The 72,089-nt window shown below is 39.0% G+C and overlaps 1 long non-coding RNA gene across 1 annotated transcript; it reads left to right on the forward strand.

Moving 5' to 3' along the window:
- Positions 1-4,298: 4,298 nt before the first annotated feature.
- LOC112656268 (uncharacterized) lies at positions 4,299-18,195 on the forward strand. The gene is made up of 4 exons (XR_003134234.3): positions 4,299-4,448; positions 5,032-5,135; positions 15,194-15,307; positions 17,847-18,195. It is a non-coding gene; the product is annotated as an uncharacterized LOC112656268 (long non-coding RNA).
- The last annotated feature ends 53,894 nt before the right edge of the window (positions 18,196-72,089 follow it).

The raw sequence follows: 72,089 nt of genomic DNA on the forward strand, positions 1-72,089 counted from the left end.
AAGATGGTATTATGTGCTTCAACAAATCAAATTTATAGAGCAGTTCTCAGTTGTTAACCTTATGCCAGTACATGTTTGCTATACTGGCTTGTAATGCTAATGATGAGTGTGTATTTTCTTATTAATAAATATTCGGTGGGCAAAAACATGAAATAAGTTGAATGTGACCACTGGAGAAGTTATGTTGTGATGGAAATGGAACTTATAATTCAATGGCATGAAAATTTTATCAGCCAATTTTGCAAAACAAGGATTGATAGAAACAAATCATCAGAGAAATGTAATAAAAAAAGAGGTCTATCTAAATACTTAGAGACATAATTTATTTCACATTAACAACTTTTTTTTTTTAGTATAAGTGTGGCTCATGGAGTATTTTATTTTATCTCAATGAGCATACACATAGGCAATTAGGAATAATTCAAATTTAATTGTGCATCCTGCACTTTTTTTTTTTTTTTTTTTTTTTTTTTGCTTGTGTGCTAAATCTGGTCACAGTCTCTGTAATGTTGTTTTTAAATGCAAATAAAGCAACTGAATCACTCTGGATATTAAGAGAAACTACCCTTTGAACAAAAAGCCCGTTAATGTAACAATATCAGGAAAAAGAACGAATGGAAGAAAAGCTCATCTCTGCTGCATCAGGTAAGACTGAAGAGTTTCTCCTTTCAGTTTCCTTGGGGAATAGCTTGACTTTGAGAGGATGTTTCCAGACAGAATTCAGCCTTGACAATATGAACAAGTCAAACAATGACGTTCTCAAGATCTACGAATTCTAAGCCACGGCCATACTATGGGGGGAAAAGTTCCCTTCCTGAGAAATTCCCAACCTGGGCAAAAGGTGAAGAAACAAGGAGATGGCTGATTGATGAAATATGATCTTCTCCTTATCTTCACAACATACAATAAACTAGATTTCTTTCCATTGTTAGTAACTTGTATTCTGATTATGCCATGTAGGTGGGGAAACAAACAAAAAATGAAATAGTCTTTTTGTGATACACTGAAGATAATGCAAAATTAATTTTATAATTATACTTCAGATAAGTCAAGACCTAGAACAATAATCTTTGACCATGCACAGACCTTTTAATCCATTTTTATAATTTCAAGACAATGTATAATATGACGGCCCTTATTTGTTTGTTGATCTTGCAGGCCAAACCTCTTTCTCTATCACGTAGCTCTGCCTTCAGAGCTAGGAGGTTTTGTATTCAATCTAAACTGAAATTTATGTTACTTTTACATTTTAACATTCATATTATGTAGTTTAATTTGACCTCAAATAACATATGGGTTTGCAGCTATCTGAAATATTAAGTGGCTTATGGAAGTGTTCAAGAGGCTCCTATTTCAGACCATGTGAGTGCTTTCAAAATATAGCTTTGATAGATCATCTTAGATTTTCTCATTTGTCTTTAGTGGGCTTTTATAAAAACAAACTGTCCCTCCAACTTTGTGATTCATCACTAACTGTGCTTATGAATCTATGTAGATCACCAAAGAAATGATCCTGCTGTGTTTGGATCATAGAGACAGGTGCTGAGAAAGAGAAAGGAAGGAAGAGGGAGGAGAAGGAAGGAGGGAGGAAGGAGGTCTACTTAACCTGTGGGTAAGAATACAGTGTTTAAGGAGACTCTCAGGGACATCGTTCCATTGTACACTCACCCTACACAGATTATTAGGTCATCCAAATACTTCTAAACAACTTGAGACTGGAACTGTCACACATCCCAGTACAGTTGAGATATCTGCCAATAATGATACTACCCATCCAAAAGCTGTGCCAAATTGGCCCTGGGTCAAGCTGAGTTATCAAGTCAGAAGATGAGAACAGAATTTATATTTCTTAATTAGATTAAATCCAAAGGGTAAAATAGCTCTGCATCTTGTCTTGACTGCCAGAGCTACTCAGGCTCTGATACTGTCATGGCAACTCCGGCTTGACCCCAGCTTCCCTAGCAACTGGTCATGGCTCAAATCGAGCAGTGCTTTCTTGCTTGCAAATACACAAGAGCACGTAGAAAGTTCCAGGATCTTGCTCTTGGTGATACGCTTCACAGTTATTTTCCCGTTACACTCAGAAACAAGTGTGTTGGCTTCAGGCTTGGCTTATTACTCTCCATTCCCATTTTAAGGGTCAGTTCTGAGGGAGATGATGAGCCCTCTGTCCTCAAATCCTTGCCACAAACGCCATCAGAGTGAATGATCTTTGTCTCTAAACATTAGTTTGTACGCCCATGTCTTTCCCCCATCAGATAACAGACCCTGGTCAAGTCTAGGCTCATACAGTTTTGTCCTCACTTAGAGTTTGTCTGCTACTTGATCCCTACTTACATTTTTATCCTCCAACCTTAATATCTACCTTTATTTATCAGTCTACCTCCCTGTAAACTCAATATGCCCATCTTCTCGCCTCCATCTCCTTCATTTAGCTTTCTGTTCCTATGACATGAATTAAGCAACACATGGTCTAGTCAAAGAAACACCTTTGGACATGTCTCTATGGCTAATGATCAACTGATGACCATTCTGTGTCTATAAGAGAAAATGAGAGGCTTGATATTTCTCATCTTTCTAAATTGATATGCTTTTCTTAGCCCTCTACATAACATGACACCCACCATCAGGTGAAAGCCTATTAACCTGGTGTTTATTCCTCAAACATCCTTTGTATGCTGTGTGCTACTAAACCAATGTTGCAAATAGTTGGTCAGTCCTAGCCTGAAGACATATTTTATATGAACTATACATTCTTCACCTACATAATTATTAAATTATTTGCAAACACTTAAAATTTGGGAAAATTCCAGTGTAAATCTTTTTCATAAATTGAATAATTGAAGTATCTGGGAACATTGGCCTCTTTCCCACGTGACATTATCCACATTGCCACAGTCTGCACTACTCCCTGCTGTCTACACAAAAGCGCAGGGTTGATTGCAATGCTATTATTACTTTTATGGTAATAGGGGTAAGTTTCCTTCAGAGAAGGAAATAAAACAAGGAAATAAAACAAGGACATGTTTACAAAAAACAGAAAGGCATTTATGCTTCTTGTAGAACTCCTACATCTTTAATAGACAAAACAAAAGTCTTCAGGTAAAAAGAAATGCTTCTGGCTTGCTATACTTATGCTACCTGTGTAGCTGCTGTAAGTATTGTTCTTAGATTCTGTTATAGACAAAGGGTCTATGAACTATGGCCTGCTATCCAAATCCAGTCCATTGCCTCTTTTTGTAAATAAAGTTTTATTGAAACACAACCATGCTCATTCACTTCCATATTCTTTGCTTACACATACAACATATGAGCCGAATAGTTCCATCATAACTCTCTTACCCCAAAGACATTTACTAACTGTCCCTTTAAGAGAAAGTTTGTTGATTCCTGCTATAGAATAGACAGTATCCAGGAAAAAGCTGGAAGCTTCAAAGTTGATGGATCTTAAAATCAAAATATGAGGGCACCTGGGTGACTCAGTTGAATGTCTACTTTGGGCTTAGGTCTGATCTCATGGGGATGAAGCTCCATGTCAGGCTCCCTGCTTCTTCCTCTCCCTCTACCCCTCCCCTCACTTGTCCTCTCATTCACTCTTTCTCAAATAAATAAAAATCTTTAAAAAAGAAAAATTTGATTAGCAATAATATAAAACAACATGTAATCAAGCACCAAATTTCTTTTTTTTTTCTTTTCTTTCCTTTTTTTCCAGCAGTACCACTCCTGGGAATTTATTCCAGAGAAATGAAAAAAAAAAAAAAAAAAAAAAGCATTTACACAGGCATTACACATGTGAAGGCACCTCTGCAGAGATGATAAAGATTCCTCAAATGTCTTCAATGTTGATTTTTAAAAGATTTGAGAGAGCATGCAGTGAGAGGGGCAGAGAGTAAGGGAGACTCTGAAGCAGACTCCCCACCCAGCCGGGGCCGAGCCCCACCTGAGGTTCCACACCACAACCTCGAGATCCTGAACTGACCCAAAATCAAGAGTAGATGTTTAGCTGACTGAACCACCCAGGAGCCTCTCAAATGTTCTTAAGTGCAAAATTCATGCTGTGAACCCTTGGGGGTGGGAGGACAGCTGGGACACCCAGTCTACCTAGAAGGGTGGGAGGCCTGGAGGGCCTGAAGGTAGGAATAGGGATGTGGGAGGGTGCCTGCAACCCCTTCCCATCCGGCGTGAGGCAGGACCTCCCAACGCACCCTTGGTCTTCAGGGTGCCAGGCTAAGTGCTGACTGGACCCCCGACCTACAGTGATGACACGGGACCCCATTGTCGGCGGAACCCTGGCACCCCAGGGTTCCACTGCTGCCTGGCGCTACTCTGCATTCCCAGGCAGTGGGAGGCACTCGTGCCTGGATCTGGCTCACAGCCCCCGAACAAGCCCACTCTCCCCAGTACCCCAATGTATAAAGTGTAGGTGCTCACACAGCGACAAGTTCCAGGTGAGTGGGACCTTCTCCCTGCACACCTCGGGTCACTGTGGTGCCTGTGGGTCCAGGTGGGGGTGCTGGCATCCTGGGTTGGGGTGAGAATGCACCGACCCCTGTGTGATGCCCATGAGGCAGCTCCTGAAGCCCTTCCACAGCTCCACGGGGTCAGAGCTGCCTCCCTGCTGCCCTAGGCCAGGGAAGGAGGCTGTGGTCAGGGCTAGGGCAGCTCATCCAGGACCCCTACTCCCCTGTAAGCCCTCTTCTGTGCAGGGGAGACCCAAGCCATGACCTTTCCAGTCAGTCCTAGGTACATGGACCCCGACATGTGATGACCAATCCCCCCACCCTGTGGTCCGGGGTGGACGATCAGGGCTCTCTGGGTCCTTCTGGTCCATGAGCAGGCTTGCTCTTCACAAACTAGAACATGGAGGCCCTCATGTCCCCCGCCCCCCCGATCCTCCCTCAGGCTATTCACAAAACACTGTATACAGGGTGTGTAGTTTGTTCACACTTTTGCTGGCATAAGTTGTTAATTTTGATTAAGTCTAGTTCATTGCTTTTTCCCTTTGGTCGTTGTGCTTGTCGAATCTAACAGAAATCTTCAGTCTGCCCCAAGCCCGCAGGAACACTCACTGGAAGGCCCATCCACCGCCATCTCGGTGCCACCCCTGAGTTGGGAGACGTCACCCCAAGCATCAGGTCAGCAATACCCCTAGCCTCCTGGGTTCCCTTGAAGCACCAAATTTCTTGAGAAACATTTATAATGCACAGTAAAACTTAAGAAAAGTGAGAGACGGAGATGAACAGTTTGGTAAAGAATTCCAAGACACATTGGTGAGAATGGTTCCTGAAGTATTTCAAGAATATGTTACAAAACAAATGTAAATATCTCCAATTTGCCTCAGTCAGAAAGCTCCTGTATAAAGCTCTTGCTTAGGAACAAAGAAGAAAACAACAGTTAAATGTATTTCAATGGAACATATATGGAGAAAGATGACACTCGTAAAATGAAAGACATAGAAGCTGGGGAAAGGATGCTTTTCTTTAACAGAATTTGTATGTTTTCATTTTTGTTTCCCAATGTAATGTGAATTAATATATTTTAACTTTTAAAATTTGATTATTGAAAATAAGATACTGTCTCAGCATCAAAATAAGACATTGGCAAAGATGTGAATACATCCTCTATGCATGTGTCATTGTCAAATTAAATCATTTTATGACATATTTAATACGATTCTTTGCTTTCTCTAATAATTTCAAAGTATAGCCATGACTAAGTAAGACAGTTTTACCAAGGGGAAATTATGATTGTGGGAAAAGCAGTATGAACATTTCCCATACATAATATGTCAATATATGACTACATCTCTCTGACTTTATGTGGAGTCAACAAAGTAGGGTAAAAACTGATTCTTCATTTTCTAACTATGATAAACAGAAGGAAGACTTTTTTTTTTCAAGAAAAATGGTTTTTTGAGAGGAAATGGTTAATTATGATTCGGCTTATTAATTTTACAGTCTTTCAAAAATAAACAGAGTCTGTTCCTTAAAAAGTCATCAATTCTACAAGATGCTAAAGACTTATAACTTTTTTAAGTGAAGTAAAACAGTAGTAATTGTGTTTGAGTCAACTCTATGATGAACGAATCAATACAACATATTATCTATACACATTTATCTTCTCATGTGATATGAAAGAAAATCAATCACATAATCACATGATCTCTGAACTGTTGAGGAGATGGAATAAGTAGACCTGGTGTGAGACAAAGAATAAGGACATGTCAGGGTGGGTGAGATGCTCGTCCCACACTGGGCCTTCACATGGAAGACATGGTTGAAAGAAAAATATTTCTCTAGAAATGACTGACATCTATGAATGCAAAGACTCTCAGGTATCCTTATGTTTGCAAGTCTTCTTTACTGATTTATAAGTCTTTTCTTAAGAAATCTATGAACAATAGGAGCTATAGTTATGAAAACAAGAATTCAGTGCTGAAAATTAAATATGTAGATAAAGGATATTACCCCTCTGTTTCTATGAAATTAAAAAAAAAAAATGCCAAAAAAGCAGCAACATGGAGGTTTTCCCTGGAAGAAAACACATGTACTCTAGTACTGAAAGATAAATAGAGGTTATCCGGGAAAGAAGGCCCTAGGGATGGTGGAAGAAAGAGGGAAGCACTGCAGAAACACAGCAAAAAAGGGTGCAGGTAGGTGATAACGTCATCCACTGTGTCACCACACCTGAAAATGGAGAGTCGCCTTTACCACCAAGTTGTCCCCATTATGTCCTCAGTACTCAGCTTCACTCTGCTTTTTATTTACATGCCCAGAAAAGTATGTGAGCTGTGGTCTCTAGGTTTACTAAACACCCAGCACAGCACTCAGAACAATTCTTATAACAGAGTAGGTGCCTCGATATTTAATTTAAAATCAATAAAAAACAAACAAATAAATGCTTATATTGCAAAATGTTTTCAGGTTTTCACATTTTTTTCTTTCCTTGTTCATTGCAATCAATTCCTAACTAGTTCCCCTGCCTACTATTCTATTTCTCTCCTCTAAACTGTGAGATTATAACATTTTTTATGATATAAAAAGTTTTTATAATCTTCCAATGATTGAGCTTTAATAACACTGACACATTGCTGTGATGACATAAAAATAATAAAAAACACTGGGAAGGCAATTTTACACCAAATAGTGATAGCTTTTCTTCATTAATTCCACTCTTGGAAATCTATTTATGTAGGGATATAATCCAAATATAGAAGGGGAAAGTTATATCCAACAGTTGTTCATTATAACTCACAGGAGTAAAAATTCTAATAATCTAAACATATAACAATAAGTAAACACTATTTAAATTCTGGCATTTTGTCTCAACGCAGTGATAGTACAAACATTAGAAGTGATAACTGTCAATGTTATATGCTAATGTACCAGTGCTCATATCAGCACAAGGTAAAACAGAATTTAAAGTTTCATAAACAATTTCAATACATATCTGAAATTTTACATATGCATAATTCATATTCATTTATTCATATATAATTTAACTTATAGATTTACATGTAATATAACATATATGTATACTAAGGTTATGTATGTACACAGAAAATGTGGGAAATAATACAACTAACACTTTTAACTTTCTTCTGAAATGAGAAAATTTTCAACCTTTGTCTTATGCAGTTAAGGCTTGTCTGGATTATTATAATGAGTATATATTTTAGTAATAATTTAAAAACTAAAGATCTAGAACTCCCAAGAAAGATGGCAGAGGAGGAGGATTGTAGGCTTATCTTGTCCCCTGGAAACAAATACATCACACCCACATCAGTGTAAATAATCCAGGAAATGGACCAAAGACTGTCAGAAGACTCCCACCACTAAATGTAGAGAAGAGGACACACTGAAAACAGTAGGAAAGGTAGAGACAGAGTCAGGAGCCAAGCTGACATGCGAGGCTGTCCAAGGAGGAGGGACATTGTGGACACGAATAAGGGAGAAGGATTGACTCTACATTGGGCACTCCAGGCACAAGGGATCTGCACTGGGAAGACAAATCCCCATCACAGTTGGCTCTGGAAAGCAGAGGCACTCAATTTTTCCAATTCTTATAATCAGCAAGGCTTAACAACTGGAACTTTAAAAATCAGATGCCCAGCTCTGCAAGAGCCCAGAGAGTGAGAGGAAATGGAGTCCCCACCCTTAAAGAAACAGCACAACAAACAGCCCCACTGAGAAATAACAAAGAAGCAGCAGTATGAAAAACACATTGGATACACTGGAAGGGAATCTGTTTATTCATCTCAGAGCATGTGCTGAGGTGGACAGAGATCTTTGGGAGACTTCTCGAATAATAAAGCCCTGGCAGGTACCATTTCTCTCCCCCGTCCCCGAGTCTAGAGACATGGACACTAGAAAAATTAGCACAGCACAAACATTCCACCTAGCTTGCTAACAGCTCTCCCTGCCCCTTCTCACTTCTGCTGACCCACCCCCTCCAACTGTACTCAGCAGGCATTCCCCAAATCAGCACCAGGTCCTCTTCCACAAACCTTACTAACACTGTGCATTTTGCTCCCACACTTTCTGCAGACCCATCCACACCCCCATCCTCTTTCACAAGTCTTCCAAGTGGTGCCAGTATGCAAGCAGCAATGACAGGAACCAGCACCACTCCAAAGTGGTTCCTGCCCCAAGGAGAAGAGAAGATAATCAAATACACTAGTCTGACTGGAGCCAGAACAATGGGCTGGGGTAGACATCTGGTCTGACTGCAGGCCCTGCTCACCAATGAAATCCTCCCAGAGGTCAACACAGGGAGAAACCCCTGTAGTTTGGTGCTACTACATCTCTGGCAAATACCTGGTCTGACTCAACTCAAACCCAAGGTGGCTCCAGACTAGCCCACTAACAACACAGGGACTAAACACTGCTCACAATAGGCAAAGAGATCCACTGGGCTAAAGTGGACTAAAGAGATGACTGGACTAAAGGCAAAAGTGGCTCATCCACAACAGCAGGGTGCATGCAATACACACAGGAGACAGCCCTACACCACTAGGTTCTGATGAACAGAAGACACTGCTCTGAAGGGCACTATACAATGTCCTCTTCATAAGGCCACTATTTTCAAGAGCAGGACACAACTCACTTTCCTAAAACACAGAAACAGACAGAAAGTTAGACTAAAGAAGAAAAAAGAGGGGGAAAAAAAGTTAGACACAGAAACTTAGACAAAAGAGTCATGTCCCAAATGAAAGAACAGAACAAAATCACTGCAAGAGATCTAAACAAAACAAAGATAATATGCCTAATAGGGAATTCTAAATAATGATCATAAAGATAACTCACTGGACTTGAAAAAGAGTGTACTACCTAACTAGAATTCAAATAAAAATTAAACAACAACAACAACAGATTTTTAACTATGTAGAATGAACTGATGGTAACCAAAAAGGAAGTGGATAAGGAAATGGGTTAAATCAGTGATGGGAATTAAGAAGTACATTTGCTGTGATGAGCACCAGGTATTTCATGTAAGTGCTTGAATCACTATATTGTACACCTGAATTTTATATTACACTGTATGTTAACTAACTGGAATTTAAATAGAAACTTCAAAAACTCATAATATTTTTTTTAAAAGACTGGAATACATAAAGACGAATGAGCCAGGGAGGAAGAACTCAATAACTGAAATTTGAAATACAGTAGATGGGATACATAGTAGCCTAAAGGAAGCAGAACAGATTAGTGACCTGGAGGACAGAGTAATGGAAAGAAACCAAGAGGAATAGGAGAGAGAAAAAATAATAACAATAAATAAAAATAGATTAAGGGAACACAGCAACACCATGAGGCATAAAAATATTCACATTATAGGGATCCCAGAAGGAGAATGGAAAAAAGGGGGGACAGGAAATTTATTTGAAAAATAATAGCTGAAAACTTCTGGAATCTAGGGAAATAAACAGAAATCCAAATTCAGGAGGCAGTGCTCCCAACAAAATTGACCAAAGGGGTCCACACCGAGACATGTAGTAAATAAAATGGCAAAAAAAAAAAAAAAAATAGTAACAAAGAGAGAATTTTAAAGACAGCAAGAGAAAAGAAAACAGTTGTATATAGGAGGGGGAAAAAACCATAAGGCTATCAGTTTTTTTTTTTTTTCCAGTGGAAACACTGCAGGCCCAAAGAGAGTGGCATGATATATTCAAGGTACTGAAAGAAAAAAAAAATCTACAGCCAGAAAGAATCTATCCAGCAAGGCTATCATTCAGAATAGAAGGAAAGAGAAAAGAGATTCCCAGACAAACAAAAAGATAAAGGAAATCATGACCACCACACAGCTATACCAAAAAGGTTAAAGGGGACTCTGAGTGGAAAGGAAAGACTAGAAGCATGAATAAGAAAAGTATGAAGCAGAAAAGCAGTAAAATTAAGTATATCTATAAAAATAAATCAAGGGACTCACAAAATTAAAGGACGTAAAGCGTGACACCATATACCTAAAATGTGGCAGGGAGAGGAGTAAAAATTTAGTGCTTTCACAATGGATTCAAACTTAAGTGACCATCAACTTAATACAGACTGTTATCTGCACAAGATGTTATACATAAATCAAAAACCAGTAGTAGATATGCAAAAAGTAAAGAAATCCAGTATATCACTAAGTAAAGCCAGGGAACCCCAAGAAAAGAAAGCAAGGGAGAAAAGAACAGAGGAGAATGACAAAAACAAACATAAAACAAGAAACAATATGGCAATATGTACATACCTATCAATAATTATATTGAATTTAAATGGACTAAACACTCCAACCAAAACATATAGGGTGACAGAATGAATAAAAAATAAAGACCCATCCATATGCTGCCTACAAAAGACTTTTTTTTTTCAGAAGACTATTTTTGGGCTTAAAGACACATGCAGATTGAAAATGAAGGCTTGAGAAAATATTTATCACGCAAATGGAAGTGAAAAAAGAGCAAGGGTAACAATATACATATCAAACAAAATAGACTTTAAAACAAAGATTGTAGTGAGACAAAGAAAAACACTATATAATCTTAAAGGGGACAATCCAACAAAAAGATATAATGATTATAAGTATGTATGTGACCAACATGGGAGCAGCCAAATACATAAAACAATTAATAACAAACTAAAAGGAAGTAATCTATAGTGTACAATAATAGGGGACTTTAACACCCACTTATATCAACAGATAGATAATTTAAACAAAAAATCAACTAGGCAACAGCAGCTTTGAATGACACATTGGATCAGATGGATTTAATACATATATTCAGAACATTCCATCCTAAAACTGGAATACACATTCTTTTCAAATGTACATGGAACTTCTAGAAAATACATCATATTAGGCCACAAAACATGTCTCAACGACTTCAAAAAGACTGAGGTCATATCTTTCCAATCACAACACTTTAAGAGTAGAACTACAAGAAAAAAAATCTGCAGAGAACACACATACATGAAAGTTAAATGACATGCTACTAAACATTGAATGAGTCAACCATAAAATCAAAGAAGAAATGAAAAAGTCCACAGAGACAAACAAAAATGAAACACAATGATCCAAAACCTTTGGGATGCGACAAAAGTGTCTCAGAGAAGGAAGTATATGGCAATACAGGCCTACCTCAAGGAGCAAGAAAAGTCTCAAACAACCTAACTTTATACCTAAAAGAGTTGAAAAAGAAAAACAAACAAAACCCCAAACCAGCAGAAGGAAGGAAGTAATAAAGATTAGAGCAGAAATAAATGATACAGAAACTAAAAAAAAAAAAAAAAAAAGAAAATCAATGAAACCAGAGTGTGTTCTTTGAAAATATAAACAAAATTAATAAAACTTTAGCCAGATTCACTAAAAAAAAAGATTTTTTAAAAAAAGATATCAATAAAATCAGAAATGAAAGAGTAGAAATAACAACTGACACCACAGAAATACAAAGGATCGTAAAAAGAATATTATGAAAAATGTATATGCCAACAATTGAACAAGCTAGAAGAAATGGATAAATTCCTAGAAACATACACATACCAAGACCAAATCAGGAAGAAACAGAAAAGTTGAACAGATCCATTACTAGCATAAAATTGAATCAGTAATCAAAAAACTCCCAACAACAAAGTCCAGGACCCGATAGCTTCACATGTAAATTCTACCAAACACTTACAACGGGGGTGGGGGTGAAGAGAGTTAATACCTATTCTTCTCAAATTATTCTAAAAATAGAAAGAAAAGAAAGAGGAGCTACCACATTCATTCTATGAGGCCAGCATTGGCCTAATTCCTAAATTAGATAAAAATACTACAAAAAAAAAAAAAAAAAAAAACCTATAGACCAATCCCTCTGATGAACACATATGTAAAAATCCTTAAGAAACTATTAGTAAACCAAATCTAACAATAAATTTAATCTATTTAACAATCCAATTTATAATCGCATCAAAAAGAATAAAATGCCTAGGAATAAACTTAACCAAGGAGGTGAAAGGCCTGTTCTCTGGAAACTATACAACACTGATGAAAGAAATGGAGGACGGCATAAATAAATGGAAAATAATTCCATAATCATGGTTTTGAAGAATTAATATTGTTTAAAAGTCTGTAGTAACCAAATAGCCAAAGCAATTTTGAAAAAGAACAAAATTAGAGGTAGCCTAATCCCAAATTTCAGAATATACCACAGAGCTATCGTAATCAAAGCAATGTGGCACTGGCACAAAAATAGTGACATAGATCAATGGAACAGAACAGAGAGCCCAGAAATAAACCCACGATATCTGGTCAATTAACCTTTAACAAAGGAGGCAAGAAAAAAAAAAATAAAAGGAGGCAAGAATACCCAATAGGAACAAGTCAATCTCTTCAACAAATGGTATTGGAAAAACTAAACAGTAACACGCAAAAGAATGAAACTGGACCACTTTCTCACACCACACACAAAAATAAACTCAAAATGGATTAAAGACCTAAATGTGGGAAACTTGAAACCATAAAAATCCTAGAAGAGAGCACAGGCAATAATTTCTCTGACATCAGCCATAGCAACATCTTTCTAGATATTTCCCTTAGAGGCAAGGGAAACAAAAGCACAAATGAACTATTGGGGCTATATCAAAATAAAAATCATCTGCAGAGTGAAGGAAACAATCAGCAACTAAAATACAAACTACTAAACATGAGAAAATATTTGCACATGACATATTCAATAAAGGATTAGTGTCCAAAATATATAAAGAACTTAGACAACTGAACACAAAGAAATCCCCAAATAATCTAATTTAAAAATGGTCAGAAGACATGAACAGACACTTTTCCAATGAAGACACCCAGATGGCCAAGAGACATGAAAAGATACTCAACATCACTCGTCATCAGGGAAATGCAAATCAAAACCACAATGAGATATCACCTCACACCTGTCAGAGTGGCTAAAATCAACAGTACAAAAAATAAGGGTTGGCAAGGATGTGGAGAAAAAGGATCCTTGAATGCTGCTGGTGGGAATGCAAACTGGTGTCGCCACTGTGGAAAACAGTGTGGAGGGTCCTCAAAAATCAGCCAAGATATGGAAGCAGTCCAAGTGTCCATCGATAGATGAATGGATAAACGTGATACGTAAAAAAAAAAAAAAAAAAAGTGATATGTATATATGTGTGCACCTGCACAAAAACAATGGAATATTCTGCCAAAAAAAGATTGAAATCTTACCATTTGCAACAACATGGATGGAGCTAGAGAGTATAATACTAAGCGAAATAAATCAGTGAGAGAAAGACAAATACCATAGAGTCTCACTCATATGTAGAATTTAAGAAACAAAACAAACGAGTAAAGGAAAAAACAAAAAGGAGTGAGACAAACCAAGAAACAGACTCTTAACTACGGAGAACACACTAATGGTTGCTGGGGGGAAGGGGGATAGATGAAGTAGGTGATGGGGATGAAGGAGAGCATTTGTCATGATGGAAAAAAAATGAAATTCAATTAAAAAAGGAAAACTTCAAAATGAGAAAAGTATGTGCTGGTATAATAGAGAACTAATTTTTTTTTCTTCTCCATTTTGTATTTACCTCTAATAAGCATTACATTTAAAAGCAAAAATATATCAACTTTTTTTTTCTTTACTAAAAATTGTGAAACTGTTAAAAGGAAATGTATAGTTTGTGTTTCTCTATATGTTCAGTGATTTGCTTTGTTGGGGTCAAGTTTTATTTGCTGCATAAAATATTAAACGTGACTCCACAATTATGTGGGAAAATGAATCAAGGCTTAGTTTTTGGATTACCATTTATGACAATATCCTTTCTTTTCTGAGTGGGGTTAAACTAAATAAAAATGAAGAGAAAGAGGAAAGGTATTTGAGGTCAGAGACCTAGGGTGTGTCAGCTAGTGTTTGTACATATTTCAGATCTCATTTTTAGAAGCTTTAGGGGGTTTTCTGAGTATGAAAACTTGGTCAGACCCCGACTTGTCCAAGCAGAGGAGGCCTGTGAGGAGGAAATCATTGGGGTCATCTGTAACTGCCCCTGCCCCTGCCCCCCAGCTAGGGCGCCGCTCAGGGAAATGCCATCTGGACTGCACCCACCTGCAGATGCTTATGCTCTTCCACATGGCAAATTCACAGGATTCCAACTCCTCCCTTCATCTAATAATTCTTACAATTATCATGAGTAGTGTTTTTACCTCAATAGTTAGCAGTTGCCGGTCATGTCGTTTCAAGAAATCCTTTAATTTATTTAATGGGATGATAAATTCTAAGCACAATCCTTGCAAAAATTTTCATTTGCTGAAGTGACACTTGCGAGCCAGCTAATATTTAAAAGAGCAAAAAAGAAGGAAGAGACTTGTCGATCCACTGAAATTTTAACATTAGTAGAGGATTTTAGGAAGACATTTGGGCAGAATTAAGGATTCGTGGTAAAAATCAGATAGTTTTATATAAGAATTGAAACTGATTACTTTTTGTGTATCTGTCAGTCACTTCATCCTGCCTCTTGCTTAGAACAGTCACAAAATTACACAAAGAACAACGAATAGGTATTTTTCCACTTACTTACTTTTGCAACCCAGGTGAAAATTTTTTTGCACATTTTTCCTTTTATTGAGACATATTTGATACATAGCATTACACCGAAACACACTTCATGAGCTGAAGTGTGAATCACCCTTCGTCTACATCTTATTTATCTATTTCTTCCCCCAGCTGTGATAATTTCTAGACCATAAAGAACGCTTCTAAACCAACAGCACTGCCATCCGGTTATCTGCTCATCTTGTGGCTCTGGCCACAGCAGACCCAAAGTCCTACCTTTGATGGGTAAGTGGACAGTCCCACAGTCCCTGAAGGTAGTAACAGACTTCCATGCTTACCAACTCTATTTTTTTTAAACCTGTTTCAAATTCTGCAAACAAAATAAAAATAATACAAATTTTTAAGACCTTCATGTGTTTGGCATGATGACCCCACTCTGTCTGCTCCCCAATATTCCCAGAGTGACGTCAATGTCATTTGGTGATAGATGCCCCCACCGTCATAGCGCCTGGGATTCCAGGTCCCCTGCTCATGAGACAGGGGGTGTTTATTGTTTTACCCACCATACTGTCATGGGGTGGTTCTGTATGGCACTGGCCAGTTTGAAATGAGGATGGTGGCTCGTCCTGACCACACGGGGGATCGTTTCACAACAACAAGAGGGGATTCATGACACAAAAAGAAAGCTTGATGCCAAGACATTAACTTGGCTTCATTACTAGCCCCAGAGAAAATGTTTTTATTCAAATAGTAAATATGACATGTAATAAGAAAACACATTTGGATACATGAGTGAAGATTTATAAATATCATATAGAAACACAAAGGAAAAAATACAGTTTAAAACTTTTCCAAACGCGCCTACTTAAATATACCCTATTTTATTTCAAGACTTTTTGGTTGTGTGGAAGCTCATGTATCTCTGTGTAATCAACTGATTTCAATACATATTCGAGTAAATTTTTTATCAGGCTGTTAACTTTTGGGGTTAACTCTTCTGGGTCAGATCCGGAAACTGATCTTATCTGTTACTGTTGACATAATGTTGAGTTTCTGTTTGTTCATCATTTACTTAGTCTAAAATGAGGTATTTAAAAAAATAATAATGAGGTATTTTATTATTATTTATATCACAGTAGCTCAAAATTGTTTAGGAATGGAGTTTTGTCTTTGTTTTTACTTTTAATTTCCAAGCATTTGTTGGTTTTTTTAATTCTAAGCTTATTTTCTAGATTTTTTTTTTTACATTGGGTGTTTAGTATCAACTCTACTGTTAGAAAACATGAATAATTTAGTAGTAATATAATTCAGAATTGCTCTATCCCTAATTTTTAAGTCCTCTTGATCTAGTAAAAGCAGACAAAACAAATTTAAAGTTTTATGTTATTATGTTTTCTCTGGTTTTTTTTTTTATACATTTGGATGAGGTCACTCATTTACTGCTGTAGTCAAGAACTCTTTATTTAACATGAAATTACATCTAGCTCTCTTTGAGGAAAGGAAAAAAACTGGCAATAGATCAATATAAAGTTCCTGCTTATAGCATATCTGTTCTATTAGGAAAAGCAAGGGAAAATGACTACATAAAATGCAAATTCTTTAAAAGTAAGGAGACATGCATTAGGAAAAAATAAAACAGAGAGGGAAGTGGGGGGGATAAAGAAGAGAGTGTTGCTATCCTAAATCAGGTGCTGAAGAAAACAGTGGCACAAACCTGGATATTTAGTAGATTCTTTTTTAATGAAAAGTGAGAAAGCAGAAGGCAACTATTGTGGTGATGAAATTGCAAGAAACAGGAAAACAACAGCCGAGCCCCTAGTAACCACCTCCAGCACCCAATTAAAAGACTCTCTGAGTTAATAATACACACCTTCATTTTCCTTTCCTTCTTCTTTCCTTCTCCTTCTCTCCCTCTCTCCTTGGCTGACTTCCTTCCTTCCTTCCTTCCTTCCTTCCTTCCTTCCTTCCTTCCTTCCTTCTTTCCTGCCTCCTTTTTCTCTCTCTCTCATCTTCTTGATTTTGTTTCCCTTAAACTTTCAAGGTACTTCTCATATCCAGCCAATGAAAGGAATCGCTAATGTGTGCCAAATTCACCCAGAAGCTGAAGGTTTCACTTAAATTCCACATTAAAAAAATTAAAAGAGAAGAGAACTGCCGACATTTTCACTGTCCTGGGCACCAGGGACCTTGTCTCCTGCATACACCTGAGCAGAAGAAGGAAGTTCTGTTTTCTGAAAAGAAACCAACAAACTTCAGGATCAGGGAAACCAGACATAGTTGAGAGTAACCAAAAGTGGGGGGATTGAGTAAAAACCTGAATTCTAAATAGTAAGATGCCTCATTTGCATGTAGATTACCCTTTACCAAATGAAACAGTGCATTCCCCATAACTCACATGCTTAAAGAGTTTATAAGAGTGTATCTACACATTACTGATAGAAGAGCAAAACAAAAAGCAGTCTCTTACTTAGATATTTAATTTCTGTGTCATCTGTGAGTCACATATGTTATATATCCAGATATGTAGATATGGGATTTATGGTTGGCTTTTTATATCCAGATATTTCCATCACAAAGAAACATTTTGTAGTAATTCCTTGATGTTCTGGTAGTTTCCAAAATACATTATTATGAAACAGAAATATTTCATAATAGGAGCTACATGGACTCACATATGCCCACTCAAACCCAAGACGCGAATATTTGAGATTATTAATATTATTATATTGTTTAATTATTATGATTGTTTAATTCTATAATTAAAAATTCTATAAAATTCAATAAATTCTTTTTTTATATTTATTTATTTATTTATTTATGATAGACCTAGAGAGAGAGAGAGAGGCAGAGGAGGAGAGAGAAGCAGGCTCCACGCTGGGAGCCCTATGCGGAACTCGATTCCAGGACTCCAGGATCGCGCCCTGGGCCAAAGGCAGGCGCCAAACCATTGAGCCACCCAGGGATCCTCTAAAATTAAGTAAATTCTATAAAAAATTCTATAAAAAGTATTGTTTAATTCTATAATTATAATTCTAATAATTATTAATAATCATTTAATTATTAAATATTTGACTAGAATATCAATATTAGACCTGAAATCTTAGTGGTCTTTTCATTGCCCTCTGAGATGGAATACCCTAAAAACAGGTGGGTGTGGGAGCATACGACATATACACAAATTTCAAGCGTTTATTCTCTTAATCACATATTCACTTTCTCCCAACAGAAGCATCTAATAAGTGACAAGTCTGAAATTCTCAAGTTTCAATTCCAAACTCAGAGCTTTCCCCTCAAAAGGGGAGAAAAGAAAAAAAGAAGAGAAGAAAAAAAAAAGTCTGGCTAGAGAAGCAAATACTTGAACTAATAGCTACTGTTTCCTCATCAAACATTAATATCCTACCTTCTCCTGACTGCCTTAAAAGGACTCTCAGCAACACATTCTATAAAATTCTAAGGTTTTCATTAAAATGTTTGTTTAGATATGTGTTGTTTTCGGAATATCTTTTCTTCTGCCTGTGATGACTGCTTGTGACTCTAACGAACATTCCTCCTTGTTGTTTCTGAGAAGCCAGCCTCTTTGTGTTCGGTGAGCTCTTTTATGTTTCTTAATTAAAAATGTGCAGAGATAAAGGACAGTTGCACTAATTGTGCCTGGCAGCTGGCCTACCTTGCAACGACCCCTCTCTCTTCCTCCCTCTACTTCTTTGTTGAGGCAAAGTTGGCCCGGGAAAGGGAGGCAGCTCTGCCCAGCTCCAGATGGTGACAAAAACCATGACAGACTCAAAGTTTAGGACTCTGTTCCTGAGAACCCACATTGTACCACTGTAAGCAGGTGGCAAATAACGGGTGCCCCCTCCCCCCCGTTGCAGCACTGTTTTGAATATAGCAGCTGTTCACACAAATCTACTTTATTCTCTTCTGCAACATCTTTTAAAGTTCAAGGTTTAAAAAAATTAGTAGAAATCTCAATTTTCTTCAGGGGTACATTGCTTTTTGTACCTTAACTCATACAGAAAGAAATACAGTATCTATCTGAATATGAATAAAATCATTGCGGTTATATTCTTGCTAATAATCACAGATATTTAAGCTGTTGGACACATCTCTGCTTCAAAACATATTAGAAATATATTATGTTTAAGGAATTAGTCCAAAATTGCTTCTTGACCGAAAAGTGAGTTATTATAGCTTATAAGCATGATTTCCTAGAGAGGGATCAAAATGTATTTAAACTACCAGAAGAAAAAAAAAAACTACCAGAAGACTGCTTTAGGCTCCTTTGAAACTATTTATTCACCACCTCTATTTTGTATATGCAATACTTTGACTAAAATAAAATACCTAATATTACATAATGCATGACATGTAAAGTAAAATGACTGAAACCTAGTTCTGTAAAAAACTGGCTGGATTTCAGTTACGCACTCGTCACTGCACAGGGCTCTGTCCTCCGGAGGAAACAAGCGTTAGAAGAAGGTAACATGTGGTAACAGTCCTTACAGGTCTGCACCACGCTACTCCATGAAAAAGCTGGAGAACCACAGCAAACAGCCATGCAGAAAATATATTTTGGTTTGTGAGTGAGACACCTCAAGCAAACCAGCCCTAAGCAGACAGTTACACCAACTCCTGTAATTGCCACGTCTATGAGCACGAGATGAGTCCATGTTTCCTTTCTCACGTCACAGCCACGTCTTGGCTTTCTCCGGGCCCTCTGTCCTCCCTTTGCCCAGCTTTCTTCTTTCTCTAGTTCCCTTGTGATGTATCCAGATGCCCACATCTTTCTCCAACTATCCCTCTCATCCTGTCTTCTACCTCTGTCTTCTGTATTTTCTGTATCTTTCTCCAACTACCCCTCTCACCCTCTGTCTTCTACCTCTGTCTTCGGTATCTTCTGTATCTTTCTCCAACTACCTCGCTCATCCTCTGTCTTCTACCTCTGTCTTCCGTATCTTTCTCAAACTATTTTTCTCTTATTCCAATATATTTTTTTGCCCCCTGTCCCCCAAGAGTTACATAGGACAGAGTAACAAAAAAGGAAAAGTAACACAAACTTAAAGATCAAAATTTAACGCTTTGGGGATATAGGTAGTGCAATGCAGATTTGACAACTCTAAAACCCCGGAGGCCAAGCCTCAATCCCTCTTTCTGCTAGTGGAGAAAGCACCCTGAGCCACACAGATTCTCTCCTTCAACATAACTTGTGGTTTGAGGTGGCTGCTAGAGTCCTGGCCATTATAAATGTGTCCCAAGACAGAAGAAAGTGAGGCAGTGGTATAGAGGAGGGATCTATATCAGAAAAGTGTCCTCCTTCAAAAAGCATTCTGTAAAGGCTTTCTCAGATAGTCTTCTACTGGGTAGAGTGGGGTCAGCCAATCTCCTCTACATCTATTAAGGGATGAAGAAATGAGGGGAATTAATGGAGGCAGCTGGACGTTTCTGCCCCTCACTGTCATCTTTTATTCCATCTCTGTAACAAAAAGCATGTGTCAACCACTGGTCTACAACACAGAGGTAGTTCTAGAAATATCCACTGAATATTTCTATAGTTTAATCATTTTCTCCTTAATGTCTTAAATTAGTTAGCTTTAGAGCTGCAACTGTTATCCAACGTCAGTGCTAAATTCACCTGTGAGAGAAACTCTTCTTGATGTTTTGTTGCATTTATCTTATAAAATATCTCTGGGAGCCAGACTCTAAGTGACTGGACTACAGCCAGGAATGGGGAGTTCACGGTGGGGTCGTCTGCCATGGGGAACACCTGAAAGTCATCTGTCTACCTTCTGTCCAAAGGGCAAACTGCGAATCCAAAAGGGATGCAGGCTTCTGTTCTTTGTGCTGCTATGGTAAGAAATCGAGTAGCAATACTGACATTGATAAGCAATGCAAGAAATTAACAACAGCCGTCACTTATTAAGTACTTAAGTGCCAGGCATCGTGTTAGACATTTTAGTTAGTGTGACTCTCTAAGACTGTTGGGCATACTTAGTAGAAGAGATCTCTGCATCAGCATCTCCTAGATAACACACATTCCAGGCTCCACCTAAAACCTACTCCTTTGGAATTTCCCCAGCATGTAAGCTCCCATTTAGTAAACCCCCGGAGATATTCTAATGTTCAACCAAATTTGAGAACCACTGAACTAGATTGAAAGCTTCTTTTCAATAACCAGCAACAATTTCAGAGAGAATGGATAATACCATAATACCCAGAGCAGAGCTACACAACAAAGTACTGAAATGTCTGCAATTAGGAGAGATTGATTGGGGGATGCCTGGTTAGCTCAGTAACGAGACTCTTGATCTTGGGGGTATAAGTTCAAGCCCCACATTGGGTGTAGAGGTTACTTAAAAATAAAACCTTAAAGAATGCCTGGGTGGCTCTGTCAGTTAAGTATCCAACTCTTGATCTCAGGGTAGTGAGTTCAAGCCCCACATTGGGCTCCCTGCTAGGCATGAAACCTACTTAAAATTAAAAGCAAATTTAATAAAATCTTTTTAAAAAGGAGAGATTTATGAATTTTCAACCTTGGAATTTATAAGATCTGAAGCTTTAAATAGTGCTAGTGTGTACATTTGCTAGGGCTTGAGTCCTATATCAAGTTGGCTCAGTAAGCCATGTATGGTTCTTATTACAGACCCTGCATTCAGTGATTCTCAAATAATCCTCTGTGGTTATTAACGTTCCAAGTTGAAAAACTAGTATAGTTGTCAAATCAGATTAACCAGATGGGTTACTGCAATAAGGTAATGGCGTCTAGACTGGACAGATCTGGTTGTCAAGACATTTAACAGATGCTTCTTTGTCAAAAACAAAAACAAAACAAAACAAAACAAAAAGGTTATTATAGTCTGTGTATCATAGTCCCTTTTAGATAAATTCTAAATAATTCTTCCAAAAAAATTAGAGGATGTGAATAAGTCAGAAAAGAATTCCCCAAAACACAAATTTCTCAGAAAGATGTTTTCTCTCTCTTTTTTAAAGATTTTATTTATTTATCTGACAGAAAGGAAGAGAGAGTACAAGCAGGGAGGGAAGGGACAGAGGTAAGGAACAGACTCCCCTCTGAGCAGGGAGCCGAATGCACATCTTGACCCCAGGACCCTGAGGTCATGACTTGAGCCAAAGGCAGACACTTCACCAGCTGAGCCCCCAAGGTGCCCCCAAAAGACATTTTCTTAATATATATGTATGTGTATATATATATATATATATATATATATATATATATATATATATACCAACACATGTACATGATTTCTGTGGTGGTAGGTAGGATTATTCACAAATATTCTGGTTCTTCTCCTTCTGGTCACACGGCACAATTGAACTGCTCTTCATGCAACTCTCTGGCCAACGAAAATGTGAGCAGGAGAGTCTTGTGTCACTACCAAAGGGAAGCTTTAAGAACCGTTGCATCTCGACTATGGAAATACAGATTATACATGCAACTCTATTTTCTTTTGCCCTGACACCACCTGGAATGTTTCAGGAGATGGTTTTTACATCCTGGGTGCTGACATGAAGAGGACATGGGGCAAAGCTCCCAGCCAGCCCATGATGGACATGCTATGTGGACGAGAAATAAATCCTTCATCACCCTAAGCCCCTAGGATAGAGGGTTGCAAAAAAAATAAAATAAAATAAAATAAAAAGTAAATTAAATTAGATAGATAGATAGATAGATAGATAGATAGATAGATAGATACCAAAACAAAAAGGATGTGGGGGTTGCTCATTGTCACAATATCACCTAATTTATCTTGCCTGGCTCATTTGCACGTCAAAGGTCTCGTGCCTTTCCTTAACATGTATACCATGACCAAAATGGCTCTCTTCACATCCAACAATAATTTAAGCCTAATTACAGAAAAAGAAATTGCACCTATTGCAATAACAATCTACTAAGAAAACTCAAGTTTTTCTGTGCATAGAATTCCTTAACAACCACGAAATGTAGCGTCAAGCTTTCAGTAGTGAATGTTGGTGAGCTACATGGGAGGAGCAGAGGGCAAGTTAGCCTTTGCAACAACACAAAACAATGGTTTTCAGATGTGTGAAGAGAAAGGGCCGACCTCCAGCACACAATCAATAACTAGTGGCAGCAAAGGCACCATCGTGTGTGTCCAGGTGAAAAACAAATTGCTCCTTTATTGACAGCCACTCTCGGCTGTGACCTGTCTGAATGATTTAAGGAAACCACAGGGCTTCAAAATTAGCAGAGAAGCGCACTCATCTCAGAAGGAAAATCTGTGATGTTACTAATATTTTTCTCTTAAAAAAAGGAAGGGGGTTACTAACACACCTGATAATCAAGTCTCTCTTCACATCAGGTTGATTCACACGTTATGAACCTCTCTGGAAATTACTGGCCTGGAAGGGTCTCTGCAGTTTTTCCCTATTTCTGCCCAACGACTCTTTTGATGTAAGATTAACTGTGATAGTCGGTTAATTTTGCTTCACTTTTCTTTCAACTTTATTTCTCCAACTTTTAGAAGCATTTTCCTGTTATTTTAGAAGCTCCAGGGGTGCCGACAAGTGGAGTTTGCTCATAATGGCATAAAGACTGGGAGCAAGGGTACCCTTTTTTAAAATTCAGGTCACATGAATTTACCAATTTCCTTTAAATGGTCTATGAAAATTCACACTGCAGCACCACGCACGCTGTCTGGCACAAAACAGGCCGTCTGCTCTTCCCAATATGCAAACAAAATGCATCCTGTCTTAACTCATAATGTGCTGTTGCAAGCTTTGATGTAAAGCACAGCCAGTCTTGATATAAATTACAAACATTAAAAAAAAAAAAAAACATTTAGGGGGCACAGCCCTCGTGTCCCTTGTTTTCAGGTGTCAGATCACATTTCTCCCACAAACATGATCTATGGTCAAATTCCATCACAATGAGAGATTTCTTGAGATCCTTTTTTGTTGTTGTTGTTAAAAAATATTTATGAGAGAAAGAGAGAGAATAGTGGGAGCCACAGGCAGAGTCAGAGGGAGAAGCAGAGTCACCACTGAGCAGCGATCCCAACTAGGAACTCAGTCCCAGGACCTTGAGATCATGATCTGAGCCAAAGGTAGATGCTTCACCTACTGCGCCACCCAGAAGCCCCTTCTTAAGATGTCCTTCTAAGCCACACTCTTGCCTCCCACAGAACATTGAACTAAATCTGATTAAATGTGTCTTCTTCCAAAACTTCTTTTTTAGGCAAAATAACCTTGTGATTTTATTAAAACCACGTATTGTGCCAATTATGGTTTATTGCAGTCCAGACTAATGATATGAAAAGTCCCATAAGAAGTTTGCCAACAAAGCCCACGTAATGCTTACTTTTTTATCAAGCAGAGTGAGTAGAACTTTAACTGTACCTACTTTTCCAATCTACACACAGAAAAAAGAGGTTTCCAAAAAAAAAAAAAAAAGATTTCCCCCAAAGAGAATTGAATAAGACAGCACCAGATACCATAACACATGCCATTTACTCATTCAAAAATTTTATGCAGAAGAAGAAAATACACAGATCTAGATGGCATCAGACTCTGGATTCAAACCCTGGCTGTTGTACTAAGTAGCTATGCCTACAGGTAAGCACTAAACCTACATAAGCCTCAGTGAAATTGTGAAGAGTTATGCTCCACAGCTATTCTAAGAACAAAAAGGAATAACGTCGTAAGCCTCCTGCCCCTGAGCCTAACACAAGCTTAAAGTCAACGAAAGCCAGTTCCTGGGGTGGACTTGACTTGTGCTGACCAATACCCTGCTCCTTTCCCTCCAAGAGATTGGAAAGTGTACTTTCTAGCCCCATTGCAGCTAGACAGCACCATATGGCTTGTTAGAAGCAACGTACTATGAACAAAACTGTCAGCCAAAGTGAAAAAAACTAAAACAAAGAACTCACTACATTTCTCATAGTAAGGTGGTCAGATTAAGCAATGTCATTGCCCCCAGCTCCTTGAGTCACTGAGCCACCCTCCGCACAAAACCAACAGAGGTGAGAAGTAATTGTGCATCGTGGGAAGTAGGAATGGGTATCAGCAGTGGGACGCTGCCACGAACACACTGTGGCCTACATAACCCTGGATAAGGATGAGAGGGAAGATGGGAAAAACAACTGCAACTGGGGGATGTTGTGAGGGACAATGTCCCCAAAGGTAAATCAGGAGGCCAGCCATGTCGCTAGTGGACTTGAAGACAGGAGAAAAGCTGGTGGTAGTAGCATGTATCTGGCAAGAAATGAGTGAGGTTACCAATAAATTCATGAAATGACAGGCAGGACTGAATGGGAATCGAGAACAGTGTGCTTCTGCCTGGAGAAGCAGCCTGTGCCAGGTAAACCCTCCCATCGAACACAGGCCCAGGTCCTCAGACCTATCAGAGGAGGAGACAATGCCTCATGATGAGCCCAGCAGACCTTCTGTCTGCTTCGTTCTACTACACAGTGAATGCAAAGACACCACCTCCTAGCATTTTCCACTGAGATGCTGGGAGAAGAGGGGTGACAACTAAAAAGCACCCAAGCAAAGCTGAGTTTTAACAGTCTCATCACAGACTTGGGAGAAAAATAATGCATTCACGAGAAGTCACACTGTTGTCATGATGTCATCTGGTCATGTAGATATGGGGTGGCCCGGGCAGGATATTCCAGCCACCCAAAGGTTACTTCCCAAGGGCCATTCCTGAAAACAGGACTTCGTGTGGAATGGACAGACTCCGAGGAACCCTGGTCTGCTCTTAATCTCTTCCTGTGTAATTTGGAAAACAAAAAATTGAAATTGAGATGGTCCCCAAAGATGATGGATTCAGATAATTAGCACAGATTTTCAGTGGGGGCCCCAGAATGGCCATGTTACGAAGACTTCTGGCCACCCAGAGATGCCACATCCTTATGTCCAGAACTTCTGACCATGTTCAGTTACACGGAAAAGAGTAATTGAGGATGCGAGTGGAAATTGGTTTGCTAGTCAGTTGACCTTTGGGAGACATTATGCCACATTATCCAGATGGGTCCACTATCATCACAAGGGTCCTTCCAAGTGACAGAGGCAGAAGAAGGAGTCTCAGAGATGGAAAAAGCCATGTGATGAAACAAGCAAAGTCTGGAGCGATGTATTTACAGGACTTAAAGATGAAAACCATTGAAGAAGGACCATGAGCCAAGGAATGAGGACAGCCTCTAGAAGCTGGAAAAAGCAAGAAAATGGTTTCTCCTCTAGAAGTTCCAAAAGATGCATAGTCCCACAAAGTCTTGGTTTTAGCCAAGTGAGACTCACTTCAGATAGTTTTTTTCTAGAGCTGTAAGATCATTCATTTGTGTTGTTTTAAGCCATTAAGCCTGTGCTACTTTGTTTCAGTAATCACAGAAAATATAGTCTACCTCATGGGATGTTAAGGACATAAACCCTTTTCTCTTTCTTTCCTCATTATTTTATTTTATTTTATTTTATTTTATTTTATTTTATTTAGTTCTTTCTTTTCTAATAAAATGTATTGACTAGGTTCAATGCTTTATTGGTTTGTGACCACGACCATTGTAAGAGATAATGTTATAGGAGTCAAGCCACAAGTAAGGTTTAATAATCCCAAATCTGTATGCACATGACATGGCCTCAAACATAAAAAAAACTGATACAATCTAAAAGGAGACAAATTCACAATTAATGCACATCATACTCTTTCATTAGTAATCAACAGAGCTAATCAACAAGTTATGTTGATGCTGAACGATATTGTAGGCAAGTCTTGAAAAGGCTTAACAGACTGATATAAAAACTTTTAAACTCTCTGATCATACTGTAAATATGCTAAATATCCACAGATGTTTGGAAGTTAAATGACTAACAAAAAACTCAGAGGTAAAATGAGAAATTAAAATTAAAAACAGGGATCCCTGGGTGGCGCAGCGGTTTGGCGCCTGCCTTTAGCCCAGGGTGCGATCCTGGAGACTCGGGATCGAATCCCACATCGGGCTCCCGGTGCCTGGAGCCTGCTTCTCCCTCCTCCTGTGTCTCTGCCTCTCTCTCTCTCTCTCTCTGTGACTATCATAAATAAATAAAAATTAAAAAAAAAGAAAAAATAAAATTAAAAACATAAAAAAACCAAAATATTATGTATAAAATTGTGTAGGAAGCAGCTAAAGCCCTCTTGTATGGGAGCTAATAGCATTCAATGTACATGTTAGAAAATTAAGTTAAAAATACAATTAAATATCCATTTCCAGGAGTTAGAATGATAACAGTAAATCCAAAAGCAAAGAATTAGTAAGAATAAGTAAAAACATGAAATAATTGAATATAAAATACACATGGAGACTCTATAGTCTATCAGAAATCAAAGGCAATTTGGGTGGATTAACAAATAACTGGGAAACTTCCTATTTACATCTTTTTATTTCTATCTCTTTTAATAATGCAAAGGGAATATTAGCTATTTTATTGTGTAGAAATTAGATTTCCTCAACTAATATGTTTGTGTTCTAACAAGTTAATTGTCAAAAATCTTTTTTTTTTAATTGTTAGTCTGTGGAGGATAAGGATATAAATTATGATGACAAAAGACTCCCAGTTGCAAATAATTTCTTCCCATGAGGTTTTGTTGTCTTGGCCATGGTATTTATTATCATTATACATCAGTTTTGTCATCTACATAGTGAAAAATTCTACTTTAAATCTTGAGTTTATTACGAGGAATAGATGTAAAATCACATAGTGCCTGGCATAGGTAAACATTCAGCACTTGGTAACTACTACTGTTCTTATTCTAGGATTGGCTTTTTGTCTCAAATTTCAAAGTCCTAAAGCCTACAACAGGGCAGCTAAAGGATGTCACAGAACTGTATTTATTCAGACCACAAATCATATAACATCATGCATCAGATTTTTCTTTTTAAATCTTCTCACAAAAGTCAAAGGTAATTTTATTTGAACTATTCTCATTTCTTTTTATGCCCAGAGGAGTCAATAAGGACAGAGAACTACACATTTTCTTTTTTAAGAGAAAGAACACAAAAATACTGGTTGTCTCCCATTACATTAACATTAAACATCTTCATGCAGTGAGATGTGCTTAAATCTTATCAGCTTGTTTTCCTTCCTCCTTGACATATTTTGAGAGTCCTACTAACGTCAGAGGCAAAATTTGAATTGTCAAATTAACACTTAATGCTGTCAAACGTTAACCAGAAATACACCTCGAGTGCTTTGCTATCATCAAGAATCCACTGAAGAGGAAACAGATCTCAGAGATGGGAAAAAAAATTTATGTGATTCTACAGAGGTTATGCTCAGTAGGGAGACAAAATGTATTTGCTGCTTCAATGAGCCAGTTCAAATTCACCAGTCTTGATGGAGGTGAATGAGCTCAAAAAATGTTTTCTTAGGCTTTTTCCCCTTTCATGGTTTGTGGCTGCTTTATTTTCTGGCCATATTCTTAGGTGAAACGTTCAGGAGTTAGAATTATACCATATGTTTATGAACATATGGTATAATTGTTGGATTTTAGGAGAGATTATATAGGTGCTTAGGTGAATGGGAAAGTAGGATTTACCTCAAATCAACCAGCCAATGCATTAAGAAAAAATGAACCCAGATATATTCAATCTAGGAACTAGACCATGAGGCGGAATAACAGATTTGAGGAAAGTAATATGTCTTTTAGACGAGAAAGGGAGATTCCCCACAATGTGCAACATTCTCTCAAGCTTCATGTTTATGTAAGGAAGGGGAATCATTATTCAGAGTTTTCAGAGGACGAGTCACAGAGATATAGCAGACCTTGCATAAGACTGTGTATTCTAGTACCTGGAATAGGATCTATTTTTGTTGGTTTCCAGTCCTCTGACACTCACTAGGGCACCATGAAATCTCCACACTTGAAGATTCCCATTTTCAAGGCGCAAGTCAAGTTCATATTAGTTAGTGGGATATTGTTTTTTGAGATACAACACCAATAACTCTTGCTATAAAAGTTAGGTCATAATTGGACCATTATCTACAACAAGAAGCTTTGGCATTTAGACTTTTCTTTTTCTTGTCCACAAATAACCCTGTATTTTTCACAGGAACAAAGTTGGAGAAGTAACACATGGAAAATTACAGACTGTACTATTGTTCCGTATAGCAGGGCCTGCCCCCAGCTCTGACATGTAGCCCTTCCTTCCTCCAGCCAGAAAGTGTAATAGGCAAGAAAGTGACTAAGCGCAAATTGTGAAATTTTAAGAATTTTCATGTTGTTGCTTTCTGCTCTATTACTCTTAACTTCTCCTACGCCCTATGTCACTCCCTAAGAATCCAATTTCCTCACACTGTTGGCAGGTAGATTTCTTATTAAGGGTCCCCTAAACCTGACCTGTCTCACAACATCACATGCTCCAAAGTTACATCTCTTACTTCTTTTCCAAAACACTATTTATTACACACACACACACACACACAAATCTAAATTAGATATCAAGAAAAACATCTGATTAAACTAAGTCACCCTAAACAAAAAAAAAACTTTCTTGTAAGACAACTAATTTCCCTAAATGTCTTAACCTTTCAAAATACATTCTCCTTTTAATTACAATGATTTTTAGATCATATCAATTTCAACAATAAGATTTTTGGTAACCGATTGTATTTTTAAACCAGAGATTTTCAAGTCTTTTTTTCTTACTTTAAAGAATATTTCCTTGAAGCCTCTGGATGTGTGTGCTATTGTAGGCCTCCATTTGAAATCAGTGTGGTACGTCCAGAGACATCTGTTTCCAGCTAGGACAAAGTAAAAGAGACTACCCTTCCCTCCTACCAGAAACAGCCAAATAACTAGATAAAATATACAAAACACTGTTTTTGATCCTTGACAAAAGGCAGATGATGGCGGTGCCTGGAAGAAACAGGTGAGATAATACAACTGCTCTAGTTTACTGTCCTAAGAGGGGTTTGAGGCCATGTCATAGTGGGAGGAAGCGGACCCAGGCAGAGATAAGCAGACTGAGGCTGAGGACATGCTGTCACTAAGGCAGACAGAGTTCTAAAACCAAAGTGCCAGGGAGGGAGTATGTACAAGAAGCACAGAGTATTTCCCTTGATAATTCCATTAAGAACTGAAGAGGGCATGTGTGTACAGAAACTACCAGAGACTGGGGACAGTGCACAGTAGGAAAAGGTGGCTGAGCACAGTGCTTGTTCCCACACTGATGCATCCCACAGTTCAGCGAGAGCTGGGCAGAGCTCACAGAAGCCTCTTGCCTTAGCATGGGAGATAGCCCCAGGATCAGCACTGCTCTGTACTCCTAACAAATGTTAGAAGCAAGACTCGCATGATCAAACCACTTCCAAGAAGCTTATCTTCATCCAGCACAAGTTCAAGAATATTTGCAGAAAAACAAAAATATCCAAAGTGGTAAAATTTATAATGTCCGGGATCCAATTAAAAATTACCAGGAATGAAAAAAATGGCACACAATAATCAGGAAAAAAGTCAATCAACTGTAACTAAATAAGGACTGACAAAGATATTAGAATTTGCAGAAGAGGATATTAAAACTGTTATTAACACTGTATTCTAAATGCTCATAAATTTAAGAAGAAAGGTGCAGAAGTTACCAAAATACCCAAATCAAATACAAAGAATTGAAATCTACAATGTCTGAAATAAAAAAATATACTCTATGGGAGATTAGACATTACAGTTTAAAAGAGCAGTGAATTTCAAGGTAGAGCAATAGAAACTGTACAAGTAGAACATATAAATTTTTAAAAACAGAAAAAAGAAAAGAATGTCAGTGCTCTACAGGATCACTTCAAGCCGTGAATATACTTGGGAATCGGAATCCTTAAAGGAGACAAAAGGCAGAGAGAGACAAATTACTTGAAGAAATAATGTCTGGAAATGCTCCAAATTCAGGGAAAGCTATATAAATCAACACATCAATACACTCAACAATATCAAAGCAAAAGCACACTAAAAATGACACCAAGGCACATCATAATCAAATTCCTCAAAAAAATAAAGACAAAATTCTTAAAGCAGTCAGAAAAATAAAAAACTTGTTACTTATGATAAAATATAAAGATGACAGCAGATGTCTTATCTGAAAAAAAATGCTAGTAAAAAACAATACTTTTAAAGCATAGAAAGAATAAAGCCATCATCCTAGATATATCAATCCAGTGAAAATATCTCTGAAAAAAAAGTTAGTAAAGACATTTTCACATACATAACACCTGAAGAAATTAATCATCAGAAGACACAGTACAGGAACATTAAAGAAGTTTCTTCAAAAAGCAAGAAAATGATTCCACATTGAACCGTGGACACACACAAAGGGACAAAGAGAAACAGTAGTGGTAATACATGGATAAATACGTGAATTTTATTTTGTTTAAATATATTGAAAGGTTAATGCACTGTTTAATAAAAGCAATTACAATATATGGGTGGAAAAAATGTGTATATGTAAGACATAGGACAAAAATAACATATTATGTATGACCAAAACTGTAAAAATTCAGAAGAAAATAAATGGACAGTCCCGCCATAAACTTCTTAGACTATAAGTGGTAAAACATTACTTGAATGTTGACTGTGATAATTTAAACATGCTGAAATAATAAGATTCCTAAAATAACACACAAAAATATAGAGAACAAGTAAGCAAAGGAATGAAGTGGAAGAAAAAATACTGAATGGAAACATGGAAAAGAGAAAGAACAAGCAGAACAAATACAAAACAAATAATATAGTAAATTGACAATAGCAATGCTAGTGGTCTAAGCATTCTACTTAAAGGACAGAAATTGTCAGATTTCATTAATTCTATATGCTGACAACAAGAACAAGAAACCCAAGTTAAATATAAACACATAAATAAATGTAAAGTAAAAGGATGTACGAACCTACAGTTATAAAATAAATAAGTCATGGAGATGTAATGTACATCATGGCAACTATAGTTAATAATGTTTTCCATATATGAAATTTCTGAGAGTTGATTTTTTTAAGAGAGTTGATTTTAAAAGTTCTCATCACAAGAAAAAATTGTGTAACTATGCATGGTGGATGTTAATGAGACCTTTGGTGGTCATTTTGCAATATAAACAAATACCAAACCATTATGTTGTACACCTGAAACTGATGCTGTATGTCAATTATACTTCATTAAAATAAAAGAATCAATAACCTGAATAGTCCTGGATCTACTAAATGAATTGAATCAGTAACTTAACACCTCCCCACAAAGAAAACGACAGACCAGACAGATGCACTGCTGAATTCTACCAAGGTTTAAAAGAGAAATCATACCAATTCTATGTAACCTCATCCAAAATACTGAGAAGAAGGGATAAGACCCTATTCATTCCATGAAGTCAACATTATCCTGAAGCCAAAACCAGACAAACCTATTAGAAGAAAAGAGAATCCAAGAAGATTCTCAGGTCCTTTGTGGGATATCCTCTACCTGGGACAAATGCCACTTTGTTTTAATGTATTATCATTTTTATACAGTTTCAATTTGCTCTACTAAAATTTCATAAAATTCATAAAAATCTCAAAATTTCAAATAAATTTCAAATAAAAATATCTGTTGATGACATACTGGTCTTTAGTTCCATTTTCTAGAAAATTTTATGTCTTTTTTTATATCAGTGCACCTTTCCTATTATTTTCTTGTCTTATTACATTAGCTACAACTTCCAGTATGGTGTTGAAAAGGAGTGGTCAGAAGGGACATCTGTGCTCTATAATTTGATAACTTGTTTTGTTATGCCTTTTCTATAAGGCTAGATCAGCCTTATTTCTAGATTTAATGTATTTTCTGAGATGTCTAGTGAATGCTTCCAGTATCACAAATTTGTCTCCAGTCTTTCTGCAGTGGTAACTTAAGCATCTCCCAGCCCTGTGCAAGAGTCACAACTCCCCTGTTGTTTTTATTTCCCTGGTAGCTGTACTTTCTCAGAGTGTTTTGGTTTTGTTTTTTTCAGAAGCCTCTTGGATTCTGACTTTCCTTATGTACAGCTCAGTATTTGAACACAGAATCAAGGGAACTCCTATGAGGATAAATAAACCATGGTAATTCTAGGCAATGTAATATTATCCATGCTAAGAAGAAATGAACTATCAACCATTAGAAGACACAGAGAAATCTTAAATGCATATTACTAAATGAAGGAATCTGATTTGAAAAAAACAATTTACTATATGACTCCAATTATTTAATACCAGAAATGGAAAAACTATGGAGATAGTAAAAAAAAATAATAATAAAAAATAAAAAATAAAAAATAAAAAAAATCAGTGGGTTCCAGAGGTTAAAGGGAAGGGATATATAAATAGGCAGAATATAAGGGATTTTTAGAGCAGTGAAAATATTCTGAATGACACTATAGTGGTGAATACATGTCGCTATACATTTGTTTAAACTCCGAATGTACAATACTAAGAGGGAACCCTAATGTAAACCATGGATTGGAGTGATAAAGATGTTCCAATGTAGGTTCATCAACATAACAAATGTACCATTTTGATGGGCAATGATAATTGGGGTGGCTATGTGTGTGTGTGTGTGGCTGGGGTATATGGGAAATCTCTGTACCTTCCTCTCAATTTTGCTATAAAATTGAGACTGCTCTGGAAAGAAAAAGAAAAAGAAAAAGAAAAAGGAAAAGAAAAAGAAAAATAAAAGAAAAAGAAAAAAAGAAAAAGAAAAAGAGGAGAGAGAAAGAAAGAAAAGAAAGAAAGAAAAGAAGAAAGAAAGAAAGAAAGAAAGAAAGAAAGAAAGAAAGAAGAAAGAAAAAAGAAAGAAAGAAAGAAGAAAAGAAAGAAAAGAAAGAAAGAAAGAAAGAAAGAAAGAAAGAAGAAAGAGAAGAAAGAAAGGAGAAAGAAAGAAAGAAAGAGAGAGAGAGAAAGAAAGAAAGAAAGAAAGAAAGAAAGAAAGAAAGAAAGAAAGAAGAAAGAAAGAAAATCTTAAAAAAATACACAGGGCATGGCACTAAGCCCCATTTGGGATTATAGCAGTAAATGGGAAAATCAGTGAGTACACTTTTCCTGGAAAACAAACAAACAAACAAAAAAAACAAAATAAAACAAATAATACCGAATGTTGGTAAGACTGTGGAGCCACTGGGATTTCTCATACAATGTTTGTAGAAGTCTAAATGTATAAGTGCACTTTAGAAATCAGTCTAGTAATTTCTTGTAAACAAACGACTCTATGATCCAGCAATCCCACCTCTAGGTATTTATTCTCAAAATGTGAAAACACATGTAAACGAAGGGACTTGTGTAAAAATGTTTGTAGCAAATCTATTCATATTAGCAAAAATACAGGAAATCTACCAAAATGTCTATCAACAGAAAAATGGTTAAATAAATTTTGGTATATCTTAGCCATGAAAAAATACATCACAATAGAAAGAAACTGATCCACCCAAAAACACAGATCAACCATAAAATCATAATGCTGAATAAAACAAGCCAGACATAAAAAGAGTCCATATTGTACGATTCCATTTATAGAATGTTCTCTAACAGGCAAAAGTAATATATGAGGCAGTAAATTAGAACATGGTTCCTGGGAGTAGTGGTAACTGATTACCTCGGGGTCAACAAGACAGATTTTTCTTGGGTGATAGAAATACTCTAGATCTTGAAAGAGTAGAGTACATGAATGAATGCATTTATCAAAACTCATATTAGTATACCTTAAATTCCTTATGGTTTAATATATGAAAATTATTTCTCATTTAAAAAAAGTATAAAATAAGTACATCCGCTCAGAATCCAACAATATTAGATATAACCACAAAGTTCGGCGAATGGTCAAATAATTTTATTTAAAAATCATTGTTGGGATGCCTGGGTGGCTCAGTGGTTGAGCGTTTGCCTTCAACTCAGGGCATGATCCCAGGGTCCTGGGATCGAGTCCCCCAATGGGCTCCCCTCAGGGAGCCTGCTTCTCCCTCTGCCTGTGTCTCTGTCTCTCATGAGTAAATAAAGAAAATCTTTAAAATAACAATAATAAAAAAATAAAAATCACTACAAGAAACATGGTGGGAAGTCCTTTTTAAATTGTTTTTTTTTAATGTTTGGGGAATGTGACTGTTATAATAATTAATAATTATAATTTAGGAACAACCAGAATTTACACATATATAAATATGAATCAAGTAATTGGTCTAAAATTAGAGTAATTTTTTCCACTCAAAACTGACAGAAAGCAATGATATGCTCAAATCACTTGCTGTTCCAAATATGACATTACTACAGAATAAAAGCACTACTAACAAAAATTATGATGATAATAATAGTTAATATGTGTTGGACTCACTATGTATTCAAACTTGTTCCAAGTACTTACCATATGTTAATTCATTTTATTCTTACTAAAATATTTGAGATAGATAATAGTGTAAGTTATAATTCTTATATGGGAACATTGGGGCAGAAAGAGGTTAAGTAATTTTTCCATGACAAAGCAGATGGTTTAAAACTCAATTTCTTCCAACTTCTGTTGTTCACCAGTGGGATATACTGCCTCACGATAAACATATGTCAATACGTACGCTCACACCAGTACTGGATAATATTAGCGAATCAACATTAAGAAGACACGCTAAAAAAAATTAATAAATAAAAAAAGAAGACATGCTAAGATCACTATGAATTTACTTTAATCCCAGAGAATAATTCATACATGATGTTGATTCTCAAAATAATATCTGTACCGACACCTCTCCCTTGAAAGCCAGACCTATATCCCACCGTCCTACTTGACCGCCTGCCCACTTGGATATCTATTAGGTAGGTCACACTTAGCATCTTCACAACCAAGAAAATTAATCTTCCCCACCTCGCTCCTTGCAAACACAACTCCCGTAGTTTTCTTCAACTTAGTCAACTTAATAAATAGCATTCCCATCATCCCAGTTGCTTGAGCTATAAACCTGGATATAGTCTTCACTCCTCTCTTCTCAAATAATCCACACTCAGTTTGTCAGCAGAGAGTGTTGGTTGTTCCTTAGATAAATATTCAGAATCTACCTGTCTCCCATATATCCCCATTCTAAGCCACCATACTATGTCGCCTGGCTTGTTTTAAGATCTTCTAGGGACGCCTGAGTGGTTCAGTGCTTGAGTGTTTGCCTTTGGCTCAGGGCATGATCCTGGGGTCTTGGGATGGAGTCCACATCCCACTCCCTGCAGGGAGCCTGCTTCTCCCTCTGCCTCTGTCTCTGCTTCTCTCTGTGTCTCTCATGAATGAATAAATAAAATCTTAATTTAAAAAAAAAAAAAGATGTTCTAAATGGTCCTCAGCTTGCACTCAGAGTGATTTTTTTTAAGATTTTATTTATTCATTCATTCATTTATTCATTCATTTATTCTTTCACAGAGAAAGAGAGGCAGAGACACAGGCAGAGAGGGAGATGCAGGCCCCATGCAGGGAGCCTGACACGGGACTCGATCCCGGGACCCCAGGATCACGCTGAAGGCAGGCGCCAAACTGCTCAGCCACCCAGGGATCCCCAGAGTGATTCTTTTAAAAAATAAATCAGATTATGTCACTACTCTGCTCAAATGCTCAAGGATAATAATCCCCTATCACTCAGAGGAAAGGCCAAAGTATATGGGGCGGCCCACAAATCTATACATAAGTCTCAGGGCTGCTCGCTGCTTCTGGGCTCACTCCTTTCCAATCACGCTAGCCTCCTGCTGCTTATGGAATATTCCAGCCACCATCTGCTCATGGTCTTTGATTTGTGCTCCTCTGCTCAGGACTCTCATCCAGATGCTGACAGAGCCCATTCCTTCATCTCGAATGTGGTCTTCTCGGGGACCAACCTCTTTCAATTCTTTAAACCAGGGACACCTGGGTGGCTTAGTCAATTAAGCATCTGCCCTCAGCCCACGTCATGATCTCAGGGTCCTGGGATCCAGCCCTGTATCGGGCTCCCTGCTCAGAAGTCTGCTTCTCCTCCTCCCTCTGTGCTCCCCTCACTCGTGCTCTCTCTCTCTCTCTCTCAAATAAATAAATAAAATATTTAAAAAAAAATTCTTTAAACCCACTCCTTGCCAGACTATCCCTTCTCTTCTCTGCTCACTTACGATATTCTAAACTCTTACTATTATCCTTCCCTTCTTTTTCAATGATCTATCTTCTGTGGAAGGTCAGCTCTGTGATGACGGTTTGCTTTATTCTCTGCAATGCAAAGTTCCAAAGCCTAGAATTCAATCAAAAGTAGTTGAATATATGAATAAATGAATGACAAACAAGCACGCCCCCCCCCTTGCATGCCCCCTTGCATGCCATGATCCACCACGAACACCCACCGAACACCAGGTGACTAACCTGTGTTAGAATTCCTGAGTTTCCCTAAAACCACTTTGTGCTCTGCCCAGGGGTACGCTCCCTCCACTGGGTCAGGAATGCCTTCCTTTCTGGGCCCCATCACCCCCTTAGCAGGCTCAGATCGAGTTCTTTTGTCATTGCTGTTGGTATCAGATAATTCTAGATGGCTAATTTCACACTTAGAGTGGTCACAGTCCTCAGAATTTTGTTCTAATTCTGCAAAGAAGTTCTCTGGCCTCAGCTCCCCCTGAGGACCCTTCCCAGATGGCCATTCTACCCCCTGGAAGAGGGAGCCAGATTCAGTTATCTGCACTGTGAACTGGATGTGTGAATTAAAATTATTTTAATTCCAACCTTCCCTTCTATGTATGTCGATTTGCTCTGCAGCATGATAATATGCCTATTCAGGTCTTTTAACTATTTATTTGTGGGTCAGTTGTAGGACATATTGGCAATCCCCAGCTTCCCCTCCCCTTAAATCAAAGGCAGGCCCGAACCCATACAGTGGGATGGAATTTGGAGTCTGTCCCCAGGTCTCAATAAAAGTGGACGTTAAAGGCTAATGTACGTTTTTATGACTCCTGTGAGCCATGGAAAGAGGAGAAAAGAAATTAAAAGCCCCTCAGAGCAACACTGAGGAACCATATACTCCAAGGGCAGGGCAGAGACATCGTTAATGTACGAAATATTATTTCTACATATGAACTAAAAGCATATAGTCTCTTAAAATATTAATGTTTGTCCTTGGAAAGGAGTGCATGCAGAGTGGGTCAGTGCTCACTATGTGGCAGGCTGCAGCTCCCCCTGGCAGGGGCACTGAAGGAAGGCATCCCGGGCCCATGGAGCTGCTTGTGGCCTCCCTACAGCACAGCTCCTGCGTGGCCAGGCCTTCCCCTGATCCCTGGGAGGCCCAGAGCTAAGGAACATCAGGGTCGCCAGTGTCAAGCAGTGTAGGCCAGTACGGGGTGGGGTGGGGGAGTGGGAAGCTGGAAGAAACCAGAAAGCCAGCTCTCTCCCTGTGGGAAAAGCTGTGAGTTTTAGACTGAGGGGCCTGACACAAGGGTTTCTTAGAAAACCCAGATCAGGAGTGACGGGAGACCTCCCCTGGGGACCCCCTGCCTGAGGCCCAGCAATAACCCATCCACTGGAACATTAACCTTTAATTTCTTACAGTGTAGTTCCCTTCATAAATTCCCCCGAGCTTCCTGCAAATAAATGTGTATATTTAACTGTGGAGCAAATAAACCTTTTGGCTACACACTACCTGAGTGTTAAGAATTACAGTTTATGCCCAACCAAAGTGGGAGCTGAGTATCATCATCAGAGGATGAATATTGAAAATATGCACGGAAAGCTAAAATTACAAAATATCCCCAAATTACAAAATAGGATTGTAAATCTGTAATAGTGTTGCGATTTTTTTTTGGGGGGGGTGGGGGGTTATCACTCTGGCATTACAGAAAAAGTAATTCTCAACACTGTCACTTGCTACTTCCTCCTGCAGGGACTACAATGAATATTTGTAATACTAAATGGATGCTTACTTCCAATGTAGAGGAGTAGAGGGGCAAGGAATGGTTTGGTTCGGTGAAACCATGTTAGGTTATAGACAAGGGTGACGTCATCAATTCTTAAGTCCCCTTTTATTGCTAAAAACAACCAATTAGAGACAACTCTTCTTTAGACGGGAAGATTCGGTTGACGTTGACGTTGTTGCAGTTTCAAAGAAGCAATCCCATAAACCGAAGCTGTGTGCACTCCCAAGAAGAGGATTTTCTGAGCACTTAGAAAAGCCAACTTACAGCCCTTCGCTCTATTTTTTTTTTATTTCTGTTCTTTTCTGTTTGCATTTGTGCCCCATTATGGAGTCACTTGAGGAAAATGTTCTTAAATCTCTGATGTAAAATGTCACAATGGAGCTATCTAAGCGATTCTCATGAGAACTAAAGTACCTGCAGATTCCAAACTGCATCTCAGAGTTAATTGCACGTCTACCAATTTTAGCAAAAAAAGTTTTTTTTCTCCAGGTACAGGACACAATCACCATGTAAAAAAATACTTGAGTACGAGAGGCATCATTTGAGTCGTTCAGTGTTTCCAGGTGAGCAATCTCTTTTCTCTAAAGCAATCACTGTTGTTGGTAAGCCTACTTTCGTATTAACATGCCATTTGTTACCTATCTACTTCAACATTTGTAGATTGATCAGCAAAGTGTAATATTAAAACATTTTTTCCCAAGATATTTTTATTTTATTTTTATTTATTTTTATTTTTTAATAATAAATCTATTTTTTATTGGTGTTCAATTTGCCAACATACAGAATAACACCCAGTGCTCATCCTGTCAAGTGCCCCCCTCAGTGCCTGTCACCCAGTCACCCTCACCCCACCCCCCCCGCCCTCCTCCCCTTCCACCACCCCTAGTTCGTTTCCCAGAGTTAGGAGTCTCCAAGACATTTTTAAAAGAATTATCAGAACATATTGTTTAAGAGTATGATAACGGATTTCCAACCTTTTTGCGTGCCTTTTGCCTAGCACGCAGATTTTCCACAATTGAAGAAGGATGAAAGAAGCATGCTCTCCCTTGGCTACCGTGAGTAGCTCTGTGACACATTCTAGGCTACGACTGCATTCTGAACACAAAACTGGCATTTATGAATAAAACACAATATGCTTCCAAAAATCGCTGAGAGCACTTCCAAGTTTGTTCTGTTTTCGATGATATTTGCATGATGCTGAAGTAAATATTTAGCTATCGAGCTATTAAAGGCCAAACACAAATGGCAAGCAGCCAGCTTTGGCTCTACACCAGAGCTTAAGCCAAAATTTGGTGCCTTCCCACTGTAAATCTATGCAGACTTGGACGTTAGCCAGGTAGGGAATGAAAGATGAAGAAGCAAAGGAAAGGGAACTTTGCTCTGCCCAAACTCCTCAGCTACAGTGTAGAGAAGGCACCTGCCTGAAGAGTAAACAGGTCCAAGGTTTCAGGTGGTGATCACTGTTGCCAGACGGTGACCCATGACAAAGCCGAAAGCACTATACTGGAGTTTGGGTGTAAGATTAAATGCAAGAAAAACCCTCCCTTTAGACCATAGACTGGAAAAAGTGCTTCCTTTAAAGGAGGAATAAAAGGGACAGCAAATAGATTAAAATGAGATTACTTTGGTTACATGTTCATGAAATACTAACTGTTGAACACATCCCATACGGCCAGGTCAGAAGTTGGTATAAAAAAGAAATCATACTAATATAAACCTTTTTATCTCTTTCTATTTTGGTTTAAAAGGGGGGGGAGGAATCTGTGTATTTAATCAAAAGCCTATGACATTCTCTTACAATAGCCATCAAGTTTTGTGATGATAAAATGTTTGCTACCTTGCATAATGCAGCTGAGGAAACAAGCAGATATTCAGCATCAGGGCAAAGTGGAGGATGCATTGTTCATCCAACTCTATTTAGAAAGCAAATAACAACACATTTTTAAATGATGTACTCATTTCAGACACTCACTTTACATTTTTATGCTATTACGGGCTTTGAGATAACACTTTCTATGTGATTTTGTTATACCGTGCAACCGTTTTCATACAGCACAGCTCTTAGCTCAGTGAGAGTATCCCAACTCACAACCACTATCTTGTTCTGAGTTAACATAAAGGATTAAATTTGCCAATAAGATACATAGTTGATTTTGAGAGCCTATCCAGGGTTTTGTACTCAATTGTGTTTTCCTCCAAATTCACATGCTTAAAGTCCTGAGCCCTAGAACTTGAGAATGTAACTATATTTACTATATTTGTATTTATAGGAGATCAGACTCCTAAGGTAGGGGAAGTAAAATGCGGTCATGTTGGTGGTCTCAAGCCAACAGGACTGATGTTCTCAGCATAAGAGGAAGAGCAGCAGGAATTAAAAGGCCACAGAGACTCAGTGAGAAGGTGGCCATCTGCAAGCCAAACGGAGGCCTTAGGGGAACCCAAAGCTGCCAAACACCTTAACCAGGGATGTTTACCCTACAGATCAGTGAGAAAATACATTTCTGTTCTTTAATCCATCCCCCCTTGTGAACTTTGTTTGGCCGTCTCAGCCACTAGGACACTCAGTGAAAGCATGCCCTGGGTGGAGTGTGAGAACAAAAGGGTGACTCTGCGGTTCCTGCGGGCTTCCCGAAGGGTACCACTGCTCGCTGGGCAGACTACCTGTCTAGAGCTTACCTGCACAATCCCTCTCATCTATCCTCCCTCTCATCTATCACCCATCTGCCTTCTTTTACCTGAATTCATCTTATCGATTGCTTACAACACTGCCTCAAACCAAAAGCTAGCTACCTCGTCTGGGGCTCCGGAACTGTGAGATGGATTTTTGTTGCTTAACCCAGCCAGTCTGTGATACTATGTTGTGGTAGCGCCTCACAAACTAACAGCCCCAGAAGCAACCTTCCTTAAGAATTTTCAAAATATGAGCAAGCAAGAGGTACAGGAAAAATAGGAAGATAGAGGTCTACTGCATCCTACATGGCTCCCAGGGCCTCCTTCTTAATTAAGCATGTAATTTCTGGCCTGAATAATATATAAAGTCTACACATTAGGGCTGCAGATTGTCTTGCACAAAACAAGGAGTATTAAAATTACGAAACACCTGCATTTTACATCCCTCAGAATTGTACCACTTGTGTGGCATTCTCCGAGGGGCTATGCTTCATAAACCCACACTTTGTAAGTTTGTTTCCCACAAGTTAATGCAAAACAGAAACATCCCACTCAAAACACTAGATAGGTAAGAATTTGTCTCCTAGCAAATACTGGTATATTTGCCCAGAGGTCCAGTTACAATGTTTACTGGAAGAGGACTCCAGTTTTCTGCCTTTTCTTTCCTCCTGGAATACTCCATGCTAATCAAGGGGGAAAGAGATCATAGACCAGCTGCTTTAACTCCCTCCTCCTCACAATCCCTCCCCTGAATTTGGTGGCAAATTTCCTTTGGGATATCATAAGCTTCTCTCATCTTTGGACCAAGAAAATTACTAATTCTAGTTGAGCTATAGCTGAAGTAGAATGAACTTGAATTTAAATTCTGTGATCATTCGGATTTTCATATCTAATTTTTGTATATGAATTTCATTATTTCTATTTATTTATGTAATAAAAATATGCTCATTGAGAAAATCAAAGACATAACTACCTAAAACAAAAATATCAGCAGTAAGTACAATTGATATATTTATATATGTCAATATTTTCCATAGATTCACACCTAAAATTTGTAAAAATTAGCTTTTCATTTCATAATCTGCATTTTAAAATTATTAATATATTGTGAACCCATCTCCAGTCTGTTAAATATGGTTTTACAAAATAATTTTAATGGCTATTTAGCATATGTTTGTACTACATCATGATTATATACCAAAGAAGTATATAATTTGAATGTAATGGTTGATGAAACCAAAGTGCGCAATAATTCCACAGATAATAAAGTACATATTGAATGCATTTGACCATTTCTCTTGATTAAAAGAGTCAAACAGTACAGCTACCCAGTAGTAAACTTTTATATGCTAACCAGTATTCATTCTCCTTTGCTTCATGGATGCACAGGAGGGAATATTCTTGTGTGGGTATTTTTCACCAAGAAGAAAAATTTTCTCACCAAAAATAAAACACACAGTAAGAAGGAATGATATGCTACGTCTGCTGCACACACACTGCCATCTGCTCACACTCACACTTCCTCCCCAGGGGAGACCCAATGTGCAGGAGCCTGGTTTCCATCACGGGGGTGGGCACAATGCCTGAGGACAACCCAAACCCAAACCGGGTTGCCGGGTGCCTACAAGGTGCAGAGCTGGTCCACGCTGACCTTCCCTTTAAGTGACTCATTACTGATTGGTCTGGCCTTACCTTATTACACTTTCTTCTTGGCACAGTGAGAATCACCCACTGCACATCCTCACTCCTGCATCACTCCACCTCTGCAGCGTGGATCTCAACTTCCTTCTCCTGATCCTGAGCCATGCTTCCAGAACAAAAATGTCTTCAAGCCCATTTCTGGACCTCTGGAAATGTCATGAACACACAGGCATTTCTCATTTTGTCCAGAATATCAGAAGAAGTCTTAATTATTTTTTTCTGCTTCTGAAACATGACAGAAGGAGGCAGTGCTCTTCTTCTATCCCATGGGAATCCTTCCTCCCCAGTTAATTTCTCAGCCTCATCATTGGGGGCAAAGGATCTTCCACATTGCATATAACATTATTACTCATAGGATATTAATAAATCATCTACTTGACTTTAACTTTTTTACAAATGCAGAAGCCAATGCTAGGGTAGTTTGAAAATTTGTCCAAATTTCATAAAAGTAACTCTCTGCAAAAATGAGATCACAATCAGAAATCCTATTTCCTAGGTAAGTATCCTTTCATTGGCTCTAAAATGCAAGCATTCAAAAGAGGAAAGAATTCTATCTCAACAATTCTGATGTGGAATTTTACCCTTCCCACCATCATTTATGTCTAAGCAATTCCAATGCACACAACTCGTACCACTCAACTGGGCTAAATTTTAACTGTTCTTTCATTCAGAAAACATTTATTACATACCAAAAATGCATCGATTACCTTGCTATGTGCTAGAGGTGAATGGTTAGCAAGATATGGTTTCTTCCATAAAAGAGATAATCTTCAGAAAATAGCCAGTTACAACATTATATTCCAAGGAGGATTTACTTTGCATAGGAAGGATAAAAATACAGGGTGTTATGGACCTAAATAATTCAAGCCTCTTATACAATCTAAAAAGTCAGAAGAGTTTCCTGAAAAAAAAAAAAAAGTTATCAAAGGTAACATAGATAAAGAAGGATAGGAAGGATGGGAAAAATCAAAACCATAAGATTTAATGAAACTTTGGAGAAATCCTTAGCCTGTCCCTAACCCCTCAGGCCCATTTTCTCCTCTGGCCTTCCTTAAATACTCTTTCTCCTAATGAAATCTCTGTTTCAAGCAACAGGATAATGTTTCTTACAGCAACTGTAAACATTAAAACCCTATTTATTCAAAGAAAACAACTGGAAAAAAATCTTTGCTTTATTCTCTATTTACATCTCTTCTTTACTATAGCATTATTATTTACTACAAAAGTAACTGTATGATGCATAAAATATTTGGCCTTCTTCCACATGAAGGAGTATGATTTTGAAACACTGCTGGGTAGATTCTTAAAGATTAATGAGGCATTCAAAAATTCCTATAATTTTGAGTGGGAAAAAAATTGAGGAAGTAAATAGGCCTGCAGTGAAGTCTCTGGGTCATGAATAATCTTCTCTACAGTGTCTACAGTTAAATAAGGAATGTCTCTCACAAGGGCAAATTATTTCACATACTGCTGGACTTTGGGGGAAAATCTCTTAAATATAGATATCCAGGTCTATTACATTTTATTAAAGGTTTAAATAATAATTTTAAAAATTTGTGTTCCATGCTTTATGATGAAATAAAACACTTATATTTTACATGCCTTAGAATATTTCAATAAATTTAAAATAACTTTATATAAAATAGAAGTCAACATAGGATGTTTAAAATATACATAAAATGACTTACAGAGTACTTAATATGTTAATAAAATTCAATATTTCTCAGAGAAAAAGAATTATCATATGATCTCATTCATGTGGAATTTAAGAAACAAAACAGAGGATCATAGGAAGAGGGACAGAGAAATAAAACAAGACAAAATCAGAGAGAAAGACAAACCATCAGAGACCCTTAATCATAGGAAACAAACTGAGGGTTGCTGGATGGGAAGGGGATGAGGGGATGGGGTAACTAAGTGATGGGTATTAAGGAGGCACATGATGTAATGAGCACTGGGTGTTACACGCAACTGACGAATCACTGACCTCTACCTCTGAAACTAATAATACACTGTATGTTAACTAATTGAACTTATATCAAAAAATAAAATTCAATATTTCTTTAAAGGAGATACAGGTAAAATAATGAAATTTTACTACTCAAATGCACCATATTCAAAGTATTTCCAATTGGCATAAGAAAGTTTTGACCAAATCTCATTAGGAAAAAAATATGAACGTATCTAATTATTTCCTGCCTAGTATTTTTAAAAAAACTTACTAGGTATCAGAATGGATTTTTAAAAAGGCCCTTTTATATCCTGCCTACAAGAGAATCCTTTTAGACCTCAAGAGCTCAAGACACCTGCAGATGGAAATTGAGGGGATGGAGAACCATCTATCATGTTAATGGATGTCAAAAGAAAGACAGAGTAGCCATACTTATATCAGACAAACTAGATTTTAAACTGAAGTCTGTAACAAGAGAAGAAGAAGGGCATTATGTCATAATAAAGGGGTCTATCCATCAAGAAGACCCAACAATTGTAAATATATATGACTCCAACTTGGGAGAACCCAAATACATAAATCAATTAATAACAAACAAATAAGCTCATAGATAATAATCCAATAATAGTAGGGGACTTCATCACCCCTCTCACAGCAATGGACAGATCATCTAAACAGAAGATCAACAAGGAAACAAGAGCTTAGAATGATACACTGCACCAGATGGACTTCACAGATATACTCAGAACATCCCATTCTAAAGCAACAGAACACATTCTTTTTGAGTGCACATGAAACATTCATTCTCCAGGATAGATCACATACTGGATCACAAATAAGCCCTGAACAAGTACAAAGAGAGAGAGAGAGAGAGAGAGAAAGAGATCATACCATGCATATTTTCCAACCACAACACTATCGAACTTGTAGACAACCTCAAGAAAACATTTGGAAAGACCACAAATACATGGAAATTAAAGAATGTCCTACTAAAGAATGCATGGGTTAACTAGGAAATTAAAGAAGAAATAAAAAAATACATGGAAGCAAATGAAAATCAAAATACAACAGTCCAAAACCTTTGGGATGAGGCAAAGGCAGTCATAAGAGGGAAGTATGTTGCAATGCAGGCCTACCCAAAGAAGCAAGAAAAATACTAAATATACAACCTAACCTTACACCTAAAGGAGCTAGAAAAGAAACAGCAAATAAAGCCTAAAGACAGCAGAGGAAGGGAAATAATAAAGATGAGAGCAGAAATAAACAATATAGAAACAAACAAACAAAAAATGATAGAACAGATCTATGAAACTAAGAGCTGGTTCTTTGAAAGAATTAATGACATTGATAAACTCCTAGCCAGACTTATCAAAAAGAAAAGAGAGAGGACTCCAATGAATAAAACATGACTGAAAGAAGGAGAGAACACAACCAACACCACAGAAATACAAACAATCATAAGAGAATATTATGAAAAATTACATGCCAACAAACTGGGCAATCTGGAAGAAATGGACAAATGCCTAGAAGCATACAAATTACCAAAACTGAAACAGGAAGAAATAGAAAATTTGAACAGACCCATAAACCAGCAAGGAAGTTGAAACAGTAATCAAAAATCTCCCAACAAACAAAAACCTGGGCCAGATGGCTTCCCAGGGGAGTTCTACCAAACATCTGAAGAAGAGTTAATACCTATACTTCTCAATCTGTTCCAAAATAATAATAATAACAATAGAAATGGAAGGAAAACTTCCAAACCCATTCTATGAAGCCAGTATTACTTTGACTCCAGAAATCAGGCAAACCTCCCACTTAAAAAGAGAATTACAGGCCAATATCCCTGATGAACATGAATACAAAACTTCTGAACAAGATACTAGCAAATTGAATCCAACAATACATTAAGGGAATCATTCATCTCCATCAAGTGGGATTTATTCCTGGGCTGCAGGGGTGGTTCAATACCTGCAAATCAATCAGTGTGATACATCACATTAATAAAAGAAAGGGTAAGAACCATATGATCCTCTCAATAGATGCAGAAGCAACATCTGACAAAATACAGCAACCATTCTTTTTTTTTTTTATTAATTTATTTACTTATGATAGACATAGAGGCAGAGACACAGGAGGAGGGAGAAGCAGGTTCCATGCCGGGAGCCCTACATGGGACTCGATTCGGGGACTCCAGGATCGTGCCCTGGGCCAAAGGCAGGCGCTAAACCACTGAGCCACCCAGGGATCCCCACAGCATCCATTCTTGATAAAAACCCCTCCACGAAGTAGGGATAGAAGGAACATACCTCAAATCATAAAGGCCAAATACAAAAGACCCACAGCTAACATCATCCTCAATGGGGAAAGCCTGAGAGCCTTTCCCCTATGGTCAGGAACAAGACAAGGATGTCCACTCTTGCCATTACTACTCACCATAGTACTGGGAGTCCTAGCCTCATCAATCAGACAGAAAAACAAAATAAAAGGCATCCAAATAGGCAAGGAAGAAGTCAAACTTTCCCTACTTGCAGATGGCATGATAGTCTATTGTAGAAAACCCAAAGACTCCACCAAAAAATTGTTAGAACTAATACATGAATTCAGCAAAATCACAGGATATAAAATCAACATACAGAAATCTGTGCCATTTCTATACACCAAGAATGAAGCAGGAGAAAAAGAACTCAAGGAATGGATCCCATTTACAACTATAACTAAAACAACAAGATACCTAGGAATAAAAAGGTAAAAGATTTACACTCTGAAAACTATAAAACACTTATGAAAGAAATAGAAGAGGACACAAAGAAATGGAAAAACACTCCATGCTCATGGATTAGAAGAACATTGTTAAAATGTCTACACTACCCAAAGCAGTCTACAGATTAAATCAATCCCTACCAAAATACCACCAGCATTTTTCACAGAGCTAAAACAAAGAATCCTAAAATTTGTATGGAATCACAAAAGACTCCGAATATCGAAAGCAATCCTGAAAAAGAAAACCAAAGCTGGAGGCATCATAATTCCGGACTTCAATCTGTATTACAAAGATGTAGTCACCAAGACACTATGGTGCTGGCACAGAAACAGACACATAGACCATTGGAACAGAATACAAAACCCAGAAATGGACCCTCAACTCTATTGTCAACTAATCTTCAACAAAGCAGGAAATATCCAATTAAAAAAAAGACATTCTCAAAAAATAAAAAATAAATAAAAATTTAAAAAAAAGACATTCTCTCAAAAAATAATGTTGGGAAAGTTGGACAACAACATATAGAAGAATAAAACTGGACCATTGCCTTACACCATACACAAAGAGAGAATAAAACTGGATGAATGACCTAAATGTAAGACAGGAAACCACCAAAATCCTAGAGGAGAACACAGGCAGTAACCTCTTTGACCTCGGCTGCCACAACTGCTTAGTAGACACATTGCCAGAGACAAGGGAAATAAAAGCAAAAATAAACTATTGGGATGTCATCAAGATTAAAAGTTTCTGGGCAGCCCGGGTAGCTCAGCGGTTTAGTGCCACTTTCAGCCCAGGGTGTGATCCTGGAGATCTTGGATCGAGTCCCACGTCGGGTTCCCAGCATGGAGCCTGCTTCTCCCTCTGCCTGTGTCTCTGCCTCTCTCTGTGTCTCTCATGAACAAATAAAATCTAAAAAAAAAAGAAAAGATTAAAAGTTTCTGCACAGTGAAGGAAACAGGCAACAAAACTAAAAGGTAGCCTATAGAATTAGAGAAGATATTTACAAATGCCATATCTGATAAAGGGTTAGTGTCCAAAATCCGTAAAGAATGCATCAAACCGAACACCCAAGAAACAATCCAGTTTAGAAATGGGCAGAAGACATGAATAGGCATTTTTCCAAAGAAGCTAGATGGCTGACACACATGAAAGGATGCTCAACATCAATCATCAAGAAAATACAATTCAAAACCATGATAAGATACCACCTCATACCTGTCAGAATGACTAAAATTAACAACACAGAAACAACAGGAGTTGGCAAGGATGAGGAGAAAGGGGAACCCCCGTGTACTGTTGGTGGCATATGCAAACTGGTACAGACGCTGGGGAAAACAGTATGGAGGTTCCTCAAAAAGTTAAAAACAGAACTACCCTATGATCCATCAATTGCACTACTAGGTACTTACCCAAGGGATACAAAAACACAGACGGGAAGGAGCACTTGTAGCCCAATGTTTACAGCAGCATTATCGGCAAGAGCCAAACTATGGAAAAAGCCCAAAATGTCCACTGACGGATGAATGGATAAAGAAGATGTGGTCTATCTATACAAGGGAGTATTGCTCAGCCATCAAAAGGAATGAAATCTTGCCATTTGCAATGACAGGGATGGAACTAGAGGCTGTTATGCTAAGTGAAAGGAGTCAAAGGAAGACTATGATTTTATCCATATGTGGAATATGAGTAAGACACAAAACAGATGAACAAATGGGAAGGAAAGACAAAAAGACAGAGAGGGAGGCAAACTGTAAGAGACTCTTAACAATAGAGAAAAAAACTGAAGGTTGACGAAGGGAGGCAGGGATGGGCTGGATGGGGGGTGGGTATTAGGAGGGCACTTGTGACGAGCACCGGGTGTTGTATGTGGCTGATGAGCCACTGAATTGTACTCCTGAAACCAACAGTGCACTGTATACTAACTAAAATAAAAATTTGAAAAAAGAGAGAAATGAAGGAGGATGTTGTAATGACCTTATGGTAATATTCTTGCACAAAAGGGTAATTACCAAAGTCTTGTTTTTAGGAATTGAAGTCATCTCTTTCGCCTCTAACTTTGAATATGTGAGGATTTCTATTTTTAAAGGAAAAGGTTCAAAGAGGATCTTTAAGCAATGATTTCAATGTCACACACAAGAAAGAGCATATATATTAAAATATGAGGCATCACTTCTCGAAAAAAATTTGCTATTAATGAAATCGAAAGACTTGAGATGTGAACAGACATGGAGGAAACTGCCCACTGGGAACTGTGAGGTCAGCTGCAGTGTGCTTTATTTCCTTTCCTTCCGAAATGACCCAGTAACCACACCAATGTCAGCTCTCTCCTCACCTGCTCCGATCTCGTCCATCCTGGTCAAGACTCCCGGCTGGACGGACCCTTTTCCCTTGAGCCAGGGAGCACCTCAAGCCAGTCTGCTTATTCTGATTACTCTGCGCCAAACACTCCTCCCCTGGCTTGATCAATCTTCCTCTTCCAAGCGGCTGACTCAGATTTGACTTGTCTCCTGCCCAGATTCTTTTATTAGACAGACCATCCCCAAAACTGAATTCTGAAGAGGTCCTATGCATCCGATCTTCCTGTTAGGTCCTCACTACGTTCCTGCCATTTTACTTGGAGCTAAATAATGTCACTGGATCCAAGTGACCTCCGTAACATGAGAGTCTCCTGCGCTGTGAAAGAAATCACCACAGTTGGCATATATCCAGAATGTGTATGTTAACCTGTGTCAGTTCTTTAAAATATTCACACATATTCTTTAGCTTCTGACACTAATGAGATATATTTAGGGTTATCCAACGATGACCCAGAGACAAGATTCAGCATGTTTCGTTGTTAATTCTATTTGCTAAATATTCCCCTGGCTCTCCGCTTTCTGGCCGCATGGCAAGACTTCATGCCCCTGCACCGCTGAAGTCAGGCATGGCCATGTGATCTTTCTTTGGGCAGTAAAATGTCATCAGAAATGTCAATTCCAGGCCGTAGCTTAGGCAGCCAGTGCTAGATTCAGTACTCGCTGCCTCTGCTAGAAGAGTATGAAACCATGGGTTACGAATCCCCTGTCAGCCTGGGTAACAGGCAGAGGGAGTCTCCTTCTGACTCTTGGGGAAAGAGCCTAAGAAATAACCTTTCACTGAATGAAACTACTAAGGTTTTTATGCAGTTTAATACTGCAGAATTTTCTAGCCCATTTTTACTAACATAGCCTCGGAGGAGAGCCTAAACGAACTCGTCACATGCATATACTTGACAGGCTCTACAACCTAATCAGTACCTGGAGACTACTTTCAGCATGAAGCAATGAGGCCAAGTTCAAAGCTGCCATCTATTTCATTTTATGCAGAAAAAGACAGGCATTTTCTCCTTATTTTGTCTTAAAGAAATCATATACTCTTATTCTCCAAAACAGCCTTTCTTCTAAATAATGATGCAGGAGATCAAGGCCAGACTTCTCCTTTCAAAACACCTGTAAAAGCTGCAACTCTCACTGGACAAAATTAAAGTTAAAAAAAAAACAAAAACAAAAAGAGCACTTGATTGGATCGCACAAGTCGCATCATCTGCTAACTCTGTAATCTGATTCCTCTGTGGATGACTTAGGTATGTGTTCATTTGAAGATCCTGATTTAATATACTTTATTAAATTAGAAGCATTGTGTCTTTACAGGCCTACACAGCACGGCATTCTTTTTTTTTTTTAATAAATCTATTTTTTATTGGTGTTCAATTTGCCAACATACAGAAAAACACCCAGTGCTCATCCCGTCAAGTGCCCCTCTCAGTGCCCGTCACCCAGTCACCCCCACCCCCCGCCCTCCTCCCCTTCCACCACCTCTAGTTCGTTTCCCAGAGCGAGGAGTCTTTTCTAAATGAGCACGATGATCGCTGACGCAGGGTCATCCCATGTGATGGTCAAGAAAGAATTCCCGGGACGTTTCACGGTGCAAACAGGTGCACTTATTAAAGCCTGGGGAACGACAGGCCCCGTGGGAAGGAAGAGCTACCTGGGATTGGGGGCAGTGACTGAGCATATACTTTTGAGTTAGCGGGGGTTAGGGCTGAGTAAGTCTCTAAGGAATCGATGTGCTTTGAAAGTGAGGTTAACAGGACCTTAGAGGCCTATTGTCAACATAAGCTTGTCCTTTATTATCTAGTAAAACAGTAGTCACGAGACCCCTTGGGAATGTCCCAGGCGTACATCCGTGCACCATATAATGAATCATTTGTGGTCACATTCTTTCTGCCTTTGTTTCCCTCATCAATTACTAATAAAGTACCTACATATTTTATTTATTCACATATTTCAAGGTAAATAATTAATAACCTCATGATTAAACCATCCAGTGTTCAAATTTCTTATAAAGTTATCTTTGACCAAAACAAAACAAAAAAAAAAGTGTTATGAAACTCCTTCCAAAGCATATTTATGTTAAATCTGTACCCGGGACTTGTTAATGGTTTTCAAAATTCTCAAAAACAGGAAAGTATCATTTTTTTGAAAATGAAAATCACATTTTGTCCAGGACAAAGTGGAGAAACAAGAATGCAAGAGGGAGATTCAAATTAATGGCTGTGTTCACAGTTGTAACATGTTTTTTGTTATAGTTTTCTAATTTGTTTTAAAACTGTTGTTTTATATTTGAAGCTATATAAGATCATTAAGGGAATTTCTCCTATAATGTTAGCCCCATTATACCATGAGGTCATCACTGATGACCTAACTGCAAAAGGAAAATTTAAGGAATATAAAAGTTGAAAATTCCCCATTACAGCAGGATGAAAAAAATTATTTCCAATAACAGACTTTCTTATTTCTTAATAACAGACTTTTTAAATCAAAATCCTTTGGCTGAGTGGGGGTAAGGGGCTCCTGGATGGTGCAGTTAAGCATCTGACTCTTGGTTTCAGTTGTAATCTCATGAGATCGACCCCCTCGTGGGCTCTGTGCTCAGTGTGGAGTCTGCTTCAGATTCTCCCTCCCTTTCTCTCTACCCCACCCCCCACTTGTGCTTTCTCTCAAATGAATAAATAAATCTTAAAAAAAAAATCCTTTGGCTGAATTTTGGTACATTGTCTTAATTATAAGATCAGGATTTCCTTGAGAATTTCTTGCTGAAATACATTTTATAATGGATAAATGTCCTGAATCTCATTATAAAAACATAAGTAAAGAACTAGTACAGGATATTGACTTACTACTTTTGAATATTTACAGAGGTCCGATTTTCTATTATAGGATCTTAAGGCACTTTAATTGAATCCACTCCGAAACCAAGGAAGAAATTAATACTAAAACTTATCATTTTAGGGGCGATTGGGTGGCTCAGCCTGTTAAGTGCCCAGCTCTTGATTTCCACTCAAGTCATTATCTCAGGGTCATGAGATGGAGCCCCGTGTCGGGCTCCACACTGAGCATAGAGTCTGCTTGTGATTGCCTGTCCCCCTCCCTCTGCCCCCACAACCCCGCTAGCGCATGCACAGACCCACAGGTGCATACATTCTCCCTGAAGAAAAAATAAGAAACAAAAAAACAAACAGAAAAACATTATTTTAAGCAATATGTCAAATATTTCATGAGTATCAAAAAAAATACAAAGAAAACAGTTTCTAGCATTCTGCTAGTTAGGTATTGGAGATCTCTCAAATACTGTTAAAAAGAAAAAAGAAAAAAAAAGAGAGAAAAAACAATTCTGGTGAACTGTAGAGTTGCAACCTGAACTGCAAGGTTCTTGCATTGTTTGCATTACCGATTTTGATGATCTGGTGTCAAGAATGTTTCTTACAACATTTAGGGTTTCTATTTACTTGCCACCAAAAGGCTTTATTATTTAAACTTTCCCCCATTTATTCTGCTGATCTTGTGTGGCTTTCTGGCAATTTTCCCATAGATCTTCAGGGTCGAGATATTCCTCATTTACATTCCTTGGTTTAAAGAAATGCACGAAAGTATGCTTGACCTTGGGACCTGTGGGTCTGCTGCTTGGGGACATGCATTCATTGTTTTGTTTTCACTTGTGTTACTGTTCATCTTGCTTCTGAAAATTTCTCCTGTTAGAAGGAGAAAGTCCAATAATCTGGGGGGATTCTGTGCTGGTTTTTGTTGTTGTTGTTGTTGTTGCTTGATAAGTCAGGTGCCAAGGCTCACATTTTCAAATATTTGATACTGTAGGATGCTGAGCACCAACGAAACAATTCCACAACTAACCAAAGACAAGGACAAGATGCAAGATACGTGGGGACCTGAACGTTCCTGTAAGTCACAGCTACGGCCCATCAGTCTACAAATGAAAAGGGATGAGCGTCCCAACGCAAAGCGAGGTGAACTCCATTTGTCTGCAACAGGCTGTAATTAATCCCGTGCACCAGTGTACGCCCCCCACGGTGTGGCCCATCGTGCTGGGTCTCCATTCTCCCCACCTTCATCCTGTCCAGACCAGCATCATCTCTCACCCTGATTAACACAGGAGCGTCCACACTGGCTTCTGCACCACGTGAGCACTGTATTCATCCTGCGTGGCCATCTATCCCTGTGGACACCTGTGGCATCCCCTGAAAAGATGGCCTTTGTGCACACGTTTCCAGTCGAAGGGACCTCAGTGCCACACCTTTGGTTCTTGCTGAACTAAACTTGTTTCCCAAATCCCATGAAATCTGCCTCCCTGTAAATTTGAGTGCTCGTTTTAGTTCCGCTCAGTGGGGTGACGTGGGGCAAAGGTCCCACTGCCATTCTGTACCTGCGAGAACGCTGCTTCCTAGCATCCCTTCCCTGTGTTCCACATACACCCCCACGGCCTGGTTTTCACACTCACTCGCAATCCTTCCTCTGCCTCTACACACATTTCACTTGCCAGCATCTTAATGAACAAACCACAGTTCTGAGACGATTTCTGGGATGGCAAGTGTGGGAAGCTCTGGACTCGCCACGCCGACAGGCATAACTGGTGAGAAGTATGAAAACAATGCAGACAGCTATTTAAAGGCTCCATAAATGCAGCAAATGAAGATGAATTTATTCGAGAAAAATCCACTAAATCTTAGCAAGCTTGGCAAAGTCCATGGCGTGTAATCCATAATCCGCTCCCTCCCATTCTCTCCACTCAAACCTCTAGCCCAGCAGGCTTGGCCGGGAACACAGGCTTCCTCTGTCTCCAGCAGCCAGTCTAGGGCTGAGATTCCTCCGCGGGAGGGGAGCCACCCACATTTAGGGCACCCCGGCTCTCTGGTGCAGGAGCTCTATCCAGGGGTGCTGCGTCCGCCCCCCACCCCACCCCCACAAGGACCACAGTAAGGGGAGCACCCGAGCTCCTATCGCACCTGCTGGCACGCTGCCTGGAGAGCTAAGGTGTGGTACCCTAAGAGAATGCAGAAGTGTCCTGCCTTTTCCCAGAAGGTTCCTGACTATTATTATCCTGGACTAGGATTCATCTGAACCTGTTGATGCAAACTCAAAACAAAATAAGACAAAACACTCTTTTGCGCTTTGAATGCCTCTTAGATATTTCTTTCCACTTTTCTAGTTTACATTCACCTTTTTTTTTCAATTTATTTTTTATCGGTGTTCAATACATTCACCCAACCACTCAAACTTTTACTCTGCCCCTGCCATCTTTTTCATGTATATCTCATCAACCCAAGTGACGCCTCTCATCTGCCCTCCCTGCTGTCCATCCCCAGTGTGGGCATCACTGTTCAGATGCTCACTGTCTCTGATCAGGACATAAAATGAACTCCTAACCTCAGTTTCTGCTGTAGGAGATTACACATCTCTGCCAAATTAATCTCCCAGCTTCCCTAGAGGCCACTTTCCTCCTGAGAAGTGTCCAAAGGTCTCTTAGAGCCTACGGAATAAAACTCCTACCCTCACATTCTTGCTGTCCATCACCTGGCCTAAACTCTCCTCCCTCCTCTAATTCCCCATTACCTCCTGCATGACATCCTAGGAATGAATAAAGAACCACTCCAGGAAATGATGACTGAGAAATCACACCTGAATGAGATATTAAAGACTTTTAAAGCCCAAAAAGAAAGGGCTAAATGCCTCATCAATTTAATAAAAATGTCAAACGATCAAATTGTTTTTATTTATCCTCCTTACTGAAATGCTTATTTAAGAAACTGCTGAAGAGAAAAATGCTTTTGCCTGCTTTTCCTTAATCCAACTCTTGTCACTGGAAGCACTTAGTACATATTGAGGATGTTTAACAACACACTCTTAAAAAGGCTTCCTGTACAGCGCTGTTTCGTAAATCCTTTTTGTCACGATCCATTTTGCTGCAGATCGCAAGTTTATTTTGGGGAGCAGGGAGGAGTGATTGCCATTGACTTCAAAGGTTTTAAACTCTAAGATTGCAAAGACTGAAATGTTTAAGGGGAGAAAACTATAGTTTTCAGGTATATTAAAATATTCTGAGTCATAAAGGATCACTACAAATGAGCAGGTCATTTTTATACTGAGGACAGTATCTTAAAGATGTAAAGAAGAAAGAAAAAAATCACAGTTTAGCTCAACTGATCTGTCTCTACTAAATATCCGTCACCTCATCATTTCATTAACTAGATAAAAAATTGAGCCACATCATACTATCATGAATAAACACAACATAATACATATAAAATGGACCTTTGAGCTCATCCAAATTGATTATATTTCAGAGCCTTAAATTCTTCTCTAACTTGAAAAGATGGTCACTAAAAGTTTAGAGGTTCCTAAAATTGTTCATCATTCAGAGTAGCTGTAGGATCAAATCAAATAACATCATCATCATCATCATCATCATCATCATCATAGCATTATGAATAGCTACCATATATCAAGTCCTGAAAATATACCAAGATCTATGCTAAATGTTGTCCACGCAGTATCTCATTGAAGCCTTCCAACACACTTATGAGGTGGACACCTTTACTTCCCAGGCAAAGCACCCAAGATCTAGGAACTCTCTAATGAGAAACTCAGGGTCGAGAACAATAGGCCGCACTTCTTGGTTGAAGTGCCAAATGTGGAAAATCCTTGTGACATGTAAATAACCCCTGCTCCATAGGCTCCCACGTGTGCTCCCTCTGATGGTCCGGGGTGGGCAGAGGGTCATGTTGTGTGCTCCCCCAGGAAACCATGTGGTGACACAGAAGGTGAAGAGGAGGAAAACTTGGGTCTGGACTCTGGTTCTGCCGCTTATCAGCCACATGACCTTTCATCAGTCCCTTAACCTCTCTGAGTCAGGTTCCCTCGACCAAGAGATGAGCCTGTTCACACGTGTTGGTTTGCTAGGGCTGCCATAACAAGGTACCACAGACAGGATGGTGGCTCAAAACACACAAATCTATTTCCCCCCACTTCTGGAACCTGAGGTCCACGATGAAGGGGACAACAGGCTCGGTGAGACAGACCTGCGTGGCCGGCAGGTGGGTCCCTTTGTGTCCTCCCACAGTCACCCCTTGGTCTTGGTTGTATGTGTGCTAATCTACTCTTCTTACAAGGACACCAGTCCCATTAGATTAGGGTTTGTCCGTAAGACTGCACTCGTCTTGAATTACCTCTGTGAGGGCCCTCCCTCCAAGCACAGTCACATTCTGAGGGTGAGGGTAAGGACATCAACTTCTGAATCTGGGGGTGGTGGGGATACATTTCAGCCAATTAGATTTATGTTGTAGGGTTACAGTAAAATTTTAAAAATGTAAATCACTTGTGTGGAGTTAGGAAGCCTGTATGTTCTAATATCTCTAGTACACATCAGTAACGCCAGTATACTTTGGGCAGCTACGTATAAATTGGTTAAAATATACATGTTTCAAACACTAACATAACAAGAAAAGGTGACCCCCACGAACAGGTTTCGATTCTTAGAAAGACCAAGCTATCAGATTCAACTACTTAAGGCTACATTTCATTTTGCTAAAGGATGTCTAAGGAAACGAACAGAAAATAAGTATACTCTGATGATAAAGAAATCCTACACGCACCTCCAATCCCAGCAGAGGCAGCTCGTGGGACTGTAGAAACCAGTCCAGACGAGGAAGTGAGCCTGATGCTAGTGACGGGACTGCTTCGAAGTCACACCGGAGGCTTAGTTCCTGGCAGGGCAAGTACGCATTCCCCCTTTGCTGTTCCTCCCTCTATTCCACCCCATCTCTCCTGTGGTTTTCCCAGGATCACAAATAGCACTTACTTCACGTCTGGACAGTTTTGCAAGTGGCTGCCTTCCTAATTGGCCCCTTAGTTCAACCAAAGCCCAATTCAGGATAAAACATTTTCTTTAAAAATCTGTGACCTCATCTTGCAAAATATTTTGTAAGTCCTTGTGTGTACCTGCGGACAAAAGTCTCACCCCTCAAATAATACATATTGTCCTACTCGAAACACAGAATCAAATACGTATTAATCTTACAACCAAGGTTCCCTGCATCTCAAGTGGTATCATAATGCACACGTTTCCCTACCAGTGTGCATTCGTCACCAGCACCTGGTCAAAGAGCGGGCCTCAGAGAAGTTCTCAAAATGCTCAAAATGGAGAACAACACAATTGCAATTCTCTGGGGAGTCCTTGGGGTACCGTCGCTAAGGATTACCCCTCCAAAGAGCCATCCATGCGTGGTAAGAACTCTCTTCCAGGTCTTCCAGTGAGGAACTAATCCAGAGGTGATGTCATCCTTCAGGAGAAGCCATTGCTGCGACCCCATCACACGTGTTCCCTACGGACTCTCCTCCTCAGGACCTGAAACAGGAATCACAAGTACCTGGGGGGACGCAGGAGCGATGGGGAGAGCACACACCTTGGACTCAGAGAGAACAGCATTCCAGTAGAGACGCCACCATTTCCCAATGGTGTAGCCTCATCAGTAAAAGTGGAGGTCACGGGACTGTTGGTGTGTTATGGGTGAAAAGGAAGTAATGTCTAAAATACAGGCGTGTGTCGTGCGTGACAGGGAACAGGCCCTTCTTTCGTGGAAGTAATTGTTGACAGAACTCTGAGGACAAGAATAAGGATGAAGATGATTCGCTGCTTTCCCAACAGCCTGCCCTGCATGCTGCCCCAGAGAGGAGTTTCATCACTGAATTTAGAAAAAAACAATGATTCACCAGCCTCCACCTGGAGATTTTAAAAACGCGATTTTAAAGAAGGACAGAGCACAGATACGGAGCACCAAGGAGGTATCAAGTGAGTTCAAGATGAGTCCCTGGAGGAGGATGGTGTTGGGCTCACCGTGCTCAGTGAGGGCCAGGGCCCCAGTGGTGGGGAACCTGAGGAGGACGGCGACGGGCAGGCGGAAAGTGGGGACTGCCCATGACAGACGTTGGAAAATGCTCTGCTTTTACCCCAACTACTGTATCCCAGGCTTTGTCGGCCAGCAGGCGTGAGGATTATGTTAAAAACATCTGCGGAAGTCCTTCACAAAACCTGACACGTCGTGGGCCAAATGAACCATTCCAGTCTGTGTCCTAACTTGGCCATCAGCGGCCCACACACTGCCCCTCAGAAGCAGGGCGGCTCGCTGGGTGAGCGGGGGCCTGCCCGTAGAAATCTCTGGGGTATGTGGCCACGGGAAGGTGACCGAGCAAAACCACCCCAGCTCTACCGCCAACTCTCTCCTGGTGAAACAAGGGTCCCTTGTCTTTAAGTCTTAGAACAGTTCTCGTGCCCCGACTGTGCATCTGGCCAACCAACCGAGCGGTTATCGAGTTGACCAGATGCCTACACTGAACACACACAGAGGACGCGGCCCTGACGCCGAACACAGGGTTCGTGAGTACCGAGCTCCACTCCTCCACTCCACTCCGGGTGCTTTGACTTCTTTTCCTCCTTCTGAAGGTAGAATTTTAAAACCATTAACTGATCATCATGAGTAGGAAAGACTCAACACCGCCAAATCGGCTACCCGATTTGGAACAACTTCTGTCAGGAGATTACGAAGGAAGAGGCATTGTTGGCATCTCTGAGGAAGTGTATGCTTTTACTTCTAAGTAGAGCCAAAGAAAAACCAAACCAAACCCAAACCAAACAAGAGCAGTGGCAGGAAGTAATCTAGTTATTTCAGCATCTTGTGGCCTCCCCCGCCGTCCCCTATGGGGGCTGTCCAGGTTGGTTTGGGGGCGGACGCAGTTCGATCTGCTGGAGGGAAGGGTTGTGTCCTTTGATCCGCGCTTGGCCCTCTGTTGACCGGCACAAGTAACCCCGGTTCCAATGAGAAAATACCAACTCCCAGGCCACCTCACACAGGAAGAAAGCAGGATTATAACATATGATGGCAAAGAGAAAATACCAGAGGGTCTACTACTTGCCGCTTTTTAAGACAGTCTTACGTAAAAATCCAAATTTTATACAACTTATTTATATATGTGCTATGTATATTCCATAGATTTTATTTATGTTAATAAATAAGCATTTTACGTATTTATAGATATTCTAGTTTTGCATTCTATAATAATTGCGTGTCTATGGCCCAGTAATTTTCTACGTAATTACATAGGTTCCTTACATGTATGCACGTGTACATCTAAATAAATGAACAGGATGCCCCATAATCTTCTGGAGATGACGCAGCTTTTCTTTTCAGATTTGTCTTACTACCTGTGCCATTGCTATGGCCATTTGGAGGTCAAAGCTCCACACACATTTCTGTGGTCTGACTTTTCCTCTGAAATGCTTTACGGAAAAAAAAAAAAAAAAAAAAAGAAATGCTTTACGAGACCCTCTCTAAGGTCCAACAGGGTTTCCCACCAAAAGGCCCCAAGCCACGTTCAGTGGGAAAGCCTGGCCCCCCTTCCATCCAGGCTTCATGCCACTGCCCTGACCCTCCCGCTCCCCGACCTGCCGGCCGGCCAGGAGGGAGGCAGCTTTAATGAGCCCATGTGGGTGGAAAGCAAAGTGCCCTCTCAGACCCTCGGAGCAAAGGTCTGTATGTGAGAGTTGGGGATTCACTCTGGAGGGCCCCCTGCGTGCTCACCTCCTGAGCACCCCTACCTCTCCCTTTGCGATGAGCCACGGTCGGCCGCCAGGCAGGCACAGGTGCAGGTGAGTGTGCTGGGGCGGGGGGCACAGGCTTCACCTCTGCTCCCCCACTCGGCCCTTTTCTCCTTTAGGACCCTTGCCCTGGTAGATTCGAGAGAACAGATGCTGTGAAAAATCTTTATATCAAGGGCAAATTTGTCCATAATTCTTAACCGAAAGGTAAATTTTATGACCACTTCCAAACATACGGAAGACAGCTCTACCCTGAATGAGGGATGCAGGAGACAGCTCCGTGCGATTATTCCAGAGTGTTCGCTTGTACTTAGGATAATTGGCCTTGTCCATTTTGTAGACATTTCCATCCTTAAGACCAGACATGCCTTTAAAAAAAAAAAAAAAAAAAAAACAACAACTTTTCTGTAAGCTCTACTATGGCATCTGCCCAATGACCTCTATCTAATTACAGTCCTAAAAGGCTCATCGTTGGTTCAAGTAACTCAGAAAAACCCACCAATTCATTCTCTGACTTGGTATAATGAATTGCTGTTGCATTTATGGCATATGGGCTCATTTCGCTCGGCCGCCCTCCATCTGCATACGGACTGCCCTGACCGCAAACAGGTGTGAGTGGCAGCAGGGCGACATTCCGAGTCACAGGCTGCGTGGCCTTCCCCCTTCCCTGCGTGATGTGACACGGTTATAACCAGCACTGGGGTTGTGAATGGAAGGATGAGATTGGAGAATAACGGCCAGAACACAGCTCTGCACACCCTAACGCTGACCCCCCCACCCCCTCCCGTGCCAGAAGGTTCCACACACTGGATTCTCAGTCACAGGCCGCAACCGTCAGGTGTAACCTGACCAGATCTGAGTAACCTGATGACCCCCGTTTGTCATTTTCAACATTTGGGAGCTGTACGCTCTACAATGCTCTGGGGATCATAGCGCTAGCTCATGTAAAATGGGAGAGATTTATAACTGGAAAAAAAAAAGGGGGGGGATTCCTGAGTCTAGACACACGTGAACAGAATACAAGCGGGTATCTTAACTCTAACTCAGGTGAGTGGCTGCTGACACCGTGCAGTCTCCTGGCACGACATCAGGGCCGAGAAGCCAGGGCTGCCGGTGAGGAATGGCCTACCATTGCCACAGCTACAGTTCCCTGGCCTTCCCCGGCCTGCGCCAGGAGCACCCAGTCCCGCTAAGCACGCATACGGTAACGCCAACAACAGACTCCTATTTATCCAGCACTTCCCACACACCAGACAAGGTGTTACATGTTTTGTTTTACATGTTTTGTGCTTCCAATACTCATTTAATCATGCAATAGCATGAGCAAGGTACAATTACCCCCATCTTAGTGATGCAGAAAATTTGAGCGGAGAAAAGTCAAGAAATTTACTCAAGGTCACACATCCAGAAAATGCCAGTTGACCATGTTTCGTGAACAATGTGTGCCTCTGACTATTACGGGACTATTGTCCTTCCTTTCTGAGGCAAGCAGTCTCTTTTTATCTTCCACCTGCAGCAGCTAATCCAGCCGCTATCAGGATGTATCCTAATTGCTTCTCGAGAACTGCTCCATCGCAGCCAGCGAGTAATAACCTTGATTTCCTCGGACTCATTTCCCAATGTAAGCAACAGAAGACTTAAAGTCATATAAACCAGTTCGAAGAGATTTTTTTTTTTACTTGAACATATTACTTACATGCCCAGACAAAGGAATTCTTGCCATTATCAGGGAAAAAATATATATATAAACTGTTTCATAAAGGGATGAAGTATGTTATATTATATTTGATCCTGAAATAATAATTAGTTTCCCTAAAAGCCCAAACAATGATGGTAACTAGTACGCAGTGATGCTAAGGTTCATTTTCCTTAGGAAAGTTGTTCAGTGGAGCAAGATTCATTTTCTTGAGAACGTGAATTCGCATTTAAGACACAAATAAATGAGCCACAAAATGGTCAGAGGAAGGAGATCATGGCAACGTCTCCAGGTTCACGGTGGGGAGGGGAGGGGGTTTCAAGCCACAAAATTACCGCCTGACGCTGAATGTGGTTAAAAGAAATAATTCTCTGAATATGAAGAGACACAGACTAGTGCTCTGTACATAAAAATCTAAAACGATGGTGGTCACTGAACTCGGCATTCTTCATAAAAGTTGCTCATTATTCTTGAATATTTCAATTCTGTGCTTGCTCCAGTTTAAGGCAAATTTGGTTATTACCTTTAAAATCCAGAGTTGCCTTCTAGAATTGTTCATAAACATCCATTTATATGCATTACATTAAAAGTATGTGCTGTCCACTGATCATGATAAAAAGTGCCTGAGGAAACTTAAGGGAACTGGAGACATTTAGGCCAAAACCAGCCTTGATTGAGCTTTTTTTTTTTTTTTTCACCAAGCTTCTGATTGCAATTTCGAGGCCACGGAATGCAATCCCTCCCCAGGGCCAGACCCCGTCCACATAGTCATTCTCTGAGTATTTCTAGCCACAAGGAGATAGATCTGTGATTCATTTAATGTTTCATTATCCCTAATTATCAGAAAGTTCTTCTTTCTCATTATAGAGAATCCTTGGGCAGGTCCTCGTCGTGAAGCAGAAGAGCATCAGACAACAAGTGGCAGTAATTTGTTCTCATGACAACCAGACTAAGGTTCTTACCTACGGTTTTTAAACAGGTCCTTCTCACAGTATAGACGGCAAATGTATGACCAGGGAGAGGAAGGCCGAGTATCTGAAAATCTCATACTTCGAACCCCTTTGTTCAGGTATCATGTGTACTTTATTTTTAGATTTCAGTGCCTCAACTGATGAATGGGAATTGGGCTTCGCGATGGCCACATGGGACAACTTCTGAGAGGAGAAAAGAGGATCAGAATGGGTGATAACCTTTTTTTTTTCCCCCCTGGGTACCAGATTTGATATAAATATAAGTAATGCAATATTTTGCTCAACTTCTATTTTTTAGTGTCTTAAATTTTCCATCACAATCAGATTAATTTAAATAAATGCCTTTTGTCCAAATTCGTGAAATAATACACACGAAACGTGTACAGTTCCTTACATGTCAATTAAGGTTGCTTTGAAAAACGATACGATAGCAAACCGGCCCTAAATGCCAATACAGCCTTTATTCAGATGGCATGTTTATTCTGGTTATCACAGTTCCTCAGAGACCCCCCACTGGTGGAGGATTTCCCCAACATTAACTTTATTATCTTGAATATGCTGTTTCCCCCGTGCAAATTGGGGGGGGGGGGAGCACTGATGTACCTCATAGCAGTGACCAGATGTCACAGCCCAGAAATAATGCACACCCCTTCTGCTCGGGTCCCATCGGCCAGAACTAACCTCATGGAGATTGGGTGGTCGGTGAGGCAGCAGAAGCAGCAAGCTCCAGACTGGGAAGCACTCGTAAGGGCCATCACATTACCACTTGGGTGATAAATGCCCTTTACTCTCCAATCTCAACATTGCTAACACTTTCACATGTTCTCCAAGTGGCATGATTTCCTCAACCCTTCTCCTGGCTTCCTTCCAATCACTGCTCTATTTTAAAGATTTTTTTTTTTTTAACAATGGTATGTGAGCCCCTTGATTTCACAGGCAGGATTTGGGGACCGTGTTTATTCCGCAAAGGAAAAGGGATATAGCTTTCAATAGACTCTCAAAGCAGCTGTCTTGAGAAAGTTTAGGGATGGCTAGCTCATCATCTTCTTTCTAATAAAACATCCAGCTGATGCAGTGTTCTAGCAAAGGTCTGAATAGCTCTGCTCTACTACTTACTCTGGATATATTAAATTAAAAGGTTATCATAAAAGAAACAAAATTTGCATTCAATAGTTACCCTTGTGGACCAAAAAAAATATTTTAAATTTTTCTAAAGACTTTACCTATTTTATCTTATTTAAATTCAATTAATTAACATATAATGTATCAGCAGTTTCAGGTGTAGAGTTCAGTGATTCACCAGTTGCATATAACACCCAGTGCTCCTCACATCACGTGCCCTCCTTCATACCCATCACCCAGTTATCCCGTCCCCCCACTCACCTCCGCTCCAGCAGCCTTCAGTTTGTTTCCTAGAGTTAAGAGTCTCTTATGGTTTGTCTTCCTCTCTGATTTCATTTTATTTTATTTTTCTCTCCCTTCCTCTATGTCCATTTGCTTTGTTTATGCTAAGTGAAATAAGTCAATCAGAGAAGATTTTATTTATTTGTTAGAGAGCATGTTCATGTTTGAGCCGGGAGAGGGGCTGCGACAGTCTTTGCTGAGCACAGAGCGACGTGGGGCTGAATCCAGGACCCTGAGATCGCAACCTGAGCTGAAACCAAGAGTCAGAAGCTTAGCTGACCCAGCCACCCAAGTGCCCCTGACCAAAAACAGATTTTAAAAGGAATACCACTTGCACTGCTGACAAATTTTGCCTTTTCTTAGTCAAATGGTTTAGAGTGGTTTTTGTCTGCATTGATTTTTAGACTACATGCAGAGCTATCCATTTTTGTTTTCATGGGCTCAGAACTCACATCATTTTGAAAACTGATTCTAATATAAATCATACCAGCTGACTTTCCCATCCAACTTCAAATCTTATGCATGCCATTGATTTATTCATATAAATCATCTCCACAAGCCCTGGACCAGTTCAGTGCAAAGGGTCAAACCAAAGAACACACAGGTGAAAGTTCCCTCCAGGAAGATGTCATTGCACTCACCAGCCTACTCTGGGTATTTTCCTCTTTGTATATCTGCTCCCATATGTCTTTGTCTTTGTTTAACCTCTTAACATGCTATCGTCTCCTCTGTCCTTATGCTATTAGTAGCTCTTTCCTTTCAAATAAGTTCTTTAAAAGTCCTATCCCTAAAGTCACCCTGATAGCTCTAAGATCACGGAGTTCTATTCTGATGCTGCTTTCCTTGATTTTTTTCTAACCTCCTGCAGCTAAAATACACTTTTAATATTAACACTTTTACTATAGAGTTATCACCATAAAAGATGTGAAGCAAGATACATAACCTCTCAGGAGTTGTTTTCTTTATTAAAAAAAAAAAAAGTGGGGTGCTATGATTGGCTAAATGGTCTTAAAGTTTCCCATAACTTAAGAAGTGCATGATGCTGTGACGGTTGCTAAACCTTTCCTTCCAAAGAGTTCAAGGAAACTCCTTGATGGAATCGTAGTGATTTACTCAATAAACTTAAGCCTGAAGATGTTATGGAGTGTTATGTATTGATATCCATAATCCAGTGCAGAGCCAGGAAGATACTCCACAATACTCATAACCCCTCTGAAAACATCAGCCCGTCTCCCTGGAGGCATCAAAATGGCCCGTGTGCCAATAGTGATATCTATTTAACAGCGGCTGATGCCTCCTATAACGTTGGCTGTTGGCTGCAGAAAGGTAAGTAAATCCAAAATATTACAAGGTTAACCATGTAAAAAAAAAAAAATCCTGATGTTTTAAGACTGTAGGATAAGAAAAAAAGCAGAAATGTCATATGCTTGAGTAAATTATGTTTAGGCAGGTGAATATAGCCGTGACTTATTGGCCACCCATGTGGACAGGGCTTGTCCCCACAACCACTGCCTCTGGATCAAGCCCCCGAACTGCCTATTTGGTGTCAGAGCACAAAGTGAAAATCATTTCTACCCTGCCTCATTAAAAAGCACAGGTACAGCATATAAATTGAAGGATCATGTGGCATTAAATATTTTTCAAAATATATTCTGTATTAAGGAATCATTAAGAGCTATAAATAAACATAGCTTATTCCAATCCAATAAGTAATATCTCCAGATAAAATGTGAGTTGCTCACCCAGGAAAAAATAATTGATCATTATTTTTCTTCCTCTTACCTTACCTTACACCAACACTGCTCGTAAAGATAATCTCCAAGGGACATCTGCACTTAGAGTAAATTAATTTCACTTAAAAATAAGTAAACACTGTCTTTTCATTGGTCTATTCTTAAAGAAGATTCTCATCAAGAAGCAAGTTTGAGTTTTGATTTTTGTTGTGTGTTTCTGTTTGCTTTCCATGGGTTTGCTCTGGTTGTCTCTGGTTTGGAAACCTAAGTCGACATAGGGCAAGTCAGTCATTGACCTTAACAACCAGCAAGTAAATTCTTCTTGAGACCTGCTACTTCCTTCAAAAGGAGGAGCTACTCCTTACTCATCGAGCAGAAATTTAAAAAACCTTTATCATTTTTACCAATTAATAAGTCAAAAGTGGTTTTCAAATGATAAACATTTTAATAAATAGCTATAAATGCATTGGCTTAAGGCCATTTAATCAGCAACTACTATGTTCCCAGCACTAGAATAAATTACTTAAAAATAGATGACAGGAGACATCAGAAAAATGGGGTAGTAACACATTCCAAGGGCCCGTTCCTCCAAAGAAACAACAAAAAAGAAGCAAAGACTTTCAGAATGAACTTTGTTGAAACTGTAGAAGTTACTCAAAGGTTTACAGCAATGAAGCTAACAATGAATCAAGAGAAAAGTGATTTAAACACAGTAAGAGAACACTGCTGGCATTTTAACCTGCGCAAGCCCCCACCCCTCCACAGATCTGTGATTATCTTACGGCAAAAGTCCACATTCCCTGTGTGGATTCCTGAATCCAGCAGGAGCTGAGCAAAGCTTGTTCTAAAGGAATCATACCTCTCCTTTTCAGCCCCTATCTGGGGCTCCCTGAGGCACTTTCCTTTTCTTGATCCCACCCAGAATTCTCTCCAGGTGGATAACACTGACACATGAACAGGTCACTGTCACCTGGGGAAAAGATGACAGCTGGGGCACAGGAGACACCAAAAGCCTGAGAGGAAAAGCTGTAGAGAGAAATACTCCAAATAACAGGGGTTTTGAAAAGTTCCTGTGTATAATGGGACACACATAGAAAAGCCACACATAGAAAGCCACACATAGCCAAGACACGGAGCATCAGAAAAAAAATGAGAAGACTCAAAGGGCCCTTCACCTCCTGCTGATGGTTTGGCTCAAGGTAAACAGAACAGAAAGTGATGCTAAGGCAAAGCCATAAACAACACAGCTAAACAGAGGAGCAAGTCAACACAGAGCCAATTTGCAACACTGAGAAAGTGTCTGTTTATTTAGTTTTTTCATTTGGTTCCAGGCTTTTTAGGAAACCGAGGTCTAATCAATAGCTGAGCACAAGCTAAAAGAACAGAAACTTCCAAAACCACAGGACAAAGATACAATATTAAAAAAAAATAAAAATAAATAGTGTATAAAAGTCACTAAGCAAACACACCTCTCTAACCCACAGCAAGCTACAGCAACAAACCCTGAAGAGAGAAACATCTGATGCCCAGAGTCACTGCATCATAGTATTCAAAATGTCCACTTTTGAACAAAAGGTGTCAATCACACAAAGGAAAAAGAAAATAGAGTCTGTTCACAGGAAAAGAAGATAGTGACATAAACTATCCCTGAAGAAGCACAAACACTGAAAGGAAAACACTTTAAATCAACTGTCTTAGGGCACCTGACTGGCTCAGAGAAGCATGCAACTCTTCATCTCAGGATCAACACCCAATCAATATACAAATCAACACCCAAAAACCAAATAATCCAATTAAAACATGAGCAGAAGACATGAACAGACATTTCTCCCAAGAAGACATCCAGATGGCCGAAAGATGCTCAACATCACTCATCATCAGGGAAATACAAATCAAAACCACAATGAGACATCACCTCACACCTGTCAGAATGGCTGAAATCAACAACAGGAAACAACAGTTGTTGGCAAGGATGTGGAGAAAAAGAAACCCTCGTACACTGTTGATAGGAATGCAAACTAGTGCAGTCACTGCAGAAAACAGTATGGAATTTCCTCAGAAAGTTAAAAATAGAACTACTTTCCAATCCAGCAAGTGCACTACTAGGTTTATCCAAGGAAAATGAAAACAATAATTTGAAAAAATATATGCATCCCTGTTTATTGCAGCATTATTTACAACAGCCAAGATGTGGAAGCAACCCAAGTGTCCACTTATATATAAATGAATAAAGAAGATATGGTATATATACACAATGGAATATTGCTCTGCCATAAAAAAGAATGAAATCTTATTAACTAATTGTAATAATTTCTTCACAGTATATGTAAATCAAGTCACGGTGTACACTTTAAACATATACTGTGCTATATGTTAACTATATTTCAATAAAACTAGAGAATTGTAAAAAATATATATATATATGATCCTACTATATGTGGCCTACAAGAGACTCACTTAGAACCAAGAACAAAAATAGGTTGAAAGTAAATGATGGAAAAATACCTTCTAAGCAAATGGTAACCGAGGGATAACTGAATAACTGGGGTAGTTATACAAAGTCTAAGGACAAAAGAGATTTAAGTACAAATTGTTACAAGGCACAAAGAAGAAATTTATATGTTGATGAAAGGGTCGATATAAAAAATATATAATAATTATAAATGGATAAGCATCTAAAGCAGAGCTCTGAAACATCTCAAGCAAAAACTGAAAGAAGAAATAGAAAGTTCTACAACAAATAGTTGGAGACTTAAATATTCTACTTCAATAATCAATTTAAAAAAACTGAATGGAAAATTGAGAAGGAAATAAAGGACTTGAACCACATCCTAAAAACTCATCTGACAGATGTATATAGAACCCTCCACTGAAAATCAGAATACAAATTCTTCACAAGTATACATGGAACATTCTCTAGAATACACCATATGTTAGACCACAAAGCAAGTCTTAATCAATTTTAAAAGAATGAAATCTTACAAGGTATTATTTTTAACCAAAATGGAATAAAACTAGAAACCAATTAAAGAAGGAAAACTGAAAATTCACAAGTAAATGCAAATTGTATAACACATGATTAAAACAATGAATGGGTAAAAGAAGAAATCAGTAGGGATGTAGAAAATACTCTGAAATGAATAAAAACAAACACAGAGCAAATCAAAACTCATGGGATGCAGCAAAAGCAGTACCAGCTAGAAATGTACAGCTGTAAACATCTACATTAGAAAATAGGGGGGATCTCAGCTCAATCACCTTAAATCACACCCTAGGAACTAGAATTAAAAGACAAAATAAACTCAAAGGTGGCAGAAGGAAGGATATAATAACAGAGCAAAGATAAATGAAATAGAGATTAGAAAAACAGTAGGGAAAAACCAACAAAACCAAAACTCAGGTATTTGAAAAGATCAACAAAATGGACAAATATTTAACTAGACTGATGAAGAAAGACAGGAGACTCAAATTACTAGAATCAGAAGTGAAAGTAGGAAATGTTTATTGACCTTATAGAAATTTTTTAAAATTATGGAATAATACTATGAATAATTATTGTATGCCAACACATTGGATAATCTAGAAAATCTGGATAAACTCCTAGAAACACACAAACTACCAGAATGACTCAAGAAGAAAAAAATCTGAAGAGACCTATAACAAGTAAAATGATTGATTATTAATCCAAGAAATGGCCAGGACCAGGCGGTTTCACTAAACTACCAAACATTGGAAAAAGAATTAACACCACACCACTCCTCAAACTGTTCCAAAAAACTAGAAAAGGGGAGAAGACTTATTTACCCTTCTAAGCAGCCAACATTACCATGATACCAAAACTAGACAAAAATACCACAAGGAGGGATCCCTGGGTGGCTCAGCAGTTTAGCGCCTGCCTTTGGCCCGGAGCGGGATCCTGGAGTCCCGGGATCAAGTCCAGCATCGGGCTCCCTGCATGGAGCCTGCTTCTCCGTCTGCCTGTGTCGCTGCCTCTCTCTCTCTCTCTCTCTATGTCTATCATGAATAAATAAAATAAAAATCTTAAAAATAAAAAATACCACAAGGAAAGGAATCTACACTCTAACATCCCTTATAAATATCGATGCACATATCTTCAACAAAATACTAGCAAACCAAATCCAGCAGCATATGGCCAAGTGGGGTTTATCCCAAGAATCCAAGAGAAGTAATCAATTTAACACACCACAGAAACAGAGTACAGGAAAAAAATCATGACACGATTATTTCAATGGGCACAGAAAAGGCATTTGACAAACTCTGACACCCTTACATGATAAAAATACTCAGTAAACTGGGATTAAAAGGAAACTTCCTTAATGTAATAAAGGGGGTTTATGAAAAAACCAACAACTTACATAATACTCAAGGATTAAAGACTGGATATTCTACTCTGAAGATCAGGAACAAGACAAAGATGTTTGCTTTCTCCCTTTTTATCCAACATTGTGCTAGAGGGCCTAGCCAGAACAATTAGGAAAGAAGATAAATGAAAGTCATCCAACCAGTGAAGTTAGAACTGAAACTCTATTCACAGATAATATAGTATGTAAAGAATTCCTAAAGAATAAAAACCCCACACAAACCATTAAAGCTAACACATAAATTTAGTAGTGTTGCAGGATATAAGATGAACACACAAAAATCAGTCCTATTTCCATATGCCATCGATGAAAAATGACATTAAGAACAACTTAAAGTAGCATCAAAAATATAAAATGTTTGGAAACATATTTGACAAAGGAGGTATAAGTTTATACATTGGAAACTATAAAACATTGCTGAAAGATACTAAGAAGATTCAAATAAAGACTTTCTGTGTTCATGAATTAGCAAGTCATACATTGTTAAGATGGCAATATTCCTCGAAGTGATCTACAGATTCAGTCCAACCTCTGTCAAAATCCTTTACCATTTTTCTGCAGAAACAGAAAAGCCAATCCTAAAGTTCATATGGAACAGCAAGAGATTTCAAATAGTTAAAACAACCTTGTTAAAGAACAACAAAGTGGGAGTCCTCACGCTTTTTGACTTCAAAACCGACTATAAATTCTTCAAAACTCTGTGATACCAGGATAAGGTTATATACATATAGACCAACAGCATAGTACTGAGTGTAAAAATAAACCCAAAAATCTATGGCCAATCTGACAAATGTGCCAAGACCATTCAGGTGGGAAAGAATAATGTCTTCAACAAATGCTGTTGGAAAAACTGGATACTCACATCCAAATAAATGAGGTTGGGCCTTTACCTTACATTATATTATATGCAAGTACTAACTCAAAAGAGATCAAAACCTACATGTAGGAGCTCAGATTGTAATACATTCAGAA

The sequence above is a fragment of the Canis lupus genome, chromosome 26 (assembly GCF_003254725.2).
Source record: "Canis lupus dingo isolate Sandy chromosome 26, ASM325472v2, whole genome shotgun sequence".
NCBI classification, from domain to species: domain Eukaryota; kingdom Metazoa; phylum Chordata; class Mammalia; order Carnivora; family Canidae; genus Canis; species Canis lupus.